Below are 72,089 nucleotides of genomic sequence, written 5' to 3' on the forward strand. Positions count from 1 at the left end.
ACAAACAACTTAGAGGAAGAACTGTCAGACTTGTCAAAGTTATCTGGAACAGTGGAACGGGCGACTCTACCTGGGAGTTAGAGGACGAGATGAGAGAAACCTACCCACACTTGTTCTGATAAAGCCTAATTTTCGAGGACGAAAATTTTTGTTGTTGGGGAGAATGTAAAGACCGCACGTCCCACTTTCTTTTGAAAGTGGGAGGGGCGGCTACCTAACAGAGAAGTGGTGGGGAAGGGAGGCACGTTCCTGGAAGTGGAAGGGGGCGGCTGCACGATGGAAGTGGGCGGCTGGCTGCACGTTCGTGTAGTGGTGGGGGGCGCTTCAAGTGGCAACAGCAGCTGGTGGATGGTGGGGTCTTCCCACTTTGAAAGTGCTCCAGCCACCAAAGACACCATCATCTCCTTTGTTGGTGGGCATAGCACTGAGGAGTGGCTATGGGGAGCACCATTTCTTCCTTCTTAAAGGTAGAAATCGTGGATTGAAGGGGTTGGATGCTGCATCTGGAGAAGGGAGAGGCTTGCTGCAATTTCGGGAAAAGAAGAATTGGAGTTTTGCTGCAAAAATCTGAAGAGTGAGAGGAGAGCTCTGGAATTTCAAGGAGACCTTGGGAGAGAGATTCAAGATTCAAGGAGGTCTTCAAGAGGTAAGGGGAGCTAGATCCTTTTTTCTGGATTTTATGAACCATGTATGTGTGTACTGAAATCTATAATATAGTGTCGTTGATGAACAAATTTCGTACTTAGAGTGACTTTGTTGTGTATGAATCTGTATGAGTGATGGTAGAATATTGTTGTTGAAGCAAATCTGGGAAGAAGGGGATGAAAATGGGGTTTCTGGTTTCTCTCCGGAAATCTGGTGCGATTCTGCAGAATTCTGCAGATCGCGCGTTCGTCCAATTTGGTGAGCCAAATTGGACGTTCGTCCAAATGGCTCGACCAATTAGTGGTCGGCCAAAATAGCATGAGCGTTCGGTTTTGTGTTAACGAGCGTTCGTTCGTTTGCAGTGATATATTAGACGTTCGTCCCAACTGTATACAGGAATTAGTAATTTTAGGCGTTCGTCCCTAAATTGATTTACGTGATCTTGAGCGTTCGGTATTTGGTAATAGAAATTGCAGTCGTTCGTCCTTAACGGATTCTTAAGTTTAATCTTGATCGTTCGACCTTAAGTTGATACTATTAAGTCTGGATCTCTAAACGTTCGGTTTCGGTGTATTAGTCAGCGTTCGGCCTTGGTTAATTGTGATTGTGAGCGTTCGGCCGTTAGTTGGTATTCTTAGGATTGGATTTTGACGTTCAGTCATAGTTTAATTCTCATTGTGAGCGTTCGGTTTTGGTTTAATTCTGATTGTGAGCGTTCGGTCTTTCCTTGATTCTAATTGTGAGCGTTCGGTCTTGGCTTGATAGTTTTAAGTTTTGGAATTTTGAGCGTTCGGTCTTATTCTGTTGAACGTTCGGTTTTGATAAGGTATTCTCGCTTCTGAGCGTTCGATTTTAATTTGGATTCCTTAGTTTGGATCATAAGCGTTCGTTCATGGATATTTGTGATTGTGAGCGTTCGGCCATAATTGGATATTATAATTTGAAATCTTTAACGATCGGCCTTATAATATTAGTGAGTTTGAGCGATCGTTCTTAACATTGTATTTTCGGATAGCAATGTTGAGCGTTCGGCCTTGAGTAGTATTCTTAGGTTCCAAGCGTTGCGCGTTCGTCCAAGTGTTGAATTTAGTATTGGTGTTCGATGGTTTTAGCGTTCGGCCTGATAGTGTAGGATTTGATAACGTTCGTCCAACAGCGTTCGGCCTGGTGATTGATAACGAACGTACGTCCAAATAGTGTTCGGCCTAGTGGTTGGAAGGTAGTGTTCGTTCAGTAACGTTCGTCCACTGTGCTCGGTGAACAGTGCTCGTCCAAATAGTATTCTGCAAATGTTGGATTTTAAATTCATTTTCTCTTGAATTGAATTACGTGCAAGGTTTGGAAAATATATACTGTGAAGTGATTTATGTGAATGTATGAGGTGTGTTGGATTTACTGTGATAAAATGGATATCTGGTGATTCGGAGTAACAATATGATTCAGGGACGTAATTCCATGATCCTCATGAGAGGATACATGGTGGTGGACGTAATTCCATGATCCTCAAGGAGAGGATATATGGTGGTGATTTGGGGTGTACAGAATGATTTCATGGTAGCTCATTCTTGAGGGTTTTCCTGACGCTCCAATGGTCTTTCATTCTCAAGTAGAGAGGATTGATCCATGGTGAGGAGTAGCAGGAGGTCCTAGTCTTGGAGGCTTCCAGTATGCTCCAGGGCGAAAACGGACTAACCTCGTGAGGGTGGTAGGGTGGAACCCATTGGCAATGGCTTTGCAAAGCAGTAGAGGCCACCACGAGTGCATAACCCGCCATAGCTCGGTAATCATTCTGGTCCGGACGAGTCGGTCTATAAAGTAACAAGTCGGGTTTAATGTAACAAGTCTTGTGATGTTAGTTTACCATGTATGAGTGACTTTTGCATATCATGTTGGATTGTATAACATGTTTTTTATATCTAGCTCACCCTTGCATTGTTTGTGTTGTGTGTTGTTTGGGTATGTTTCTTTGGCGATGATCATCCACTTGGATGGGAGCAGATGGCGAGGAGAATACTTTGGAAGCAGCTCTTGATGAAGACGGCAGTGCTGCAGCCTAGACTAGCTAGTCTTATTTCATAATTCTTAATGTTTGGAATAACTCGTGTGTATTTTAAGTTTTAAATTCTCTGTGATTTTCATGGAGAAATTCTAAATACTTGTTGTCAATTCCGCACTATTCTAAGGATGACTGTAATCCTTAAATTACTCTTGACTGCTTTCTTATATTATGTATGATGACTCTTTATTATATATGCATGATGTATATTTTTGGGACGTTACAGTTAGTATTATAATATTTTTTTAATGAAGTCTGGTATTAGTTGAAAACAAACTCACCACCAAAATACTTTCCTTTACCATACAAATAATCCTAAAATTCTCTTGATCATTAACTTTCAGTTAACTTTTTCTGTGATGTATTTGAAGACTAGTTATCGCAACTCATTAATGTCTTGGACTATTGAGGTTAGGCCAGGAAAGAAATGGCCTTGTCGTTGTTTATAATGTAATCCACCAAACATTTTACCTAGAACCAAATTCAGCATTATATTTAAAATATGTTGGTTATTGATTGCATCAACAATGTTATGGTTATTGAAGTAATATAAAATCTTTGTTTTGTAATTATTCTTTCAATAAATTTGTAAAACAAATATAACTTTCAATCCTTAAATCAGAATGTACGAAAATAATTTTTTTAATATTAAAAATATGTAAATATATTGGAATTTGATTTAAAACTATTTTAACTTCGTTTTAATTGTGAGAACCTGATTTAATTAGCACACAAATCCATTCTCTGATCATCATTTATGGCACCGTGCCACGTCAAAACCCACTTACTTCCACTCTGCATGCGCCTGCCAAGTGTCAAGGCTGGAACCTTTGGAAATTTGTAGTGGAAGACAAGTGGCATCCGTGAATTGGACACTCGTCTCCTACGAGAGAAGGGAATTGATTTTCTGAAAAAAACCTTCTCCCATTCACGCATACACCTTTCTTCTTCCTCTGAACCAAACGTTTCAAATTCTCCAGCTTCCTCTCTAAAACCGTTTTCATCTTCTCTCTAAGATAACTCACCGTCATTCTCTCCAATCTCATTTCAGACACCGTGGAAACATTCCTGCACCGTGAGCATCATTTTGAACCGAACAGAACTGAGAACTGAACTGGTAAGTTCTCGTCTCTGCACCTTCATCTATTTAGTTTCATGCGAACCAAATTCTGGTTGCATGCCTGAGTTATAGGTCTGAACTTTGTGTCATTTTTGGTATCTTAGATTTAGTGAAAATCGTGAGTGATTCGTTGGTAGAAAGCTGTGAGTGATCGAGAGAAATCAAGCATTTGGAAGTACACTACTGAACCAGGTAAGGGAAGCTTTAGTAATTTAATTTAATACTGGTTTGATGTCTATGACAGTAATGAAGTGTACTGGTTGTCTAAAATGTATGAAATATATGAATTTTGATTGTGCCTGAATAAGCATGGTTGCCTGGATGTATATTATGAATGTTGTTTGAACCGTATGCAGAGAATGAGATGTATGATTTGGAATATGATTGAATTTCTGCATGATTTGGAATGATAATACTTGGAACTGGATGTTGATGATGATATGTTTGAAACTGGAAAATGGAAGATTCTGTATTGAGGAAATGATAATATGAATTCTGTAATGTATGAGATTTGTGTTAAAAATAAATTGTAAGTTATGGATCGTATGAAAATTTGAAGTTTAATGTAATGAAAAATCTGGAAATCTGATCTTTTCTGATTGATGATGTACGCTCGTCATCGAACGGTCTTATACCGTTCGGTTTCCATGGAAAATAACTTAGAATAAGAATTCTTTCATTTGGAAAGGATTTTGATTGAGAACGAGCGTTAATGTGTGAATGGTTAGGTCTGAGCGTTCGGCTCAGCCTAGCGTGTCCAACATTTAAAATAAATTGAAGAGTATTTAGGACGCTCGGTTTTGTTACCAGCGTTCGTCATAAGCAGCGCTTAGTATTAGACTGAGCGTTCGTCCAAATGAGCTCTCGGTCTTAGATTGAGCGTTCGTCCTAAGTTAGTGTTCGGTCCAATACCGAACGTCCGTTATAAATGCACGTCCGTGATAAATGTACGTCCGTTCTATTTAGTGCTCGGTCATTGACTTAGCGTTCGTCCTAAGCAGGGTTCGGTTCTATAACTGAACGCTCGTCCTTATCATTGCTTCGTGAGCGAACGTAACTAGCGTTCGTCCAAATCCTTAATTTACGTTCGGTCATTGACTGGCAGTGTTTGCTTCGAATTTAATAATACCTGATTCTTTATTTAAATATATTTAAAATCTATTTATCCTTTTGATTCAACCTAAAGTCTTTATACTTAGAATTTCCTAAGTATTATTCTGATCTTTAGTCTAATCTCAATTCAATTATTAAGTGTTCTTAACGTCCGTGAATGGATAAGGGTTCGTTTCTTTTGTTCAGGAACGAGGTTGCAGTGTACTGTAATTCGTTCGTCTTTTATATTAAAAGATGGACGTTCTTTAAATTAAGAGAGTGGAACATAGAATGAAAATGTGAATAAGAGAACTGGTTAATATGTGCGAATGGTATTTGAATGAACTTTATTGAAGTGAATTGTGAATGAGCGTTCCAAGGAGGAACGTCACCATGATGTGAATGTTAGAAGTTATGTAGTATGACCATGGTAAAGCTGCTGATGGCTGTTCATCCTGATATTCCGTGAGTGCTCATCCTCATGTAGAGGGGAGTAGGTCATGCGTGGGAATGGCAGGAGCCCTAGTCCTACTGAGTACTTTGGACTGATAGGGTTAACCTCGGGGGCAGCTGTTGAGGGCATCCCAGTTACTACACCACCCGGGTGCAAGAACGCCTGTAGATACATGGCTTCATACAGTCCGGACAGTCGTCATTTATGAGAATTTGGATGAGTTATATTATGCTTTGTGTATGTACTGTTATTGATTTGTACGATTGATTTTATATGTTAAAGTTTATGTTGGTGATATGAATTAAATTACCTAAGCTTACCCTTGCAATTTCCTTGTGTTGTCTACTGTTTTTGTATGTCCGTCTTGTCAATGCAATGATCATCCGTTGTGGATGTGAGCAGATGGTGAGGCACCCCTTGAAGCAATGCTGGAAGAAGAAAATTTGGAGGATGCTAACTTGGTAGAAGTAGAGGTTAAAGCTGAACATAGAGTGTTCGTTCTTTAGGAATTGCTAGCGTTTATGTGCTGTATTTTGAGACGTTCGGTTATTTATTTTGTAAGGCCGTTCGTCCAGATTTGTGAAGCCTGGTAGTTAGAAAACTGAACGCTGTGTAGCTTTGTACGTTCGGTTTTATTTTGAGCAGCTGTTGTAAATATTAAGACTGCACTGTAATTTCTGTAAATGTGATTAGTTCTGATTAATAGTAATTACTATTTATTGGGATGTTACATTTAGTGGTATCAGAGCAGTTTTGTTCTTTTAAGGAACACTGTAGGTTATGAGTGCACTACGTTTTTGCTGTGTGCTTATTATGTGTTAATGAGTTATTGTTTTAACTCTTGAACTTTACTAACGCTCGTTTTTCTCTGATCCAGAGAACTAATGGCGCCTAGACTTCCTCCTCCTCCCCAACCGAATGAGTCAGATACGTCCAGCAACACTAGGTTGTTGGAAACCGTGGTTGAAAGGCTGCATCAACAGAACACAACGTTACTGGAGCAGAACGCCACCCTGATGCAGCAAAACCAAGCTGCTATGCAAGGTTTGGAGGCATCGCGTGTCAATTCTGAAAACACGCAAAGGCAATTGATGGAGATCCTGGCTGCAACTAGAGGTGCGCCTGGAGCATCTTCTTCAAACGCTGCTCAACCAAATGCTGAATGGAGTTTGGAAAGTTTCCTTCAGCATCACCCTGCCAAGTTCAGTGGCAAATGTCTTCCTGATGAGGCGGACCAGTGGCTAAGGGATATGGAGAGAATTTTCAATGCCAAGAGGTGTCCGGATGAGAACCGCTTGGCATACACTGAATACTTGTTGACGGGAGAGGCGAGCCACTGGTGGGCGAGCGCTAGGGCCATTCTAACGGATGCTCAACAGCCAGTCACTTGGGAAGTTTTCAGAAACAAGTTTTATGAAGATATTTCCCTGACAGCGTACGTTTTGCAAAAGAGGTAGAATTTTTACAGCTCGTTCAAGGCAGTATGTCCGTTTCTGAGTATACCAACAAGTTCAAGCACCTTGTTCGTTCAATACTATGGCCACCAGTGAAGAGTGGCAGTGCAGGAAGTTCGAGAACGGTTTAAGAAGTGATTTGAAGGTTATGATTTCAAGCTTGTGCATACGAACTTTTCCTGCCATGGTTGAGAGGGCAAAGGTGTTGGAGAAGAACATGGCAGAGGCGGAGAAGCACAAGAAGCAGCAACAAAATGAATAGGGGACCAATAGTGTCCAGGGGAGGTTCTGTTCAAAGGAGACTACCTTACGCTCGTCCAAACCAGCCATCTCATGCAAGCGGATCCCAAGCCGTGGTCACTGTCGGCCAATCTGGACAGCCGAGAAACTTAACTTGTTATCATGTGGAGGACCGCATTTTCGGTGGGCTTGTCCACAATTATCAGGAGGAAAATATTGTACTCGTTGCCGGCAGAATGGACATTTGGAGAACGAGTGCAATATGGGAGGACGTGCGGCAATGAGGCCGCCAAATGCTGGAAGAGCGCAACAAGGAAGGGGTGGACGTGCGCAAGCAACAGGAAGAGTTTATGCTATTACGGGTGCTGAAGCTGCTCGTTCAGGTACACTCATCACCAGCACTTGCTTATTGTTTGGAAAGCCATGTGGTGTGTTGTATGATTCGGGGGCAACTCATTCCTTCATCTCGAAGGCGGTGTGAGAAACTGGGGCTAGTGGAGAGTGAATTACAGTTCGACTTGGTGGTGTCAACCCCAGCGGCTGGTGGGATCAAGACGTCTACAGTTTGTGTAAGATGTCCTATAGAAGTTGAGGGGCGTAGATATAAGGTTAATCTCATTTGCTTACCCCTTCGAGACTTAGAAGTAATTTTGGGGATGGATTGGTTGGCTACCAATCGGATCCTCATTGATTGTGGGAAAAAGGAGTTAGTCTTTCCAGATGAAGAAGAGGAAGAATTGTCACTCACTCTCGGTCAGTTGAAGGAGGACATCATGGAGGGAGCAAGCTGTTTCTTGATCATGACGTATGAAGACAACGAGGTAGAGCGTTCGTCCAACAATGAGAGCAGTAGAGGACGAACAATAATAGATGAATTTCCGGATGTCTTTCCGGATGAAGTCCCGGGTCTACCTCCCATTCGTGAGGTTGAATTCACGATTGATCTGGTAACTACTGCTGCACCAATCTCGGTTCAACCTTACAGAATGGCACCAGCTGAATTATTGGAACTCAAGAAGCAGATTGAAGAATTGATGGACAAGAGGTTCATCCGTCCAAGTGCTTCACCTTGGGGAGCACCTGTATTATTGGTGAAGAAGAAGGATGGCAGCTCACGGCTATGCATTGATTATAGACAACTTAATAAGCTGACCATCAAGAACAAGTATCCTCTTCCAAGGATAGACGACCTGCTGGATCAGTTGCATGGTGCGTGTGTGTTTTCTAAGATTGATTTACGTTCGGGCTATCATCAAATTAGAGTGAAAGAGGAGGACATTCAGAAGACTGCATTTCGGTCTCGCTATGGCCATTACGAGTACGTGGTGATGCCCTTTGGAGTGACAAACGCACCTGCAATCTTCATGGATTACATGAACAGAATTTTCAGGCCGTACCTTGATAAATTTGTTGGTATTTATTGATGACATCCTCATTTACTCCAAGAGCTTTGAGAACATGAGAACATTTGAGGATCGTCTTGAGCGTGTTGAGGGAGAAAGAGTTGTATGCCAAACGTTCAAAGTGTGAATTTTGGATGAAGGAGATCCAATTCTTGGGGCACGTTGTTTCTGCTGGTGGTATTGCAGTGGATCCAGCCAAGGTGAAAGCAGTGCTGGATTGGGAGAGCCCACGTTCAGTCACGGAGGTTAGAAGCTTTGTGGGCTCGCGGGTATTATAGGAGATTCATTGAGGGATTTTCTAAGATAGTAGCCCCTCTGACTTACCTCACTAGGAAGGACCAGCCTTTTGCTTGGACGGATCGTTGTGAAGAGAGCTTCCAGGAATTGAAGAGGAAATTAACGAGTGCTCCTGTGTTGGTCATTCCAGACACGGCCAAACCTTTTGAAGTGTATTGTGATGCATCGTATCAAGGTTTGGGCTGTGTACTGATGCAGGAAAAGAGGGCAGTGGCTTACGCTTCCAGACAGTTGAAAATCCATGAGAAGAATTACCCCACACACGATTTGGAGCTGGCAGCAGTGGTGTTTGCTTTGAAAATATGGAGCATTACTGTATGGTGCAACGTTTCAAGTGTTTAGTGATCACAAGAGTCTCAAGTACCTCTTTGATCAAAAGGAATTGAATATGAGGCAAAGGAGGTGGCTTGAATTCTTGAAGGATTATGAATTCGAACTGCTGTATCATCCTGGGAAAAGCCAATGTGGTTGCGGATGCATTGAGTAGGAAGGCAGTAAGGGTCTCGGCAATGATGGTTAAGGAGCTGAACTTGGTGGAGAGTTTTAGAGATCTAAGGTTACAGTTCGACTTAGGAACGAACGTTATCAGGTGCTGTAACCTTAGAATTTCCAGTGATGTGTTTGACCGAATTTGGAAGAAGCAACGTGAGGATGAAGAACTGGTGAAAATTTTGAGCGTGCTTGGTACAGATCAGGCCAAGGAGTTTAATGCTGGGACGGACGGTATGCTACGTTACCTTGGTAGGACGTGTGTTCCCAATGATGGCGAACTGAAACGGATCATCCTGGAGGAAGCTCATAGTCGTCTTAGCATACACCCTGGTATGACTAAGATGTATCAAGACCTCCGTTTATCTTCTGGTGGCCTGGTATGAAGAGTGACATTGCACGTTTTGTGCGTCTTGTTTAACTTGTCAGAGCAAAGGCTGAACAAAGACCAGGAGGATTGCTGCAGCCATTGGAAATTCCAGAATGGAAGTGGGACAGCATCCTATGGATTTCGTGACTCATCTGCCACGTACAGTCCGAACCATGATTCATTTGGGTGATTGTAGATAGATTAACTAAGAGCGCCCACTTCCTGGCCGTTAATTGAAGATGTCCATGACAAACTTAGCCAAGCTGTACGTTAAAGAGATTGTTCGGTTGCATGGAGTTCCCTCAAGTATTATTTCAGACCGAGACACGAGATTCACATCTCGTTTTTGGCAGTCATTGCAAGGAGAATTGGGAAGCAAACTGCAGATGAGTTCTGCCTATCACCCTCAGACGGATGGCCAATCTGAGCGAACCATCCAGACACTCGAAGACTTGTTGAGGACGTGTGTTATAGATCATATGGGAGTATGGGATGAAGTTCTGCCGCTTGTTGAATTCACGTATAATAACAGCTTTCAAGCAAGCATAGGAATGGCACCGTTTGAAGCTCTTTATGGAAGAAAGTGTAGAACTCCTTTATGTTGGTTCCAAGAAGGCGAGACTGCATTAACCGGACCTGAATTAATCCAGCAAACAACCGAGAAGGTGAAGCTGATTCAAGAACGATTGAAGACGTCTCAAAGCAGGCAGAAATCGTATGCTGATAAGAGAAGAAGACCCTTAGAGTTTGCTGCTGGAGATCATGTTTTTCTAAGGCTGAATCCAATCACTGGAGTGGGAAGAATCCTTCGTCCAAAGAAGCTTTCACCCAAGTTCGTAGGGCCATATCAGATTCTGAAGAAGATTGGATCAGTGGCGTATGAGCTAGCTTTACCACTCAACTGTCCAACTTCATCCAGTCTTTCATGTTTCTCAACTCCGAAAATATATAGCTGATCCATCACACGTACTGGAGTTAGAAGACATCCAACTTCGCCCAGACCGGACACTGGAGATGCAACCTGTTTGTGTGGAAGACAGCCGCACCAGACTCTACAAAGGAAAGGAAATTCGTCTCGTGAAAGTGGTGTGGAATGCAAAGACTGGCGACTCAACATGGGAGGTGAAGAGGCTGTGAAGGAATTGTACCCGCACCTATTTCCTGGTAAGCTTTAGAATTTTCGAGGACGAAAATTTTTGTAGTTAGGGGGAATGTGAGAACCTGATTTAATTAGCACACAAATCCATTCTCTGATCATCATTTATGGCACGTGCCACGTCAAAACCCACTCACTTCCACTCTGCATGCGCCTGCCAAGTGTCAAGGCTGGAACCTTTGGAAATTTGTAGTGGAAGACAAGTGGCATCCGTGAATTGGACACTCGTCTTACGAGAGAAGGGAATTGATTTTCTGAAAAAACCTTCTCCCATTCACGCATACACCTTTCTTCTTCCTCTGAACCAAACGTTTCAAATTCTCCAGCTTCTCTCTAAAATTTTCATCTTCTCTCTAAGATAACTCACGTCATTCTCTCCAATCTCATTTCAGACACCGTGGAAACATTCCCTGCACCGTGAGCATCATTTTGAACCGAACAGAACTGAGAACTGAACTGGTAAGTTCTCGTCTCTGCACCTTCATCTATTTAGTTCATGCGAACCAAATTCTGGTTGCATGCATGAGTTATAGGTCTGAACTTTGTGTCATTTTTGGTATCTTAGATTTAGTGAAAATCGTGAAGTGATTCGTTGGGTAGAAAGCTGTGAGTGATCGAGAGAAATCCTTAAGCATTTGGAAGTGCACTACTGAACCAGGTAAGGGAAGCTTTAGTAATTTAATTTAATACTGGTTTGATGTCTATGACAGTAATGAAGTGTACTGGTTGTCTAAAATGCATGAAATATATGAATTTTGATTGTGCCTGAATAAGCATGGTTGCCCTGGATGTATATTATGAATGTTGTTTGAACCGTATGCAGAGAATGAGATGTATGATTTGGAATATGATTGAATTTCTGCATGATTTGGAATGATAATGCTTGGAACTGGATGTTGATGATGATATGTTTGAAACTGGAAAATGGAAGATTCTGTATTGAGGAAATGATAATATGAATTCTGTAATGTATGAGATTTGTGTTAAAAATAAATTGTAAGTTATGGATCGTATGAAAACTGTGAAGTTATGGTAATGAAAAATCTGGAAATCTGATCTTTTCTGATTGATGATGTACGCTCGTCATCGAACGGTCTTATACCGTTCGGTTTCCTTGGAAAATAACTTAGAATAAGAATTCTTTCATTTGGAAAGGATTTTGATTGAGAACGAGCGTTAATCGTGTGAATGGTTAGGTCTGAGCGTTCGGCTCAGCCTAGCGTGTCCAACCATTTAAAATAAATTGAAGAGTATTTAGGACGCTCGGTTTTGTTACCAGCGTTCGTCATAAGCAGCGCTTAGTATTAGACTGAGCGTTCGTCCAAATGAGCTCTCGGTCTTAGATTGAGCGTTCGTCCTAAGTTAGTGTTCGGTCCAATACCGAACGTCCGTTATAAATGCACGTCCGTGATAAATGTACGTCCGTTCTATTTAGTGCTCGGTCATTGACTTAGCGTTCGTCCTAAGCAGGGTTCGGTTCTATAACTGAACGCTCGTCCTTATCATTGCTTCGTGAGCGAACGTAACTAGCGTTTGTCCAAATCCTTAATTTACGATTCGGTCATTGACTGGCAGTGTTTGCTTCCGAATTTAATAATACCCTGATTCTTTATTTAAATATATTTAAAATCTATTTATCCTTTTGATTCAACCTCAAGTCTTTATACTTAGAATTTTCCTAAGTATTATTCTGATCTTTTAGTCTTAATCTCAATTCAATTATTAAGTGTTCTTAACGTCCGTGAATGGATAAGGGTTCGTTTCTTTTGTTCAGGAACGAGGTTGCAGTGTACTGTAATTCGTTCGTCTTTATTCATTAAAAGATGGACGTTCTTTAAATTAAGAGAGTGGAACATAGAATGAAAATGTGAATAAGAGAACTGGTTAATATGTGCGAATGGTATTTGAATGAACCTTATTGAATTGAATTGTGAATGAGCGTTCCAAGGAGGAACGTCTCCATGATGTGAATGTGAGAAGTTATGTAGTATGACCATGGTAAAGCTGCTGATGGCTGTTCATCCTGATATTCCGTGAGTGCTCATCCTCATGTAGAGGGGAGTAGGTCATGTGTGGGAATGGCAGGAGGCCCTAGTCCTACTGAGTACTTTGGACTGATAGGGTTAACCTCGGGTGGCAGCTGTTGAGGGCATCCCAGTTACTACACCACCCGGGTGCAAGAACGCCTGTAGATACATGGCTTCATACAGTCCGGACAGTCGTCATTTATGAGAATTTGGATGAGTTATATTATGCTTTGTGTATGTACTGTTATTGATTTGTACGATTGATTTTATATGTTAAAGTTTATGTTGGTGATATGAATTAAATTACCTAAGCTTACCCTTGCAATTTCCTTGTGTTGTCTACTGTTTTTGTATGTCCGTCTTGTCAATGCAATGATCATCCGTTGTGGATGTGAGCAGATGGTGAGGCACCCCTTGAAGCAATGCTGGAAGAAGAAAATTTGGAGGATGCTAACTTGGTAGAAGTAGAGGTTAAAGCTGAACAATAGAGTGTTCGTTCTTTAGGAATTGCTAGCGTTTATGTGCTGTATTTTGAGACGTTCGGTTATTTATTTTGTAAGGCCGTTCGTCCAGATTTGTGAAGCCTGGTAGTTAGAAAACTGAACGCTGTGTAGCTTTGTACGTTCGGTTTTATTTTGAGCAGCTGTTGTAAATATTAAGACTGCACTGTAATTTCTGTAAATGTGATTAGTTCTGATTAATAGTAATTACTATTTATTGGGATGTTACATTAATCATCACTTTTTTTATTTTAAAAGTTCACATTTTAAACCAAAAGGCTGAATACAGCCACAAATCCTTTTCCTATGATCTTCTATTTTCTTTTCTTTTACCAATATTAAAATGAATCTTTCCTTTTCCTATGATCTTCTATTTTCTTTTCTTTTACCAATATTAAAATGAATCTTTCCATGTAGGCCGAAACGGTTCAGTGCAGCTAATATTTTTTTTTAGGCTTAATTACCTACTTAGTCCCCATGTTCGGAGGTAATTTGCTGTTTAGTACCCGGTTTTTAAAATGTAGGCATTTGATACCTATGTTTTGAAATTTGTATCAATTGAATCCTACCCACTTAACGCCGTTATAAATCTAACGTTTTTCTGACTGTGTATGTGATTTGTGGACGAGCGTTTGTGGACGAGCGACGAGGACGATCGTCCAGCGAAGAGGACGCTCGTCCAGCGAGGCAGAAGAGGACGCTCGTCCAGCGAAGCGAACGCCCAGTCAGGCAGAAGAGGACGCTCGTCCAGCGAAGCGAACGCCCAGTCAGGCAGAAGAGGACGCTCGTCCAACGAAGCGAACGCTCGTCCATAACCGCTCGTCCACAAATCACATACACAGTCAGAAAAAACGTTAGATTTATAACGGCGTTAAGTGGGTAGGATTCAATTGATACAAATTTCAAAACATAGGTATCAAATGCCTACATTTTTAAAACCGGGTACTAAACAGCAAATTACCTCCGAACATGGGGACTAAGTAGGTAATTAAGCCTTTTTTTTAATAGGTTCGGAAGTTCTGTATTTACGGGTTCGTTTTAATTGAATCTTTTAATTTTAGAAATGATCAATTGAATCCCTAATTTAACATAATTAAATAATAATATCTTTTCTTTTAAATACAATGAACGGCGTTAATTTTTTAAACAGGAGACATGCTCACGTATCATTTTATTTGCAGGTGGCAGAGTCTGACCTGAATACATCGACCTCTATGAAGGATATATGAAGGATGTATGAAGGGTGAGGATGACGGTGAGTTACCGCCCTTTCTATATCACTCACTTTGCTTCTGTATCTGATTTTCTCCGACAACCAAATCTATGGCTTCCGATTCTTCTCCGAATTTCAACAACGGTTCGTGCCGCTCCTCTCTCTGTCTCTTCTTTCGGTTTTCATTTTCCGAATTTTCTGATTTGTTAATTTATTCAAACCTCCTTTCTGATAGGTCCTTCTTCCCCGACGACTCCCTTTCCAGCCCCATCAGCAACACCTTCTCTTCTCCGGAAGTAGGCGCCGCCGCCGCCGCTCCTCCACTCTCGCATTCGCCACTCCGTCGGAGCGCTGATCTCGATTCGCCTCCTCCGAACCACCCCAACCGCGCCGCGCTCCCGCTAAGGCGTCGGCGGAGGTGGGCGCGTTCCCGTCACACCTACATCCACAACATATGACGCGCGGCCTCGCTGACGGCGGCGATGGCTACGACATGGACGACGCCAAGGCCCACCTTTGTGTGGGGCACTACATAAGGGTGGAAGACGTGAACGATGCTATTCACAGGTTTTTGAGGGACTTTAGGGAAGTGTCTTCGTCGCAGGGCGAGGAGACAGTTGAACTTGCACACCGAAGGGAAGTATGAGAAATTAGGATGACGGGTTTAACCGCCTATGCCCTCTACATCAACCTCCTCAACCGCCACGCCTTCTCCTTCTCGTCCAGGAATGGATATATGAAGGATGTACTGAAAGAACAAACCTTGTCCCAGGAAGCTTCAGGATCAAACAATTTGGCAAATTTTGAAGGCGAGAAGTGACCATCCTATTTAACCTATTTTTATTGTGGGAATTTCAATTCTTTTTTGTGTGCTCTGTATCAGTATATTAAAAAGAAAGAAATGGGTCAGTGTTCCGTGCTAAAAGAAAAAAGAAAGAGAAATTGAAAGATAAGCCGGGATTGCGGTGACAAATCCATTTTGCACACCTCATTGGAAGAAATACCGAACATCTACGCATGCCCTAATAGTATGCTGAAGTGATGTGATGCCTCTGTGTGTGTGTTCTGTGTTTAAGACATAAGTGTTTTTTTTTTTGTTTTTTTCTATTGGTTTACATCTACGCATGCCCTTATAATAGTATGCTGAAGTGATGTGATGCCTCTGTGTTGTGTGTTCTGTGTTTAAGACATAAGTGTTTTTTTTGTTTTTTCTATTGGTTTACATCTTGAGAGGATTCATCCATCACTTCGATTTGTTGTGCTGTGTGTTGTGTATGTGACTCTTGATTCTGTCCACCACAGTCCAAAGAAAAAGTAGCTTTCAACCCTGTACTGGAATGGTGTATATTTATTCTGGGTTTTAAATCTTGTACACAAATTAATGTAGTTTAATTGTCATTAAAAATGTTTAAATTTTTTAACGGTTTGTACATGTGTACATTTACTTTTCGTATCCACGTCCAAGAACTAGATCTCTTCAGCAGCCAACAGACACAGAATTTACAAGACCGGTTTTTGCTCCTTATTCTTAAGCTTCTGTAAAGTTTATCTCGCCTTCACACAACATTGCCACCTACCATTTGCGGTAGTTTTTTTGGTTTTTCAAATCTTGGGGTTGTTGAAAGTTCTGAACTTTCTTGATTCAATTGCAGTATGGTCTTGAATGCATACTTCTAAGAAAAGGGTACCTTTCAACTTTTTGAACGCTCTTCTTCGTCATGTATGTATCTATGTACTTGATGAGCATGTGCTGCCTCGTGTCATTGGATGTGTGAATTTTCTTAACTCATTTCACAGAGGTCATGCATTATTCTGGCTCCTACTGCTGCTTCTCTCTGCATCCAAGACCTGGTGTCGGTTTTAGACTTAGAATCCTGATTCCGGATTGTTGAAGTAAGTAAACTTATTACCAGTGTTTGGTAATGGGATTTATTATTCAGTATTCTCTTGAGATTATTAGTGTTGGTTTTTCTTCCTTAATTTGAATTTTCCTGAAGAATTATTGGTTATTGTATTTTGCTTATATTAAAGAAAATTTTAATTTTATTACAGCTGTAAATATGTATGTGTGTATGATATGTATGTATGCGTGCGTGATTTATTATTTACTGATAGTTATTATGTTTTTTCAGTGTTTAATTGTCTTTTTCTGCTGTGAATCTGACAAGTTTTAAGGACATGTTTGGATGTGTACCAGGTAGATTGGTATTCAATGCTAAATGTTCAGTGTAATGTTTCTCTCTTGGCTTTCTGGAGTTTTCGGGAATTCTATCACACATTCCAGATTCTTGTTTAAATAGGTTTATTGTGAGAAGAATTTTGAGTGAAATTGGGTGTTGGGATTTTGGATTTAACTGACGAGGAGGCTAATTCACGTGTTTGTTACGGTATAGGTGTGAGGTGGAGACCCCTTCAATCCTCTGGCATTTGCATGTTCCGAATTTGAGAAGCTTAATAGGATTTGCTGAAGAAATTTAGGATCTGCAGTAATTTGAATGGGGCATTCTGCAGCCGTATGGGACTATAGAGCAGCAACTGAAATTACAAAGGACGGAATGGAATTGATCAAGTTCTGCTTCGGACCCTAAGGGGTTCTCGGCACGGGTGAGAAATTGTTCATTGCAAAACTGGTGTCGGTTTTAACATTTGGTAAGTTATGATTTTAAAATTTACTATGACATCCAATGCGAATTCTTGATGTGGATAACTTGGTCTGTAAAGATATTGTAGTTGAGTAATTTAATTACTACGATTACTTAGATTAACTGTTTTTTCTCGAAATTAGGTAAGCTTACATGGGGCGCAGGTCACTTCATGGCGGAATGAGCACGGGGAAGAACTTCTATTCACAAGCAGCAAGGTATGTCTTTCAATTTTGATTGAAAATCAATTTGTACATTTTAAATTATATGAATTTTGTTAGTTGTCAGCGCTGATAAGGAAAACATGTCAATATTTCATAATCTTGCTTTCTGAAAATTTTCATTTTGGGATAATCTGCATTATATTGCAACTGGCATGTGAAGGGCATTGGCCCAAATAATCAATAAATTTAAGAAGAGTTTGGATTTTGATGAATCATAGTATTCTATGCTGTCCATCAATCACATCGATGCAAGAGAAAAACAGGGAAGAATGGTGCATTGTAGTGCTTTTGTCCTTTGGAACCACTGGGGTTGAATACTGGTATAATGAAAAACTTTGACGGCAAAACCAACTTCTTAACTGATGCTTTTGTAGGAACACAGAACTTTAATCAATTATACTTTTTAAAGAGGCAAGTAGTAATAACTAACTGTTTTGTTTCCTTTTCCATTATCTGTAGGCAATTTTCAAGGCTCCAAAAGCAATTCGAGGAGGAATTCCCATGTGTTTTCCACAGGCAAGCTTATTCCTTTTTACGTTCATTTTATATAACTTGTAACATGCATACTTACATATCTTGAGCTGAATTTGTTTCACAGTTTGGAAACTGTGGATCGCTGGAGCAGCATGGTTTTGCAAGAAATAGAATGTGGGCAATTGATGAAAACCCTCCTCCTCTTCCTGGGAATGACTCCAGTGGGAAATCCTTCATTGACCTGGTGCTAAAATCATCTGAAGAAGATATGAAGTGCTGGCCACACAGGTATGAATAGCATGATGTGACAGTATAACAGGGATATCCACTCTCCATGTGTTTGATAATTTGAATCTGGCATATATGCACTCGATATTACTTTTTCCTGTGTTTGGCAGTAAATTTCAAGCAGTAGTAATCTAACGATTGTTTAATAATTGTACCAGTTTTGAATTCCGTCTTCGGGTGTCTCTTGCAGCAGATGGGACCTGACTTTGATATCTAGAGTCAGGAATATAAATGGCAAGCCATTTAGTTTCTCATTCGCGGATCACACATACTTATTGGTTTCTGACATTAGGTATGGATAATTCTTTGTTGTACTTGGTCTGCATTCCCTTTTCTGAGTGTGTGGGATGATGTCCAACCATCATTTTTCTTTTCCATAGTAAATTGATTGCTGAACACTTGATCGGAGTTTTATTAGCACTAATGGTACTTCCTTGTTCAATATTTATAGTAGACAAATATATTTGGTTTTTGTTCTGAAACGTGTAGTTTCTGCATTTGCTGAATGCTTTAAATTGTGGGATTTTAACATTCAAGCAGATCTTAGAGGACTGTTTCTCTTCTTTAGAAACTAATAACAACTTACACTCTAATCATTTGAAACTAGCATGGATACTCTATATATTAGGTGGATTCTTCTCCGAATACTGGAATTATGAGTTTTATTCATGTCAGTTATCGGGAAATATGTAAACAAGTGATCAGTCGTAATGAAAGTACAAAGTTCTTACACAGCCTATAGAATTTGTAAGCATTTGAAGCAAACTACTGTTTGCAATGCTTGTTACCTATATAGATTCTTGTTTACATATTTTTACTTGAACTACCTCTCTTTTGATTGTTTTAGAACAGGAAATTTTATTTTAAGATTGACAATCATTATTAACGTCACATTAACAATTTTTATAGTGAGATAAGGATTGAAGGTCTGGAGACACTGGACTACCTAGACAACCTTTTCAAAAAAGAACGATTTACTGAACAAGGAGATGCAATAACATTTGAATCTGAGGTAAACCCTTCTAGGTTATATTGATGTTAACAAAATGTAGACATTTATAGTTCCATGCTGCAATTTAAGCTATTACTTCAGGTTGAGATAAATAGAGCACTATATTCCTGGCCTATGCTGCAGTTTTGTCAATCACACACAGTATCCACTACTAAAGTCTTTTGGTTTTGACACAATGAAGGCTAATGAAGATGTTTTTAATATCCATACTTCCTTCATGGCAGGCGGATCGAGTTTATCTTAGCTCTCCAAACATAATTGCAGTGCTAGATCATGAGAAGAAGCGAACATTTGTTATAAGGAAGGAAGGTCTCCCTGATGTTGGTAAGCTCTAAGTAGCAAATTTTTTCCACAAACAAAATACAAACGTAGATAAGGTTTCGAGTTGTAGAAAATATAAAATCAGTCCTTTTCATCTTAACTTTTATGGTGTGTTCAGCTGTGTGGAATCCATGGGAAAAGAAATCAAAATCCATGGTAGATTTTGGTGATGAAGAGTACAAACAGATGCTTTGTGTTGACGGGGCGGTGATAGAGAAACCGGTGAGCTTGAAGCCGGGAGAGGAATGGACCGGTCGGCTGCAGCTATCAGTTGTGCCATCAAGTTTTTGCAGTGACCGTCTTGGTCTTGACAGAAGTGGTCTTTGAGGAATTGTACAAAATGGGTCTGAGTTAATGCTGCTACTACATCCAGCAATGTAGCAGCATCTAGTTGTAGAAATAGTGCTGTTCAGTAGGAGTGTCAGGTTTTATGTTGTTATGATCTTAGGCTAGAAATAGTGCTTTATAGAGGCCTATGTTTTTTGTGAGAATGGCTTTCAAGTGTTACCAGGTCATTAGTCAGTTGGTTCCTTCTGTTCTGCTATGGATGCTCCTTCTTTAAGCATTAGATTTGTTGAGTTGGTGCCGAGTTTATTCTCTCCATGGATTTGATGATATGTTCCACGGCATGGATAATTTAGCTTTGGTGTTCCAATTTGCTTATATTGGATGGTTACGGCTATGATCTGCCTCTCATGACAGAGATAAAACGAGTGATTAGTGGACAATGTGATCATGCATCTTTTTTTGGCATTTTCCATTTTACAGTGATACGTGCATAATTCAATAACCTTCACATAAATTTTGTATACTATCACTGTTTTTATTTCATGGTTAGTTGGCTGAATTATGCTATAAATGGCTTTTAAAGTAATCTAGAAGTCAATATTTTTATTATAAATGATGTTTACAATTGAATGATGTAACATCCCAAAATTATACAGTCATCAACTATATATTCAGAATAATCACATGTATCAATAATGCAAAACAGTTTTACAAGTAAAGATAGCAGTGCTCATAAATGGCCGAACGGCCTTTCATAATTACATAATTCAACGAGCGTTCACAAAAATAACGAGGACGAACGGTTTACAAAATAAATACCGAACGTCCAGGAATTTACAATAGCAAAAGGGCGCTCGCTCACCAGCGGCCCACTATCCTAATTACGCTAACTAAAAACCGAACGCCTTCACTGTTCGGCCTTCACTTCCACTTCCACGAGATTTTCTTCTGCAATGAATCCTTCTTCAAGTGTTTGCTCCAGTGAGGTATCTCCTTCTGCTCACATCCACATGGATGATCATTGCAAGGACAAGACGGATATACATATACAGACAACACAATGGAAAATGCAAGGGTAAGCTTATTGAATTTAATTCAAGTCAAACATACATTTCATACTTATCAATTTCAGCAAGTAAATTCACAACATATACATTCAATTCATCCATTTACTCAATCAAAATCCTGATACTAGACCGACCGTCCGGACTGTATGAATTCTGTGTAGCTACGACATCCGTGCACCCAGGTGAAAGAGCTGGAATACTCGTCAGCTGCCACCTGAGGTTAGTCCGTTCTGTCCAAGTTACAGTTATGGACTAAGACCTCCTGTCATTCCCACACATGACATACTCCTCTCTACTTGAGAACGAGCACTCACGGAATATCAGGATGAACCGCCAGTTAAGCTTACCACATTCATACTTTACAAATCTCAGTTTCCAACCAAGAGTCGTTCCTCCCTGGAACGCTCGTTCAAATTCAACAATCATAATTTCAACTCTTACACCATTCACACATCTTAATCTTTCATCTTATTCACACTTTCATTCTTAGTTCCACTTTCATAAAAGGACGAACGTTCAGCCCTCTTTGTAATAAAGGACGAACGTTAATACAATACCAAGAAGGTTCGTTCACGAGTAGAATAAAACGAAGACAGGTTATTAGACGGAATTCCTTATAACTTGACTCAGTTAGATGAACTGAATCTAGTACGATCTGGAAAATACTTAGAATAATTTAAGTTCAATAACTCTGGAACGAATCCAATGGATAGATACCTCACAAACTTGTTTAGATAAATAAACCGAACACGAGTTAATTCAGGAGACAAACCGCCAGTCAATGTCCGAGCGCGAAAATAGGCATTAAATGAAGTTTTGGGCGAACGTCACTGAAGTATTGGATGAACGTTACTAGAATTACTGGACGAACGCTATTTAAATTTATGGACGAACGCTATTTAAATTTATGGACGTACGCTATTAAATTTCAGGACGAACGCTATGAAAGTTTTAGGACGAACGTCATTTATACTCATTGAATAATTATGGGAAGAGCGAGCGTTCGGTATAAGACCGAGCGCTACTTATCACGTACGCTTTGGGACGAGCGTTTTTAACAATATGACTAAGTGTTTGAATATATATATTCAGGCTTCTCAAATCTCTCATACAACTCTCAAGATTTCTACGTTTGGCCGAACGCTCAAACGTAAGACTAATATAAGAGGGCGTTCGTCCTCCACGAGAATTCTTTCCAAATGAAAGAATTCCTTTTCAATTGAATTTAACAATAACACCGAACGGTCAAAGACCGTTTGATGACGAACGTTCCATATCATATGAAAATGTATATTCAAAGTTTTATTTACATCAAATATATTTCTCGGTATATACTTTCATGCATTCATCTCATCATACCGCTCATTTTCTAGTTTAATCAAACCATAGAACAATTTCATCATTTCCCTACATCAATTCATGATCATATTCATATACCAAAAATCCAATATCATAAAGCATACTTCATACAACACGTAACGCACATGCAGTACAGTAAAATCATAAGAATTAAATCTAATAAGCTTCCCTTACCCGGATGGTGCGTTCGTTCTTCAGAAGGAAAAACCAGATTCCAGTACACTCTTCTACCCTTAACGTTCAACCCAAAACTCCTTAAACTAAAATTACAGAAAACCAATATTGGATCAGAGAAGGTGCATGCAATTCAGAATGAGGCTTGCATGATGATAATGAAGAGCAGTTAAGGACGTGAAACTTACCCGTTTCAGAATCCAAAACCGTTCGGTTTGATGGAAAGCTTAGGACGTCTGGATCTCTTCTACGGTCTCTGAAATTTGATCGGAGAAGAAGAACGTGAGTTATGGCAGAGAGAAGATGGAGGTTCTAGAGAGTAGTCAGAGAATTTGAAAATCAAGAGTTTGGGGAAGAAGACGAAGTGTGCAGAAGAAATGGGAAGAGTTTTCCAAAAACCAAGTTTCTCTTCCCAGGTAGGACGTGCGTCCATTCCTCTGCTGCCACATGTCTTCCATTAACGTTTTAGAACGTTCCAAAAATGACATCTGGCCGTTGCATGCAGAGTGAGTGCGTGTGCGTCTTTAATGGTACTGAACACGTGTCACGTGCATTAATGGAAGCAGAGTGGTGATTCAGCAGTGAATTTAATGGGACGTGACAAATGACATTGTCAAGAATTCTGATGTTGACTGTGATGTAATTGAATTCATGTCTGTATTCAATAAAGTGGGTCAAAAGTGGTGCGTCAAAAAGCAATAGCACTTCTCCTGCTTTGTACAAATGGGACCGATGGGCTGTGCATTAAAAGGTTGAAGTTGCTGAGATTCGAGACATTGCGGTTGGTTATTCAAACTATGAATCGGTATTTACTTTTTTCCAACTGAGCTTCATATGTTCATCTGCACTTATAATTATCTTAATTTTTTCATCATTTACCAGTGGTTTCTTTTAAGAGGTAAAATTTTTGTGTTCAATTATATTCTCGTTATATCACTCTCCAGTCATAATTCTCATAACTTCAAACTTATTTTTATAAATAGTTAGTATTATATATATTTTTTAATGAAGTCTGGTATTAGTTGAAAACAAACTCAAGCACCAAAATACTTTCCTTTACCATAGAAATAATCCTAAAATTCTCTTGATCATTAACTTTCAGGTTAACTTTTTCTGTGAAATTTTTTTCCCAGAAAAATTAACATTTTTCCATACAATATTATTACTTCAAATACTTTTTTTTCTTCTAAATCTGTATTAGTGATGTTTCAACTCTACCAAAAAACTTCAGTATTCCGCCCTAGCATACGTATTTAAAAGAAATAAAAAAATGTTAACTTAATTAAACTACTTTATATTTACCAGGATTTAGAAATTACTATAAATTATTTACTTTTTATATTTACATTGTGAGAACCTGATAATTAGTACACATTAAATCAATCTCTGATCACTATTTAATGCACCGTGACACGTCAAAATGCACTCACCTTTCCACTGCATGCGCCTGCCATGTGTCACGGTTGGAGCATTCTGAGAAGGTTAGTGGGAGACAAGTGGCGTGTGGAGGATGGGGAGTTTATTCTGCAGGGAAAGAGAAAAATAATTCTGGAAAAACTCTCCCTCTTCCTCCTGCATGCTTCATCTTCTTCTCAGAATTTATGCTTCCAAAATTCTCTGCCCTCTCTCTAAACTGTTTTCATCTTCTTCCTAAGAAAATTCACCAGAAAACCTTTGATCTTGTTTCAGACACCATAGAAACCTTCCCTGCACTGTGAACCTCATTCTGATCCGAACAGAATTGAGAACTGAACTGGTAAGTTCTCATCTCTGCACCTTCGTCCATTTGGTTCATGCACACCAAAATTCTGGTTGCATGCATAAGTTAGAAGTCTGATCTGCTTACGGTTTTGGTGTGTTAGATTAAGTGGAGGTGGTTGAGTGAAAGTCTGATAGAAAGCTGTAAGAGCACGAAAGAAACTCTAAACAATTGAAGTGAACTGCTTGATAAGGTAAGGGAAGTTTATATGTTTAATTTATACTGTTTGATTTATGATCTGAGATGCATGTATGGAAAGCATGATGTTTGAGTATTTTGAAACGTTTACTGATATGGAATATGATTTCTGGTTTGTTTTGCATGTGTGAAAAATATGAAGTTGAGTTGTTAGAAATGATCACTGATATCTGATATGCATTCTGGTTTGGATGAATCTGTCATGAACTGATACGGCTTGTATGAATTATATTTGATGTTGAATTTGTTTTAAATGCATGTTGAGTTGATTATGGATGAATGGAGAATGGCTATTGTGTGGTTGGAATGATTTTAAATGTTGAAATCTGCATGATGATGATGTTTGAAGGGAATTAAACCTGAAATGGAAGTATAAAGTTGGAAAATGGAAATCTGGAAAAATTCTGCTAAGTGTGAAAAATCTAAATTTTCTGATCATTCTCTGTTGCTAAAAGGACGTTCGTCACTGTACGGTCTTAGACCGTTCGGTTTTTGATTAACATGACTTAGATTGGAATTCATTCATTTGGAATGAATTCTGCTCGAGAACGAGCGTCCCCCAATTGAGTGAATGAGCGTTCGTTCTGCTCAGTATAGATCAATATTTAAAACTTTATAAATAAGTGACGTTCGGTCTTAAGTCGAGCGTTCGTCCTCAATGACGTTCGGCCTCATGTCGAGCGTTCGTCCTTATTGTTGTTCGACCTTATGTCGAACGTTAGTTCTAGAGAGCGTTCGTCCTTAACTGAACGTTCGTCCAAAGTTGGCGTTCGGTCCTATACCGAAACGCTCGTCCTATAAAGCGCTTGGGTTATAACCAGCGTTAGTGCTGATTCGTGCTTGGTCATTGACCTAGCGTTCGTCCACAGCAGGGTTCGGTTTCTAACTGAACGCTCGTCCTTATTATTGAATTCTGAGCGAACGTAATTGACGTTCGTCCAAAGTAAATTTCTGAACGTTCATTCATTGACAGTAAGAGTTGTTTCTGTACTTTAAATATTCTGGTTATTTATCTAAGTTATTCTGTAAGATAATTATTTCTTTTGATTCAACCTAAAGTTCTTGTACTCAACATCTTCTAAGTATTATTCTGAACTTCTAAATTCAATCTCATCTAAATTCTTTAAGAATTCTTAATGTCCATCAGTGAATAAGAGTTCGTTTCTTTTGTTCAGAAACGTGAAATCAAAGGTTCTGTAATAAGTTCGTTTTATTTGAGTAAAGAATGCATGACGTTAATGTTAAGAGAGTGGAACAGAATGAAAATGTGAAAATGAGAAATGTTTAATGTGGACGAATGATATGTTGAACGAATTATTGGAATTGGATTTTTACGAGCGTTCCAGGGAGGAACGTCTCTTATATGATTGAATATTGAATTGGTAAGTATGACTGTGGTTAGTTAATGCTGGCTTGGTCCATCCTGATATTCCGTGATACACCTCTTCAAGTAGAAGGGGGTAGTCATGCGTGGGAATGGCAGGAGGTCCTTAGTCCATAAGTTAACATGGGCGACGTAAGAACGGACTTACCTCGAGTGGCAGCTGTTTGGTGTTACCCAGTTACTACACCACTCGGGTGCAAGGACGCCTGTAACTACATGGTTCATACAGTCCGGACGGTCTGTCTTATTATATGCCTTTATATGATTATTATTTGATGAATTACATGCTGTATGTGTGTTTAGAAATGTAACTGTATGTGTTGATTGTATAAATTAAATATTATAAGCTTACCCTTGCATTTCCATTGTGTTGTCTACTGTACATGTATACTCCGTCTTGTCAAATGCAATGATCATCCGTTGTGGATGTGAGCAGATGGTGGTGCATCCCTTGAAGCAATGCTGGAAGAAGAAAATTTGGACGACTCCAATCTGGTTGAAGTTGAAGTAAAGGCCGAGCCTTAGAGTGCTCGTTTGATTTAGGCTGTACATGTTAGCATAGTTATAACGTTCGGCCACCTATTTTGTAAGGCCGTTCGTCTTATTCATCTCTGATTGTATTTTGGTGCACGTTAGTTTATGTATTTAAGAGCGTTCATTCTTGGTTTTATTGTATGCGTTTACACGCGTCCTCTGTACTGATGCCGTTAGGCTTTTCAATCCAGTTTTAAATGCAAAGACTGTTTGTGATTACTGTTAATTGTAATTAATTCTGAATTATAGTGATTACTGTATTTTGGGATGTTACATTAGTGGTATCAGAGCAGTTTTGTTCTTCTAAGGACACTGTAGGGTTATGAGTGCACTGTGTTTTGCTGTGTGCTTATTGCATGTTTAATGAGTTATTATTGTTTTAACTCTTGGACATAACTAATGCTCGTTTGTTTTTCTCTGCATCCAGAGAACAAATGGCACCTAGACTTCCTCCTCCTCCTCAACCGAATGAGTCCGAAACGTCCAACAACACTAGATTGTTGGAAACCGTGGTGGAAAGATTGCATCAACAGAATACCACGTTGCTGGAGCAAAACGCCACCTTGATGCAGCAAAACCAAGCTGCTATGCAAGGTTTGGAGGCCTCGCGTGTCAATTCTGAAAACACGCAAAGGCAGTTGATGGAAATCTTGGCTGCAACTAGAGGTGCGCCTGGAGCATCTTCTTCAAACGCTGCTCAACCTGCTGCCGAGTGGAGTTTGGAGAGCTTCCTGCAGCATCACCCAGCTAAGTTCAGTGGCAAGTGCCTCCCTGATGAGGCTGATCAGTGGCTGAGGGATATGGAGAGGATTTTTAACGCCAAAAGGTGTCCGGATGAGAACAGGTTGGCGTATACAGAATACTTATTAACTGGAGAAGCAAGCCATTGGTGGACGAGCACAAGGGCCATACTGGTAGACGCTCACCGCCCTGTTACTTGGGAAGTATTCCGTAATAAGTTTTATGAGGAATATTTCCCTGACAGCGTAAAGTTTGCAAAGGAGGTGGAGTTTTTACAGCTGGTTCAAGGTGGAATGTCTGTATCAGAATACACCAATAAGTTTAAACACCTTGTCCGATTCAATACAATGGCCACTAGTGAGGAGTGGCAGTGCAGAAAATTTGAGAATGGTCTACGCAGTGATCTGAAGGTTGTGATTTCCAGTTTATGCATCCGAACGTTCCCTGCCATGGTGGAGAGGGCTAAGGTACTGGAAAAGAATTTAGCAGAGGTGGAACGGTATAAGAAACAACAAACAGTAAGGGGGCCAATTGTCTCAAGGGGGAGTGTGAATCAGAGAGGATCCCCTTACGCTCGCCAGCAGCCAACACAAGTGGATCTCAAGCCTTGATTCCTGCTGGACAGTCTGGACAGCAAGGTAGTATCACTTGTTTTCAGTGTGGAGGGCCACACTACCGTTCATCATGCCCTCAGTTGGCGAGAGGAAAACATTGTGCTCGTTGCGGAAGAAGTGGACATGGAACGAATGAGTGCAACTCTGGTGGGAGAGCAGTGATGAGGCCGCCAAACGCAGGAAGAAATCAAAGGAAGGGGTGGTCGAGCCCAAGCTACTGGGCGTGTGTACGCAATTACTGGTGCGGAAGCAGCAAGTTCAGGTACACTTATCACCAGTACTTGCTTGTTATATGGAATGCAATGTTGTGTGCTGTTTGATTCGGGGGCGACGCACTCCTTCATCTCGAAGGCGTGTGTTGAAAAGCTGGGAATAGTGGAGAGAGATATGCAGTTTGAATTGGTGGTATCAACACCAGCGGCTGGAGAGCTTAGGACATCTACCGTATGCATTAGATGTCCTATTGTGGTAGAGGGGCATAGTTATAAGGTGAATTTAATCTGTTTACCTTTGAAGGACTTGGAGATAATTCTAGGAATGGATTGGCTAGCTGCCAACCATATTATTATTGATTGTGGCAAGAAGGAATTAGTGTTTCCTGAAGAGGATGAAGAATACTTGGGTGTAACTTTCGGTCAATTGAAGGAGGATATAATGGAAGGTGCAAGCTGTTTTCTCATCATGACGCATGAAGATAAGGAGTTAAGGGGGTTGGCAGAAGCACGGATGAACAAGGGGAGCAGTATTGAGAGCACGGTCGTGAAGGAATTTCTGGACGTATTTCCAGAAGATACCAGGATTGCCTCCTGTTAGAGAGATTGAATTCACCATTGATTTGGTGACAACAGCTGCACCTATATCTGTTCAACCTTACCGGATGGCGCCTGCAGAATTGACCGAGCTTAAGAAACAGATTGAAGAACTTATGGAGAAGCAATTCATCAGACCAAGTGTATCACCATGGGGAGCTCCTGTACTCTTGGTGAAAAAGAAAGATGGTAGCTCTCGGTTATGTATAGACTACAGGCAATTAAATAAGCTGACCATCAAGAACAAATACCCGTTGCCAAGGATAGACGATTTGCTGGATCAGCTGCATGGAGCAACGGTATTTTCAAAAATTGATTTGCGTTCAGGATATCACCAAATAAGGGTTAAGGAGGACGACATCCAGAAGACAGCATTTAGATCACGTTATGGACATTATGAGTACGTGGTCATGCCATTCGGAGTAACGAACGCTCCAGCCATCTTCATGGATTACATGAACCGGATATTCAGACCCTATTTGGATAAGTTTGTAGTTGTGTTTATAGATGATATTCTCATCTACTCCAAAAGCAATGCCGAACATGAGGAGCATTTGAGAACAGTACTAACCGTATTGAGGGAGAAAGAGTTGTACGCAAAGCTGTCAAAGTGTGAATTCTGGTTAAAGGAGGTGCAGTTTTTGGGACATGTGATCTCGGCTGAAGGCATTTCAGTGGATCCCTCTAAGGTGAGAGCAGTGTTGGATTGGAAGAGCCCTCGTTCAGTCACAGAAGTGAGGAGTTTTGTGGGGCTAGCAGGCTATTACAGACGTTTCATAGAGGGGTTCGCCAAGATAGTGGCTCCACTTACTCAGTTGACTAGAAAGGATCATCCATTCGCTTGGACTGATGTGTGTGAGGAACGGTTCCAAGAGCTGAAGGCGAAACTGACGAGCGCCCCAGTTTTAATTATTCCAGACACGTCCAAGCCATTTGAAGTATACTGTGACGCTTCTCACCATGGTTTAGGCTGTGTGCTCATGCAAGAGAGACGTGCAGTAGCTTACGCGTCTCGCCAGTTGAAGATTCATGAAAAGAATTATCCCACTCACGATTTGGAGTTAGCAGCAGTTGTGTTCGCATTAAAGATTTGGAGGCACTATCTATACGGATCAACATTTCAAGTCTTTAGTGATCACAAGAGCCTCAAATATTTGTTTGATCAGAGGGAGCTGAATATGAGGCAAAGACGTTGGTTGGAGTTTTTAAAAGATTATGATTTCGAACTGCTGTATCACCCTGGGAAAGCCAATGTAGTGGCAGACGCTCTGAGCAGGAAGGCAGTGCAAGTTTCGTTTATGATGGTGAAAGAGTTTAATTTGGTGGAGAGTTTTAGGGATTTGAGATTACAATTTGATCTAGGAGCGGATGTGATAAGGTGCTGTAATCTTAGAATTTCCAGTGATGTGTTTGACAGAATTTGGATGAAGCAAAGAGAGGATGAAGAATTGGTGAAGATCTTTGATGCACTCGGTACAGACAAAGCTAAGGAGTTTAATGCTGGAACAGATGGTATGTTACGTTACCTTGGTAGGACGTGCATTCCCAACGATGGCGAGCTGAAGCGGATTATTTTGGAGGAAGCTCATCACAGTCGTCTTAGCATGCACCCTGGCATGACTAAGATGTATCAAACCTACGAAAATCGTTTTGGTGGCCTGGAATGAAGAGTGATGTTGCACGCTTTGTGGCATCTTGCTTGACCTGTCAACGTGCAAAGGCTGAACACCAACGTCCAGGAGGGTTGCTTCAATCACTGGAAATTCCAGAATGGAAGTGGGACAGCATCTCCATGGATTTTGTGACTCACCTGCCACGAACAGTGAGGAATCATGACTCAATTTGGGTGATCGTGGACAGACTAACGAAGAGCGCTCACTTCCTACCAGTGAATTTGAAGATGTCAATGACGAATTTGGCTAAGTTGTATATCAAGGAGATCGTTCGTCTTCATGGAGTGCCCTCAAGCATCATTTCTGACCGAGACACGAGATTTACATCTCGGTTTTGGCAATCACTGCAAGGCGAATTGGGAAGCAAATTGCAGATGAGTTCTGCATATCACCCTCAGACGGATGGCCAATCTGAGCGAACCATCCAGACTCTTGAAGACTTGTTGAGGACATGCGTTATAGATCATGTGGGAGTGTGGGATGAAGTTCTGCCGCTTGTTGAATTCACATATAATAACAGCTATCAAGCAAGCATAGGAATGGCACCGTTCGAAGCTCTTTATGGAAGAAAGTGTAGAACTCCTCTGTGTTGGTTCCAAGAAGGTGAAACTGCATTAACTGGACCAGAATTAATTCAGCAAACAACAGAAAAAGTGAAACTGATCCAGGAGCGATTGAAGACGTCTCAAAGCAGGCAGAAATCGTATGCTGATAAGAGGAGAAGACCCTTAGAATTTGCTGCTGGAGACCACGTGTTTCTAAGGCTGAATCCTATCACTGGAGTAGGGAGAATTCTTCGTCCAAAGAAGCTATCACCAAAGTACGTTGGCCCTTATCAAATTCTAAAGAAGATTGGAGCAGTGGCGTATGAATTGGCGTTACCACCTCAACTGTCCAACCTTCATCCAGTCTTCCACGTTTCACAACTCAAGAAGTACATGGCTGATCCCTCACACGTGCTGGAGTTAGAAGACATCCAAATTCGCCCAGACCGGACACTGGAGATGCAACCTGTTTGTGTGGAAGACAGCCGCACCAGACTCTACAAAGGCAAAGATGTTCATCTCGTGAAAGTAGTGTGGAATGCCAAGACTGGTGACTCAACATGGGAGGTGGAAAAGACTGTGAAGGAGTTGTACCCTCACCTATTCCCTGGTAAGCTTTAGAATTTTCGAGGACGAAAATTTTTGTAGTTAGGGGGAATGTGAGAACCTGATAATTAGTACACATTAAATCAATCTCTGATCACTATTTAATGCACCGTGACACGTCAAAATGCACTCACCTTTCCACTGCATGCGCCTGCCATGTGTCACGGTTGGAGCATTCTGAGAAGGTTAGTGGGAGACAAGTGGCGTGTGGAGGATGGGGAGTTTATTCTGCAGGGAAAGAGAAAAATAATTCTGGAAAAACTCTCCCTCTTCCTCCTGCATGCTTCATCTTCTTCTCAGAATTTATGCTTCCAAAATTCTCTGCCCTCTCTCTAAACTGTTTTCATCTTCTTCCTAAGAAAATTCACCAGAAAACCTTTGATCTTGTTTCAGACACCATAGAAACCTTCCCTGCACTGTGAACCTCATTCTGATCCGAACAGAATTGAGAACTGAACTGGTAAGTTCTCATCTCTGCACCTTCGTCCATTTGGTTCATGCACACCAAAATTCTGGTTGCATGCATAAGTTAGAAGTCTGATCTGCTTACGGTTTTGGTGTGTTAGATTAAGTGGAGGTGGTTGAGTGAAAGTCTGATAGAAAGCTGTAAGAGCACGAAAGAAACTCTAAACAATTGAAGTGAACTGCTTGATAAGGTAAGGGAAGTTTATATGTTTAATTTATACTGTTTGATTTATGATCTGAGATGCATGTATGGAAAGCATGATGTTTGAGTATTTTGAAACGTTTACTGATATGGAATATGATTTCTGGTTTGTTTTGCATGTGTGAAAAATATGAAGTTGAGTTGTTAGAAATGATCACTGATATCTGATATGCATTCTGGTTTGGATGAATCTGTCATGAACTGATACGGCTTGTATGAATTATATTTGATGTTGAATTTGTTTTAAATGCATGTTGAGTTGATTATGGATGAATGGAGAATGGCTATTGTGTGGTTGGAATGATTTTAAATGTTGAAATCTGCATGATGATGATGTTTGAAGGGAATTAAACCTGAAATGGAAGTATAAAGTTGGAAAATGGAAATCTGGAAAAATTCTGCTAAGTGTGAAAAATCTAAATTTTCTGATCATTCTCTGTTGCTAAAAGGACGTTCGTCACTGTACGGTCTTAGACCGTTCGGTTTTGATTAACATGACTTAGATTGGAATTCATTCATTTGGAATGAATTCTGCTCGAGAACGAGCGTCCCCCAATTGAGTGAATGAGCGTTCGTTCTGCTCAGTATAGATCAATATTTAAAACTTTATAAATAAGTGACGTTCGGTCTTAAGTCGAGCGTTCGTCCTCAATGACGTTCGGCCTCATGTCGAGCGTTCGTCCTTATTGTTGTTCGACCTTATGTCGAACGTTAGTTCTAGAGAGCGTTCGTCCTTAAACTGAACGTTCGTCCAAAGTTGGCGTTCGGTCCTATACCGAAACGCTCGTCCTATAAAGCGCTTGGGTTATAACCAGCGTTAGTGCTGATTCGTGCTTGGTCATTGACCTAGCGTTCGTCCACAGCAGGGTTCGGTTTCTAACTGAACGCTCGTCCTTATTATTGAATTCTGAGCGAACGTAATTGACGTTCGTCCAAAGTAAATTTCTGAACGTTCATTCATTGACAGTAAGAGTTGTTTCTGTACTTTAAATATTCTGGTTATTTATCTAAGTTATTCTGTAAGATAATTATTTCTTTTGATTCAACCTAAAGTTCTTGTACTCAACATCTTCTAAGTATTATTCTGAACTTCTAAATTCAATCTCATCTAAATTCTTTAAGAATTCTTAATGTCCATCAGTGAATAAGAGTTCGTTTCTTTTGTTCAGAAACGTGAAATCAAAGGTTCTGTAATAAGTTCGTTTTATTTGAGTAAAGAATGCATGACGTTAATGTTAAGAGAGTGGAACATAGAATGAAAATGTGAAAATGAGAAATGTTTAATGTGGACGAATGATATGTTGAACGAATTATTGGAATTGGATTTTTACGAGCGTTCCAGGGAGGAACGTCTCTTATATGATTGAATATTGAATTGGTAAAGTATGACTGTGGTTAGTTAATGCTGGCTTGGTCCATCCTGATATTCCGTGATACACCTCTTCAAGTAGAAGGGGGTAGTCATGCGTGGGAATGGCAGGAGGTCCTTAGTCCATAAGTTAACATGGGCGACGTAAGAACGGACTTACCTCGAGTGGCAGCTGTTTGGTGTTACCCAGTTACTACACCACTCGGGTGCAAGGACGCCTGTAACTACATGGTTCATACAGTCCGGACGGTCTGTCTTATTATATGCCTTTATATGATTATTATTTGATGAATTACATGCTGTATGTGTGTTTAGAAATGTAACTGTATGTGTTGATTGTATAAATTAAATATTATAAGCTTACCCTTGCATTTCCATTGTGTTGTCTACTGTACATGTATACTCCGTCTTGTCAAATGCAATGATCATCCGTTGTGGATGTGAGCAGATGGTGGTGCATCCCTTGAAGCAATGCTGGAAGAAGAAAATTTGGACGACTCCAATCTGGTTGAAGTTGAAGTAAAGGCCGAGCCTTAGAGTGCTCGTTTGATTTAGGCTGTACATGTTAGCATAGTTATAACGTTCGGCCACCTATTTTGTAAGGCCGTTCGTCTTATTCATCTCTGATTGTATTTTGGTGCACGTTAGTTTATGTATTTAAGAGCGTTCATTCTTGGTTTTATTGTATGCGTTTACACGCGTCCTCTGTACTGATGCCGTTAGGCTTTTCAATCCAGTTTTAAATGCAAAGACTGTTTGTGATTACTGTTAATTGTAATTAATTCTGAATTATAGTGATTACTGTATTTTGGGATGTTACATACATAATTAATCAGTTTAACTCGCTATATCAAGACTTTAACTGCAATACAAACATTTAACAGCAAAGCTGTCTTTATCAAACTGTATCGTACCCAAAAAGGAAATTTAGGAAACTAACCATTGAAATTAGTTAGCAATTAAATTGTCAATACTGATGTCATTGCTTTTTCTGAGGATGCAATCACCATGTACACACACTCCACCAACCCACTGATTATTTTGATTCTAACTTCAATCATTAATTCTTCATTCGTTGAAGTGTCAGATCATTAGTTCCATTCTACACGTCTTATTTTGGGGGATTGGTGGAAATTCAGAAAGTGGTCCCAAAATAAATCATAATTTTGCTACCTTTTATTCATAGTGATAAGGTGACAGAAATGAGAAACGAATTCTACAACAATTTTCCGTTTTATTCAGCACCGTATGCTAAAAACAAAATTGTTCCACGTAAATACAAGAGAATTCTCCTCCATAACCAAAAAAAACAAATGCTGAAAGAACGGACCTACAAATCTGGAAAACCGTGACCACAGGTAATAATAATCATAGCATCATTTCTGCTATAAAAACTATACACCTCGTCGATACTCCAGTTGCTTTGTGTTCTCCAGCAAAATCTGCCAGCCAACAAAGAAACAGGATTTAAGCAGTGAAATTAATGTAAAACTTGTTTGGACTCCTCTTAGTATAATCACAAAAGTGTCAGCAGGTTCTTACTTCTCGAATGTAGTTTGCTATTGCTTTGCAGCCTTCGATTGCCAGTTGCATAACATTTTCCAAAATGTCAATTGGTAGTTTAGAATCCATCTATAGACAGTAACAACAGAAATTAGTGCAAATAAAATTAAACTAGGAGCTTTTCCATTCTAAACTACGGAATATGGCAGGGAGTGAACGAATGAAATAAGCTGGATGAGAAAGAAAAGCATTGCATGCTTTTCATAATAATGATAGTAGTAAATTTCTGATTAAAACTTTGAAGGTTCACAATCTCAACCAGCCTTTACATAGTGGCACGTGTTCGAAACAAATTTAACTCCATAATATCAATCTAAGAATGGGAGCAATAAACTGACTGATAAACTGTCATTGGAAAAAATCTATGCCAGCCCCACCAAATGAAGTTACCCTCCCTCTCTGTTTTGTGGACCATACATGAATTTCATCCTATAATAAGGTGGCGGAAAGAATATATCAACTATATTTCTTCAGTCAAAATTTAAAGTATCAACAAAAGATCTGCAACTAAAAAAGTAAAAGATGCTGAACTGGAATTCCAAATAAAGAGTTACCAAGTATGATACTAGTGAAAATTAAGTTACACTTGATCAAACATTAACTCAGACTAAAAAGAAGATTTGTCATGACATAACTCCATCAAAGGGTACAACAGCAAATCACTCTATCAGGAACCTTCGTAAGAAGTATCTGTTGATTAAAAAACAACTGATATTTGAAAAAAGATTCATGTGTACAGCAAACTATTAAGTTGTTAAATCTGAGGCGAGCTTAGATAAGCTTCTTTTGGGGATTTCCGAACATGCACCTATTCCCTCGAGTAATCAAGGGTTAAAACTCTACTGTTCTCTCCAAAATCTCTAATAACAAGAACAGTTTTTGAAGGAAGAGGAATTACAGCTTCAACACCACCAGACTCTTTACTACGTGAGTACCAATGACTGAGAGAGCAATAAAAAGTTTTCCTTTCTGTTGAACTAATTTACCTGGTTGACTACTGTTACGTACCTGAGTACGTAAACTAGCCAAATACAACCTTTCACACTCTCTCACACGTAATAGAACAATAAACAAATAACAATGGATGAATGAATCTCTTTTATTGATGGTAATATATGAATAAACAAGGGTAAACAATAATTGGGAGCATAACCTCCTTCAATTACTTTGAGAGCATAACCTCCCTCACAAGACAATAATGTCTGTCACAAAACTCAATAATCAAAAGCCTCCCTTTAACCCTAGACTCTAACTTTATTTATACTAATTATTTCCCGCCCATCAATTATTAAATATTTCTCTAGAATATATTTAATATAAATATCCCTATATTTAATATTTAATATAAATATTCCTATATTTAATATTTAATATAAATATCCCTATATTTAATATTTAATATAAATATCCCTATATTTAATATAAATATCTCTCCGTATATTATCCTAGCATATATCCTTAATTATAAATATCTTATATTGAATATTTCCCTAAATATATATTTATTTACTCTAATTAACTTATACTATATTTATTTACTCTAATTAACTTATACTAAATATTCTCTCTGCTCATATACTTTCCAACCCTTATTATTACCCCTACCTTAGATCGTAACAACTACACAATAGATACAGAGAAAATAACAAGACATGAATTAACCTGAAGCAGTGTTACTTTATCCAACTTTGGCAGAATTCCTAGGGTTACATCAGGACCTCCAGCACTGTCTTCTACATAGTTCAAATCTGTACACATTCAGAAACCTTTAATAATTAGGGCAGCCCGTGCATCAGAAGTAGACAGAAACAAAACATACCACACTTGTATTTAGCCAGTTCAAATTTAGAGTAAAAACAGATATATACCAAGCAGACTTGTGCTGTTAAGGTATCCGGCACTGCAGGATGTTACAAGATCACGCATAGGGATCCCAGCATCGGCAAGGGCCAAAGTTGCAGCATTTATACAAGCAGATCTAGTTCCTATAAAAGACATGTCAACATCACCCAAAATTAATGTACATATTAAATGAGTAAAGAGAGAAAATAAAATGGCAATGACAGAAGAGAATCACAAGATCCCATTATCAAGTCTTAGTTACCTCCATCTGCTTGGAGAACTTGGACATATATATCTATCTGCAAATTTAATAAGTAAAACATTAGGGAGGACTAGGGGAAAGCAAAGCACATGACAAAATAAGTTCTTAATGTGTAATAAAACCTGAGATCGAGGCAATAGATGTGTCAATATAGATGCTTCCATGGTTTGCCGAATAACCAGGGAAATTTCAGTTGATCTCCTGTAGAATGAGAACTTCAAATCACGTAGTAAAAAATAAGAAGTGATCCTATTATCCTTCTGTAAGAGAACCTTACAATGAGAACCATATTAAAACTATGAAGGAAAAGCAAAACAGGATAACATTTATATCTGCAAACATTGATGGTTAAGCCATTCAAAACTATTCAGTGAGTTTTGGCCAAAGATTACTCAAAAAGTCAAAGCTTGCAAAAAAGATTAAAAATGAGAAAAGGCAGTAAAAGGGTGCATGGGGTTAAGCTTTTCATTGTTTTATGATACATAACCCATTGCTGAGCCTGTAGTCAGCTATATCAAAGGCATGGAGCAGCCAGCCCCAAAAACACTACAATACGTTAGTGGATAGCAAGATAGTTGTTACATAGAAAATTATGAATGCAAGATTAAAAAAAAAATTATACTGTATCACATGAACAAATGCAATATATATATATATATATATATATATATATATAATATATATATATATATTACTAATTAATAATATATATATTACTAATTAATAATCAAAATTTATACTCTAAAAGTCTAAACATGCATTACCACCATTGCTATTAAATTCTTACCTCAGTAAAAAGATCAAAAAGTCCAATTTACAAATTACAAGGCACTCTTAAGATAGATTCTACTAATGCAACATTCACTATCATCCTAGTAGTCTATGCTCCAATACCATTTTGATAAGTATAAAACTACGAATATATAAAAAATAAGTGAAAGGTCAAAAAGAATAGGAAGTTAAACAAAAGCAAGTAAATGAGCAAAACCTGTCACCCTTTGATTTCCTCATGCGATCTCCAGTGCTAAAATTAGCCATGCTGTACTCACACCGAACCTATAGACATACATTGCACATAAGCAACAATTAAGTTTTTGTTACAATTCATATAAATACAGACAACATAACTTAGAAAAAAAAAACTACCAGAGCATGGTTGGTTATTTGGCTTCTATTTTGCACCTGAAATGCAGAGAAGTTACTAAAGAAAAAACAGCAAATCATCTAAAGCTCAACTACAACATCAAAGTTTTTAAATGTCTAAACCAACTAACACTGAAAAAGGATAGTTAATGTAACATCCTAAAATACAGTAATTACCATAAATCAGAATTAATTACAATTAACAGTAAAACCAAGCAGTCTTTATATACCGAAAAAAAAAAGTTCCAGAGCCGAACGGCTTCAGTACAAAAATAACGCGCTTAAAGCGTATACAGAGGTAACTAGAACGAACGGTTAAAGTACAAGAATATAGTAGATAAGGACGAACGGTTTTACAAAAAGATATAACCGAATGTCCATCCCAAAAACGATCGTCTTAAAATATAACATAAGGCGAGCGTACTACTGCTCCGCCTTTACTTCAACTTCAACCAAGTTTTCTTCTTCGATCACATCCTCCAGGGTAGCCTCGCCTTCTGCTCACATCCACACAGATGATCATTGCAAGACAGGACGAACGTACAAAGACAGTATGACAACACAAGGAAAAACGAAAGGGTAAGCTTATAATATTTAATTCATACAATTAACACATACATTTAACATTTCCATTCACACATACAACATGTAACTTAACATAGAACAACATAGAGATATATATATATATATATATATATATATATATATATATATATATATATATATATATATATATATATATATATATATAGACAGACCGTCCGGACCGTATGAATCTGTGTAGTTACAAGCGTCCTTGCACCCGAGTGGTGTAGTAACTGGGATACACCAAACAGCTGCCACTCGAGGTCAGTCCGTTCTTACGTCGCCCATGTTAACTTATGGACTAAGGACCTCCTGCCGTTCCCACGCATGACATACTTCCTCTACATGAAGATAGTACTCACGGAACATCAGGATGGACAGCGAGTCTTAACTTATCCACAGTCATACTTTACCAAATTTGATATTAACATATCTGAGACGTTCCTCCTTGGAACGCTCGTCCAAAATCCATACTCATAAAATCACTTAATATAGTGTTCGCACTGTAATTCCTTATAATTTAACATCATTCTCATCTTTAACTTTAAGAGCACTCAAGGACGAACGTTCAGTCCTTTGAAGAATTAGGACGAACGTCCCAATGAAGTACTGGATAGACGGACGTGACTCTCTGTTTGATCAGTTGAATGGAACTGACTCTATTGAAGGTATAATGGTACTTGGTAAATTTTGGTAATAAAGAAGAATATCTTGGACCAGATTCAATATACCAAGGATAGTCAATAACACTTAGAACTTTTCTTTGTAAAATTTTGTATATACAGAACCAACGCCAATATTTGTACGAACGTGAGAGGATGAATATTGTAATATTTGGACGAACGCTATTTACGTTCATTAAGAAATCAAAGATAAGGACGAGCGTTCGGTTTAAGACCGAACACTTCATTAATGCGAACGCTCGGTAGATGACCGAGCACCAATCATGACGAACGCTTGGTTTAAGACCGAGCGCTATTTAGGACGAACGTTCGGTACAAGACCGAGCGCTATATAGGACGAACGCTTCGGCATAAGACCGAACGTTACTTAATTCAATGTTATTTAATTTAAGGCGTACGACAACTCTATGCTGAACCAAACGCTCAAACATAGTATTTCAAATGAGGACGCTCGTTCTCAAACCGAATTCTTCCCAAATGAAAGAATTCTACTCTAAGTCTTTTTCAGGGAAACCGAACGGTATAAGACCGTACGATGACGAACGTAATTTATCATAGGGAAATTATCATATCCAGATTTTTCAGCTAATTTAACTCAACCTTTCTCATGTAATTCTTACTTCGTAAATTCATATCCAAGATAAATTCTCATACTATACAGATTTCATCATATTAATCAATCCAACTATACTATAATCATACAACTTTCATACGTATCCAAACCATCATGCATTTCAACCAACAGAAAACATATACAATATCAGTGATCGTTCTTAACAGCTCAAACAGCACACTGTTCATACATCCAAATCAGATCATACAACATGCAGGTATAAATTAAACATATAAGCTTCCCTTACCCGGATTGACAACCAAACTTGTCCTAGATGCAAAAGTGGCTTCGTCCAACTACGCTTATGTTCTTGACTCTTCCAAAACAAATCTAACCACAGAAACAGAATACTTAGACTACCTACTTGCATGCAACTACAACCCTAGTTTTTCCAGAAACCTAAGAACAAGCTTCTGAAGGAGACTTACCAGTTTCAGTCTTTGAAACTGTTCGGTCCAGTTGGTAGCTTGTAGTTGGTTGAACGTTCCTACGGTGCTGCAAGTTGATCGGAGAAGAGACGTGAGAATTACAGTAGAGAGAAGTTGGAAGTTTTAGAGAGAAGGTGGGAAAATGAAGGGTTGAGTTCAGAGGTAGAAGATGAGTGCGTGTAGGTGAGAGAGATTTTTCAAAAATCCAGTTTTGTTAAACTCAAGTTCGTTCGAACGAACGTGTCCCAAGCTGACACCTGCACACTAAGTTCTGAACTGGAAGCTTCTCCCGCGACAGGTGGCGTATGTGCATGTGGTGCAAAGTGAGTTTTTAATGTTTTCAGAGAAATGATGTGGTACGGTTTTCCAGTGCACAGAAGCGTGACGTATCCCATTAGGGAGTGAGTTTCCAAAGGAAATAAGCATTGATGTGACGTAAATTAATTTGATGTGACAGAGATTTATTACAGCTAATTATTTAGGGTCTCACATTCTCCCTAACTACAAAAATTTTCGTCCTCGAAAATTTAGAACTTACCCGTAAACAAGTGTGGATACAAGTCCTTCATTGCACTCTCCACCTCCCACGTTGAATCTCTAGTTTTAGCGTCCCACACTACCTTCACTAAACGAACGTCCTTCCCTTTGTGTAGCTTGGTGCGAACGTCTTCAATAAGGACTGGCTGCAACTCTAACGTTCGGTCTTGGCGTAATTGGACGTTCTCCAACTCCAACACATGAGAAGGATTAGCTATGTACTTCCGGAGTTGGGAAACATGGAAGACTGGATGAAGATTTGATAGTTGAGGAGGCAAGGCAAGCTCATACGCTACTGGTCCGATCTTCTTCAAAATCTGGTACGGCCCTATGAACTTTGATAGTTTCTTTGGACGAACGGCTCGGCCTACTCCAGTGATCGGGTTAAGTCTTAAAAAGACATGTTCTCCTGCAGCAAACTCCAATGGTCTTCTTCGCCTATCCGCATAGGATTTCTGCCTGCTCAAGGACGTCTTCAATCTTTCCTGGATCAACTTCACTTTATCAGTCGTTTGCTGGATGAGCTCAGGTCCGTCAGTACGTTCTCTCCTTCCTGAAACCAGCAAAGTGGCGTTCGGCATTTCCTCCCATAGAGTGCTTCAAACGGCGCCATTCCAATGCTAGCCTGAAAACTGTTGTTGTACGTGAATTCCACGAGCGGCAGGACTTCATCCCAGGCTCCCAAGTGATCTAGGACGCACGTCCTTAATAAGTCTTCCAACGTCTGGATGGTCCGCTCAGACTGGCCGTCCGTCTGAGGATGATATGCTGAACTCATCCGCAACTTGCTTCCCAATTCGTCCTGTAAGGATTGCCAAAACCGAGATGTGAATCTCGTGTCTCGGTCAGAAATTATGCTTGAAGGCACTCCATGCAAACGAACGATCTCCTTAATATATAACTTGGCCAAATTGGACATCGACATCTTCAAGTTTACGGCCAGGAAGTGGGCGCTCTTCGTTAGTCTGTCCACGACCACCCAAATCGAGTCATGATTTCTGACCGTGCGTGGTAGATGGGTTACGAAATCCATGGAGATGCTGTCCCACTTCCATTCAGGAATTTCCAACTGTTGAAGTAGGCCGCCTGGTCGTTGGTGTTCAGCCTTTGCACGTTGACAAGTTAAGCAGGATGCCACAAAACGAGCGACATCATTCTTCATTCCAGGCCACCAGAACGAACACCTGAGGTCTTGGTACATCTTAGTCATACCTGGATGTATGCTAAGACGACTATGATGTGCTTCCTCCAATATGATTCGCTTTAGCTCGCCATCATTAGGGACGCACGTCCTACCCATGTAACGCAACAAGCCGTCCGTTCCAGTGTTGAAATGTTTGGCCTGATCAGTACCGAGCGCGTCTAATATCTTCACCAATTCTTCATCCTCTCGTTGCTTTATCTTGATACGGTCAAAGACGTCACTGGAAATTCTAAGATTACAGCATCTAATAACGTTCGATCCTAGGTCGAACTGTAATCTTAGGTCTCGGAAACTCTCCACCAGACTTAGCTCTTTAACCATCATCACCGAGACGTGAACTGCCTTTCTACTTAGGGCGTCCGCCACTACGTTAGCCTTTCCCGGATGATAAAGTAATTCAAAGTCATAATCTTTTAAGAACTCCAACCAACGCCTCTGCCTCATGTTCAACTCCTTCTGATCAAATAAATATTTGAGGCTCTTGTGATCACTGAAGACTTGGAACGTGGATCCGTACAAGAAATGCCTCCAAATCTTCAGCGCAAAAACGACCGCTGCCAATTCCAGGTCGTGCGTTGGGTAATTCCTTTCGTGATTCTTCAATTGACGAGACGCGTAAGCCACCGCTCACTTCTCTTGCATAAGCACACAGCCCAACCCTTGGTGAGATGCGTCACAGTATACTTCAAAGGGCTTGGACGTGTCAGGAATGATCAATACTGGAGCGCTCGTCAATTTCACTTTCAACTCTTGGAAACTGGCCTCACAACGATCGGTCCAGGCGAACGGCTGGTCTTTACGAGTCAACTGAGTTAGCGGCGCCACTATCTTAGCAAAACCTTCAATGAAACGTCTGTAGTAGCCCGCCAGTCCAACAAAGCTACGCACCTCAGTGACCGAACGCGGACTCTCCCATTCCAGTACCGCTCGCACTTTCGCTGGATCTACCGAGATACCTCCAGCCGACACCACATGACCCAAAAACTGAATCTCCTTCATCCAGAATTCACACTTAGACATCTTGGCATATAACTCCTTCTCCCGCAACACTCCAAGTACAAGTCTAAGATGCTCTTCATGCTCGTCTTCGTTCTTGGAATAGATGAGAATATCATCTATGAAGACGACCACAAACTTATCCAAATAAGGCCTGAATATGCGGTTCATATATTCCATGAACACGGCTGGAGCGTTCGTTACTCCAAAAGGCATCACCACGTATTCATAATGCCCATAGCGAGACCTGAATGCTGTCTTCTGGATGTCGTCCTCCTTAACCCTGATTTGATGATACCCTGATCTCAAATCAATTTTTGAGAACACTGCAGCCCCATGCAACTGATCCAGCAGATCATCTATCCTTGGCAATGGGTATTTGTTCTTGATGGTCAGCTTATTCAATTGCCTGTAATCTATACATAACCGAGAGCTGCCATCCTTCTTCCTTACTAACAGCACAGGCGCTCCCCAGGGTGATACGCTCGGCCTAATGAATTTCTTCTCTATTAACTCTTCAATTTGCTCCTTGAGTTCAGCTAACTCAGCAGGCGACATTCTATATGGCTGAACCGAGATAGGAGCCGCTGTCGTCACCAAATCAATGGTGAACTCCACTTCACGATGAGGGGGAAGTCCAGGTATCTCTTCCGGGAAAACGTCCGCAAATTCATCTACAACCGATCGTCCATTGCTGCCACTAGTGGACGATCGTCGTAAATTCGCAGTCCTAACTTCTCCATCTTCATGCGTCATAATGAGAAAACAGCTGGCGCCCTCCATAATGTCTTCTTTCAGTTGGCCGAGCGTCACTGAAAGAACTTCTTCTTCTTCACCAGGGAAGATCAATTCCTTCGCTCCACAATCAATAAGAATGCGATTGGCAGCCAACCAATCCATTCCTAAAATCACCTCCAAACCTTGAAGAGGTAAGCAGATGAGGCTAACCTTAAACTTACGTCCTTCCACTTCTATAGGACACTTGACACACATAGTGGACGTCCTAACTTCACCAGCTGCTGGGGTAGACACCACCAGATCAAGCTGCATCTCGCTCACTTCTAATCCCAGCTTTTCAACACACGCCTTCGAGATGAAGGAGTGCGTTGCCCCCGAATCATACAAAGCACAGCACGATCTACCAAACAGCATGCATTCACCAATTATAAGATTACCTGAGCTCGCTGCCTCAGCGCTCGTTATAGCATACACTCGCCCACTCGCTTGGGCTCGTCCTCCTCTTGTCTGATTCCTCCCAGCATTCGGCGGCCTCATCACTGCACGCCCACTCATATTGCACTCGTGATCCAAGTGCCCATTCCTTCCGCAACGGTTGCAGTGCTTTACTCCCACCAACTGAGGACAGGACGAACGGTAATGTGGTCCACCACATTTATAACAGGTGACGTTTCCTTGCTGCCCAGACTGTCCGGCAGGAACCAAGGATTGAGATCCACTCGTGTTTGTTGTCGGACGAACGTAAGGAGACCCCCTCTGATTGACATTACTCCTTGAGACGATCGGTCCCCTTACTGTTTGTTGTTTCTTGTGTCGTTCAGCTTCCGCCATGTTCTTCTCCAACACCTTGGCCCTCTCAACCATGGCAGGAAACGTTCGTATGCACAAGCTTGAAATCAGAACTTTTAAATCACTCCTTAGGCCGTTCTCAAACTTCCGACATTGCCACTCTTCACTGGTGGCCATTGTATTGAATCTGACAAGGTGTTTGAATTTGTTGGTGTATTCGGAAACAGACATACCCCCCTGAACCAGCTGCAAAAACTCAACCTCCTTTGCAAAACGAACGCTGTCAGGAAAGTACTCTTCATAAAATTTATTTCTGAACAATTCCCAAGTGATTGGTTGTTGAGCGTCCGTCAGAATGGCCCTCGCGCTCGCCCACCAGTGGCTCGCTTCTCCAGTCAGCAAGTACTCAGTATATGCTAAGCGGTTCTCGTCCGGACATCTCTTAGCATTGAAGATCCTCTCCATATCCCGTAACCATTGATCTGCCTCGTCAGGGAGACATTTCCCACTGAACTTGGCTGGATGGTGTTGTAAGAAGCTCTCCAAACTCCAATCACCAGTAGGTTGGGCAGCGTTGGAAGAGGATGCTCCAGGCGCACCTCTTGTTGCCGCTAGGATTTCCATTAGCTGCCTTTGGGTTGTTTCAGAGTTGGCACGAGAGGCCTCCAAACTCTGCATAGCGGCCTGGTTTTGCTGCATCAGTGTGGCGTTCTGCTCCAGTAACGTTGTGTTTTGTTGATGCAGCCTTTCAACCACGGTTTCCAACAACCTAGTGTTGCTAGACGTATCAGACTCGTTCGGTTGAGGAGGAGGAGGAAGTCTAGGCGCCATTAGTTCTCTGGACACAGAGAAAAACGAGCGTTAGTTATGTCCAAGAGTTAAAATAATAATAACTCATTAAACATACAATAAGTACACAGCAAAAACACAGTGCACTCATAACCCTACAGTGTCCTTAAAAGAACAAAACTGCTCTGATACCACTAATGTAACATCCCAAAATACAGTAATTACCATAAATCAGAATTAATTACAATTAACAGTAAAACCAAGCAGTCTTTATATACCGAAAAAAAAAAGTTCCAGAGCCGAACGGCTTCAGTACAAAAATAACGCGCTTAAAGCGTATACAGAGGTAACTAGAACGAACGGTTAAAGTACAAGAATATAGTAGATAAGGACGAACGGTTTTACAAAAAGATATAACCGAATGTCCATCCCAAAAACGATCGTCTTAAACTATAACATAAGGACGAGCGTACTACTGCTCCGCCTTTACTTCAACTTCAACCAAGTTTTCTTCTTCGATCACATCCTCCAGGGTAGCCTCGCCTTCTGCTCACATCCACACGGATGATCATTGCAAGACAGGACGAACGTACAAAGACAGTATGACAACACAAGGAAAAACGAAAGGGTAAGCTTATAATATTTAATTCATACAATTAACACATACATTTAACATTTCCATTCACACATACAACATGTAACTTAACATAGAACAACATAGAGATATATATATATATATATAAGACAGACCGTCCGGACCGTATGAATCTGTGTAGTTACAAGCGTCCTTGCACCCGAGTGGTGTAGTAACTGGGATACACCAAACAGCTGCCACTCGAGGTCAGTCCGTTCTTACGTCGCCCATGTTAACTTATGGACTAAGGACCTCCTGCCGTTCCCACGCATGACATACTTCCTCTACATGAAGATAGTACTCACGGAACATCAGGATGGACAGCGAGTCTTAACTTATCCACAGTCATACTTTACCAAATTTAATATTAACATATCTGAGACGTTCCTCCTTGGAACGCTCGTCCAAAATCCATACTCATAAAATCACTTAATATAGTGTTCGCACTGTAATTCCTTATAATTTAACATCATTCTCATCTTTAACTTTAAGAGCACTCAAGGACGAACGTTCAGTCCTTTGAAGAATTAGGACGAACGTCCCAATGAAGTACTGGATAGACGGACGTGACTCTCTGTTTGATCAGTTGAATGGAACTGACTCTATTGAAGGTATAATGGTACTTGGTAAATTTTGGTAATAAAGAAGAATATCTTGGACCAGATTCAATATACCAAGGATAGTCAATAACACTTAGAACTTTTCTTTGTAAAATTTTGTATATACAGAACCAACGCCAATATTTGTACGAACGTGAGAGGATGAATATTGTAATATTTGGACGAACGCTATTTACGTTCATTAAGAAATCAAAGATAAGGACGAGCGTTCGGTTTAAGACCGAACACTTCATTAATGCGAACGCTCGGTAGATGACCGAGCACCAATCATGACGAACGCTTGGTTTAAGACCGAGCGCTATTTAGGACGAACGTTCGGTACAAGACCGAGCGCTATATAGGACGAACGCTTCGGCATAAGACCGAACGTTACTTAATTCAATGTTATTTAATTTAAGGCGTACAACAACTCTATGCTGAACCAAACGCTCAAACATAGTATTTCAAATGAGGACGCTCGTTCTCAAACCGAATTCTTCCCAAATGAAAGAATTCTACTCTAAGTCTTTTTCAGGGAAACCGAACGGTATAAGACCGTACGATGACGAACGTAATTTATCATAGGGAAATTATCATATCCAGATTTTTCAGCTAATTTAACTCAACCTTTCTCATGTAATTCTTACTTCGTAAATTCATATCCAAGATAAATTCTCATACTATACAGATTTCATCATATTAATCAATCCAACTATACTATAATCATACAACTTTCATACGTATCCAAACCATCATGCATTTCAACCAACAGAAAACATATACAATATCAGTGATCGTTCTTAACAGCTCAAACAGCACACTGTTCATACATCCAAATCAGATCATACAACATGCAGGTATAAATTAAACATATAAGCTTCCCTTACCCGGATTGACAACCAAACTTGTCCTAGATGCAAAAGTGGCTTCGTCCAACTACGCTTATGTTCTTGACTCTTCCAAAACAAATCTAACCACAGAAACAGAATACTTAGACTACCTACTTGCATGCAACTACAACCCTAGTTTTTCCAGAAACCTAAGAACAAGCTTCTGAAGGAGACTTACCAGTTTCAGTCTTTGAAACTGTTCGGTCCAGTTGGTAGCTTGTAGTTGGTTGAACGTTCCTACGGTGCTGCAAGTTGATCGGAGAAGAGACGTGAGAATTACAGTAGAGAGAAGTTGGAAGTTTTAGAGAGAAGGTGGAGAAAATGAAGGGTTGAGTTCAGAGGTAGAAGATGAGTGCGTGTAGGTGAGAGAGATTTTTCAAAAATCCAGTTTTGTTAAACTCAAGTTCGTTCGAACGAACGTGTCCCAAGCTGACACCTGCACACTAAGTTCTGAACTGGAAGCTTCTCCCGCGACAGGTGGCGTATGTGCATGTGGTGCAAAGTGAGTTTTTAATGTTTTCAGAGAAATGATGTGGTACGGTTTTCCAGTGCACAGAAGCGTGACGTATCCCATTAGGGAGTGAGTTTCCAAAGGAAATAAGCATTGATGTGACGTAAATTAATTTGATGTGACAGAGATTTATTACAGCTAATTATTTAGGGTCTCACAGTTAACAATCCTTAAATTACATAGACAAATTTTCATTAGCAAGGTAAATAATTAAACAGTACCTCTCTAGGGCCATAGACGGCAGCAATAACTTTTGTATTACCCATCTCAAACATGGCAGAACTGTTTTCAAAATAAAAAAACTTTATGGTCAAATGCTTCAAATGATATCACAACTTAATTTTCTAAAAAGCTAAAATTCATTTACCCATCTGCTTTGGATACAGCACCAATTTCTGCACGAATTTGTCGCATCTACAATATACCATAAAGAGAGGAGAAAAAGTTAAAGGCAAAAGATCAGTAGAGAAAGAAATATAAAATCATAGATTTAGATCCTCTGCAGTGAAGGAATAACACTTTAGAGGATAAACTGCAGTAATAGTCATTGAGATTTTAATAACTTCATAGTTTCTTATACATGTACATATATTTTATCACACTCTTAAATACTAAATTTTTAATAAATAGTAATAACTTCACCTTATCCTCTAAAGTGCATCTCCTCATTTTAAATAGTCGAATCCCAAAATCATGTCCAAATCACAGCTGTTAAATAGGACTGAATTCCATAGGCCAGACCTTAAAATGCTGCTTTCAATTAGCTCATTTTGTCATAGGACCAAGTTCATATATCTCACTAAAAAAGGTTGGTTAGACATCCTTAGGGTTAGAACCCTCCATTTTCTTACTTTTATCATTTGGCAAACTACAACATTTGTAGCTTTTAAGTGATAGGTTTTAATGTTTATCAGAACTAAGGTTATTGACTGCTTCTAATCTGTTTATATGTTTTTTTGCAGTTCAAAATGTGCCCTTACACATTTCCATTACCCATGGCATGGCTCATCTATGTATAACCCATATGCAGAACTATCTGCAGATCTTATATATACTAATTAACATAAAGCTTCATGACTATGTAAGAATTCATGTAGGATATTATTATTTATTAATACTCCGCATTTCATACGCTTCATGAGTATTCTTGAAAGATCTAAAGGAACCTTTTTTGGAATGAATATTAAGTGAAGAAAAAAGGAGGAAAAAAAAAAGCCCAAGAAAAAAATAATAGCTGTACCTCCATGGGTCTGCGACCATCCAGTCGAAGTCCTTCTGGGCTGACGTATTCCATCCTCAGGTCAATCTATGGCAGAGACAAAAAGGAGACAAAGATGAGACATAAGCAGCTGGATTTTGTTTTATTTTGCTTTATATTCTTGGCTTCCAAAAAAAATGATATTTTCTACTAAAGTTATTGAAACAAAATGGTGAGATTTTGCAGAATCTGAGCCATTTAAAAGTTTGTGTTGGCTCAAGTAGTTTGTGGGTCATGCAGTGAGATGAGTGAGAGGGTAGTTCGAATTAATAACACTGCTCAATTGAAAACATACCGAACAAACTCCAGTTGCTCTGTAAAGATTAGGATGAAAACAAGGTTACAAAAAATCAAGCAATCTGAACTTTGAATGAATATCATATAGACAACAACAAACATTTACCCAATAAGTGGGGCACTAGGTAAATAATATTGCAGAAATAAATATTAGAAATCAGCAAACAACAAAATAACAACGCATTTGAAGAAAATAAATCTGGTCGTGTCCCTACCCTTTTAAACATTTAAGTTTGCTCTTAATCTTACTGCAAGCAAAGAAAAAGAGGAAAGTACACCACAGACAGAAAGATATTGTAAAGGGGTGGTTCTCGAAGCAAATTCAATCTGCATACTGTTATTATTTTTATTTTATTCTAGCACTCCCCGAATTTCAACAAATTTCTAAAGGAGAATGAGCAGGCTTTTAGTTTAATAGTTACAGAAGAAAGATTTGGGTCAATTATATATGAGAAGGACAGTGTTCCCTTCCCACTTAATAAACTAATAACACATAGCAATGATTTTAGTGACTCGGTTATGCTATAGATCAATTTTATGGTTGAGTGGTATGCAAGTTCAAGGTGCAGGATTTTTAAGAAGAGCTTTTGTGAGATCGATACAAAGGGCAAGGAAGGGTTATAAGTTTGATTGAGAGAACGATATAGTATAGGAGTAATTGGTTATCAAGATGTTCAATGTTTGAAGCTTATACAAAGCTGTCGTAAACTCCATTTTTCTTGGTTGTAAATGTTGAATTGATTAAATTAGAAAAGCATAGCAACTTTTACGAGTTTAACAGAAAATAGGGATTGGGTGGTGAGTGGTGACACTGCAAGGCACTACACATGACAACGCAAACATTGAAAGGGTTTGAACTTTGATGACCAGAGAGAGAGAAAAGGAAAAGTACCTGACTGACGGCAAGATTTGACGGTGGCTGTTACGCTCTGTGTGGCGACGGCGAGAACGGAAGTTGGTCCGCGCACTGCAAACGAGCCTAGTCTAGGCAGGGTTCCGCTGTTCGGTGTTTAAATAGGTCACTAAATAGGTTTAATAGGTCACTTGTTTAAACCTGTTCGGATAGCAATGTTGAGCGTTCGGCCTTGAGTAGTATTCTTAGGTTCCAAGCGTTGCGCGTTCGTCCTAGTATTGAATTTAGTACTGGTGTTCGATGGTTTAGCGTTCGGCCTGATAGTGTAGGATTTGATAACGTTCGTCCAACAGCGTTCGGCCTGTTGATTGATAACGAACGTACGTCCAAATAGTGTTCGGCCTAGTGGTTGGAAGGTAGTGTTCGTTCAGTAACGTTCGTCCACTGTGCTCGGTGAACAGTGCTCGTCCAAATAGTATTCTGCAAATGTTGGATTTTAAATTCATTTTCTCTTGAATTGAATTACGTGCAAGGTTTGGAAAATATATACTGTGAAGTGATTTATGTGAATGTATGAGGTGTGTTGGATTTACTGTGATAAAATGGATATCTAGTGATTCGGGAGTAACAATATGATTCATGGACGTAATTCCATGATCCTCATGAGAGGATACATGGTGGTGGACGTAATTCCATGATCCTCAAGGAGAGGATACATGGTGGTGATTTAGGGTGTACAGAATGATTTCATGGTAGCTCAGTCTTGGGGGTTTTCCTGACGCTCCAATGGTCTTTCATTCTCAAGTAGAGAGGATTGATCCATGTGGTGAGGAGTAGCAGGAGGTCCTAGTCTTGGAGGCTTCCAGTATGCTCCAGGGCACGGAACGGACTAACCTCGTGAGGGTGGTAGGGTGGAACCCATTGGCAATGGCTTTGCAAAGCAGTAGAGGCCACCACGAGTGCATAACCCGCCATAGCTCGGTAATCATTCTGGTCCGGACGAGTCGGTCTATAAAGTAACAAGTCGGGGTTTAATGTAACAAGTCTTGTGATGTTAGTTTACCATGTATGAGTGACTTTTGCATATCATGTTGGATTGTATAACATGCTTTTTATATCTAGCTCACCCTTGCATTGTTTGTGTTGTGTGCTGTTTGGGTATGTTTCTTTGGCGATGATCATTGTAACATCCCAATTATATAATAACCAATATTATATAATAAAGACGTCAACATTCAAATATAGAGAACAATCACAATATGACGTGTAATTTAATTGTTAAATTACAATCATCCAAATAAAATGAGCGAAAATTTAAACTTGAACAGTTGAAAGGATTGATCACTACAAGTGTTCAATCAGGAAATTTCTAGGAAGACTACTCTGCAACATCAGCAACCTCTAGCTCTTGATCCAAAGGACTCTCCTCGACAGCATCTGCTCCCATCCAAGTGGATGATCATCGCCAAAGAAAGATATCCAAATTGGCACACAACACAAACAATGCAAGGGTGAGCTAGATATAAAAAGCATGTTATACATACAGCACAGTTAATTCATGCAATCATTCATAGATTCATATAAAAGAACAATTAAAGCATACTCATTGATCCATATTTCACATACTTCCATGACATGTAAACATTCATCCAAACATGGTAAACTGACATCACAAGACTTGTTACTTTATACCCCGACTTGTTCCTTTATAGACCGACTCGTCCGGACTAGAATGATTACCGAGCTATGGCGGGTCTTGCACTCGTGGTGGCTTTATGAAACTTGGGCACTCCCGCCCTGGCACTACAGCCTTGTGAAACTTTAGGCACTACCGCCTGGTGGAACTTTAGGCACTACCGCCTGATGGAACTTTGGGCACTCCCGCCCGGCCACAATCACGAGGTTAATCCGTTATCACTCACCTTGGATCATATGGAAGCATCCAAGACTAGGACCTCCTGCTACTCCTCACCACATGTTCAATCCTCTCTACATGAGAAGAAAGACCATTGGAGATTCAGGATGACCCCCAAAACTGAGCTACCATGTAATCATTCTATTCAACCCCAAAACACCACCATGTATCCTCTCCTTGAGGATCATGGAATTACGTCCATGAATCATACTGTTACTTTGAACCTTAACCCAAGCCATGAATAACCATATACTACCATATTATCACAACAAATCCAACATATCTCATACATTCACATATTTTCACATATTTCACGTTACAGCATATATTCCAAACATTGGTACACATAATTCAATCCAAGAGCAAAGGAACTTAGAACCCGTTACCATTTGCAGACCATTGGATGGACGAACACTATTCCACCGAGCGTTATAAGCCGAACGCCACTATGCCAATTGGACGAACGCTAACAAAAACTGACCAAACGCTAACACCGAACGCCTGAACACAACTAGGCCGAACGCTAAAACCGAACGTCATAATGGATTCAACACTATTTGGCCGAACGCTATGAGATCAACAGGCCGAACGCTCACAAAACCAAGGACGAACGCTCACAAACCAAGGACGAACGCTCACAAAACTATCTTGGACGAACGCTCACAAAACTATCTTGGACGAACGCTGCTTATGGAGAATTCTATCTGAACATAACGTCATCAAAACCGAACGTTCGTTATGAACGGTCACTAACTTAAAATAATTATTATCCAGATCGAACGCTCGCTTCCTGAACTACCAAGATAAGAACGAACGTCTAAAATTACTTTATTCACCAAAACGAACGAACGCCATTTCCAAGTAAATGGCCGAACACCATTTGACCGAACGTCACCAAATAAACTGGACGAACGTTATCTCCAAATATCAGGCCGAACGTTCAAAATCTGACTTAAACCAATACCTATCGTTCAACATCAGGACGGACACCATTTGGAGGACGAACGCCTATGATCACTATTTCAACACAGCGGACGTTTGAAGATTCAAGCCTGATTATACCGATTTAAGCCCAACACTACAGTTACCAATTTACCAACGAACGCTCAAGATTGAAACCTATGCATACCAATTTAACAACGATCGCTCAAAGCCCATTGTACGAACGTTCTAAAATCACTTTACTCAATTAAGACCGAATGCTAAAATAATCAAGGCCGAACGCTATACTTACAACCTATGGACGTTCGTCTTGAGACCAAGGTCGAACGTTCAAGAACGTCCCACTAAAATACTAAGTTTAGGACGAACGCTCACGACCACCGAACAATTTGGACGAACGTCCAATTTCACTTGGACGAACGTTCAGCCATTTTGGACGAACGTTAGCTAATTTGGACGAACGTCCAATTTGAAATCAAATTGGACGAACGGCGTTTCTGCAGAATTTCTGCAAATTTTCCAGTAACCCAGAAACCAAGAACAACCTCAAATTTTCATCCCCTTCTTCCCATATTTGCATCATACAAAGCATATAAAATCAATCAAACAAAAGATCTAGCTCCCCTTACCTCTTGAAGACTTTCTTTGTAAAATTTGTGATCCATCTTCCTCCAAACGTGCAGATCAAGATCTCTTTGCATCCTCCACAATTCTTGACTTCCTCTCCCAGATCTTACTGCAAGAACTCCATTCTCACCAGATGCCCATCCCAGCTCCTCCTCTCAGCCCTTCCGAAGTCGGTACAGCTTCCCATGATGTTCTTTGGACGGCTGGAAATGGAGGAAGGAAGGCTCCCTTCCTCTGGCTGCTTTCTCGCTCCCTCTCCCATGCCAAAATGAAGACACCCACTTTTCTCAGCTTCCTCCCTGCCCCTTCAATAATGCAGCCCAATAAATGAAAAAGTGGTGCCCACCATGTCCCCATCATTCCCAAAATTTACGGGTCTTACATTCTCCCCAACAACAAAAAATTTTCGTCCTCGAAAATTAAGTCTACCAGAACAAGTAAGTTTCTTTTATCTCGTCCTTTAACTCCCGGTAGAGTTTCCTGCTCTACCGTCCAAGATTTACACTTAGCCAACTTAGCATACAATATTCTTTTTCTCAATACTCCAAGTACTGCACTAAGGTGATCTTCATGTTCTTCTCGTGTCTTAGAATAGACAAGTAGGTCATCTATAAATACTACCACAAACTTGTCCAAGAAGGTCTAAAAATTCGATTCATATAGTCCATGAAATTGGCTGGAGCATTAGTCACGCCAAACGGCATAACCACATACTCGTAGTGACCATATCTAGACCTGAACGCCGTCTTCTGCACATCATCCGCTTTCACTTAAGATTTGATGATAGCCCAACTTCAGATCAATCTTAGAGAATACTGTAGCTCCATGTAGTTGATCCATCAAATCATCTATTCTCAGCAACGGATACTTATTCTTGATCGTCTGTTAACATAACCTTACCTCTAGATTGCCACTATAACTCAAAACCACAACTCAAATCGTCTCCTTCGCCCATTGACCCACTCTTCCCATTCCAAAGCCATTAATACTTTCTCACTTTAAAGTTGACCCTGTAGCTTGCAATCGAAGGCTCACTTATCTTCCCTACCTGATACATGTTTCTTTCACACCTAAACTCACTTCTGACTCTTGAAGATTACCAACACTCCCGACTCATGCTCATATAACAACACCAATACTGTTTAAAAACTCGTCCCTCACAAACCACCAATCCACAATTTTGAAAGCTCTTCATGAATACCTATTACTGACAATAACATGCTCACCATCATCTGCTGCGCTACTCTGATCCTTATACTTCCTTACTCACCAATTTACTTAAAAGAACACTTCCTTCCTGACAACTGTAATCAGCAAATGATCACCCTCGAAGAACCTGTTTCAGAACTTCTATACGACCTTACAAAACCCTGAAAACTCTTCCCTTGCATAATAGCCTTGTCATTCCATTTCCTCAACACTGTTTCCTACTCTACAAAACGACCATGCCTGAAATCACTCCTGATTGTTAAGACTTGCACTAGACTATGCCAACATGTCCTCTATTTCTCTTCTGTGATTCTCCAACCTTGTAGTTCTCCCTATGATAATACTGAGTCCAAATATTATTGCTCTAACTCAACCTCCATCTTCCTCTTGCACTACACGACTTAAACAGGAACCACCCAAAAATTTCGGACGCAGGTGTTGCCTAAGACCCCACTCCAAAGTGAATTCCACTTCTTCAAGTTATAAAATCCCATACTTGTTGCAGAAAACCAATCAAAACCCTTCCCTTGAATCACACCTCAAACTTACGAAAGAACAACATCATCTCTTCTTCATTTACAATTTGCAGACATCTTGAATTCTCATAACACTTGCTTCGATCTTTCGCTCAACTACACTTGATGCACCACCTTCGTTCTCCTTCCTTGTCAAGGAACCACTCCATATAAACTTCAAACTTGAGCTCTTAGATTAACTCCACAAACGCCACATCACTCATACTTCTTCTTGTACTCATCCCGTCCAAATTAACTTAAAACCTTCTTCTTCAAGGATTGTCCTCTTCAACTCGGAGTCGTCAAAATACAAACCCTATCTTTAATCCTCTAAACCTCAAGATACTCTTAACCAATAATACCAATCCTCTGACCTTATCTGAACTTACTAACTTACTGCCTTCTGCATTCCATCATTCAATATCCACTTCTCTCTTGATCAAACTCAGCCGAACACTAAACATCACCATAAAACCATATCCATAGAAAATTAACTCTATCACAACATGCAACTTCATAACTCTAAACATCTCAACCAACCCAAACTTCTCTGATCATTCTCGATACCCTCTTTAGCAACTTATACTACAACCACCCTTTATCATCTGTTCTAAAACCTTTCTTCTCCTTAACATATAGTTGAGCCAACTTTGTCATAGACATTCTCAAATGGTTTAATCCTTTAGTACATCCCTATTTATGTACGAATGTCTCAATTGGGTCCTCGTTTTTTAAAGTGTATCAAAATGGTCCTTAATTTTGAAAATTGATATCAATTGAGTCCTTTCCGTTAAGTTGGGTGGACGGCGTTAAAAAAATTGATGAGTGGATGCTGAGATGACGAACGGACGCTCGTCCACAGCGGACGAACGCTCGTCCATCAGCGAACGAACGTTCGTCGACCACCGAACGAACGGTCGTCCAGTGTGGAACGAACGGTCGTCCAGCAGTAAGAGGTCGACGAGCGTTCGTTTTCTGGTGGACGAGCGTTCGTTCTCTGGTGGACGAGCGTTCGTTCGCTGGTGGACGAGCGTTCGTTCGCTGGTGGACGAGCGTTCGTTCGTCATCTCAGCATCCACTCATGAATTTTTTTAACGCCGTCCAGCCAACTTAACGGAAAGGACTCAATTGATATGAATTTTCAAAATTAAGGACCATTTTGATACACTTTAAAAAACGAGGACCCAATTGAGACATTCGTACATAAATAGGGATGTACTAAAGGATTAAACCTTCTCAAATCAATTGCCAAGAAGTGAGCACTCTTGGTCAATCGGTCCACTATTATCCATATTGCATCATGCTTCCGAATAGTGCGTGGCAAATGGGTAACGAAGTCCATCGCGATGCTATCCCATTTCCACTCTGGAATCTCCAACGGTTGCAACAAACCTCCAGGTCTTTAATGTTCCACTTTTGCCTTTTGACAAATTAAGCAAGAAGCCACAAATTGTGCCACGTCCCTCTGCATACCCGACCACCAGAAGGACTTCTTGAGATCTTGATACATCTTCGTCATACCTGGATGCATGCTAAAATGGCTTTTGTGACCTTCTTCCATGATTAACTTCTTCAATCCTGAGCTGCTAGGGATACAGACTCGGCTTTTGAATCTCAAAATACCGTCGGTCCCCAAGGCAAAAATCTTTTCCTTGTTCAGTTCCAATCAAACTAGCTGACGTCTGGAGTTCAATATCCTTCGACTGCTCTTCTTTAACATTCCTCAACAAGTCATTGGATACCACCAAATTACTGCATCTGATGCTGTCAGCTTCAAATTCTACTTGTAACCTCAAATCTCTGAAACTTACTACCAGCTCTAATTCTCTGATCATCAATGAAGACATATGTACTGCCTTTCTGCTCAATGCATCTGCCACTACATTGGCTTTCCCAGGATGGTATAAAAGATCAAAGTCATAATCCTTAAGGAACTCCATCCATCTCCTTTGCCTCATGTTAAGCTCCTTCTGATCAAAGAGATATCTCAGGCTCTTATGATCACTGAACACCTGAAATTGCGCACCATACAGGTAGTGTCTCCAAATCTTCAAGGCAAAAACTACAGCTCCCAACTCCAAGTCATGAGTGGGTTATTTCTTCTCATGAACCTTGAGTTGTCTTGATGCATACGCCACTACCTTCTTCTCCTGCGCCGCATGATTTGAAACTTGAGTCGCTTCCACAGGTGATAACGCTAAGAAGCAACCATCATCATCTAGGAGGTCTTGTCTCAAGACACTGATTGACAGAGACATACCTTTGTCTTCATCATTTGAAACCTTTCATCTTAGCCTATGCTCAAACCTTTCTTCTGGGTGAACTACTAATCTTGAAACATCCAACTAAACTTGACTCTGAATCATCCACTTGTTGAGAAAACTTGATCATCTCCTTTAAATTTTTCACTTAAGACCCTAACAATACATCATTCTTCTTCAAAGACCTCATGTTCTGCCTTATCTGACTGCCTCTCGAAATATTCTCCTTCTACTTCCTTCTTGATACTTGTTCCCCTTAATCCACTATAGAATTTCCTATTCCTTTCTTAACTTAAACTTTAGGTCATCCACCACCTGCTTATTCAGATTCCAACCATCACTAATACCTAGATTCATGTTACCAATCTCTCGCAACGTCACTCCCTTTCTCACCCACACTTCCCTTTCTTCTGACTGCTGACGTCACTGATATACTAAACCCAACTCATTTTTCAAACCTTGTTACAACCATGCTTATCCAAAGCTTCTCTAAATCTAACCTCTGAACTTCTTGCGAACGTACGATATAAGATCTTCTGACTTTGTTTTCTTGAAATTTTCTTCACCCATAACATTACTTCTAAACTCCAATATCTTCACTCGTCCTCGGAAGCTTAACTTTTAGTCTTCTAACTCCTATCTTCGAGACAAGAACTTGTCTCAAAGGCTTAAACCAATTCCAATAAAGGTATACAACTCAAGTTGCCCTTGAATATGCATTCCTCTACTACTATCGAGCACAATACACTTCCACAAAAGCAAGAGCAAGACAGGAATTACTACAGGAAACAACACTAAAACTCTAACTCATTCTTACCTCAAACCTTCAGATTTAAGAAAGGAAAACCATCTATGGTAAAAGTCATGAGTGTGCACCCTCATTACTCTTATCAAGACGTTTTCTGTTCTTAAAACTTCTAGTTAGATATACCTTACTATATAGACTTGAAAGAAATGGTAAATCATACCATCTACCCTCAAGTCCTCACAGAGAAGACACGGCAAACCCATAACACAAAGGTCATCCTAAGGACGAACTGCTCTGATACCATTAATGTACCATCCCAATTATATAATAACCAATATTATATAATAAAGACGTTGATGGACAAATTTATGAACACCAAATTATGATGTCACAAACTTGTTTTCAATCGGCAAGTATGACCGAATCGTTCAAGTAATAAAACTTGGTAAGACCAAGTATCGTTCTTCCCAAAGGACTCACGGCCTAGTTTAGTTATGTGGTTTCTTGATTAACTAAGACTTACAAACGAAATATTTGGGGTTTAAGATGCAAGACAGAAAATAAACATGTATGCATGAATTTTGATCAATGGCAAAAATCAAAAGATAAACACTTTCAATGAAATATAGATATGAATATGTTGTTGGGGGTCAATTTCATCTTATCCACTCTCATATATTTTAAGGAATTCAACAGTCAAATCATCATTGTTAATGCCACTCTCTAATGTACCTTTCCAGAAGGCTTCTCCCTAATCACGAGTTCATAATATTCCTAGCATTCCTAATGATCAGTTCATAAGTACAGGAGCTTAACGACAACCAATATAAAATTGGGAGAAATTCCCCGGATCTAGACTTCCCCGTACGTTCCCGTATCGACAAAACCAATAATCATGCATCGAATGAGTTAAACAATGCAAGCATTAAGCAAAGAGGAAAAACCCTAACTAATGATGAAAGAAAGCATAAGTCTTAATTAAAAGATGTAAAAACAGATTCCATATATGAGAGTTTCACAAGATTACATTGATTCCCCAACAAACATACAGAGTTTAGTTCACCATATTCATGGTGAACCTAGATGAATTACAATGAAAGAATGAAAGAATAAACCCTAAAAAGGTGAAGAGGAAGCCTCAGCATCCAAGATCCTCCTTCAAAGGGGTGGAAGAGAGAGTGTTTGCTTCGTTCCAGCCAGAGATGCCTAACCCTAGGAAACCCTAAAGCTTATATATCATTCGTAAATTACAAAAAGTCAAGTCCAAGCCCATTAAAGTGCCGCTCAGCGGTAAAATACCGCTCAGCGGTGAGTGCGTGACTTGTTTTCTCCCCTCAGCGGCCATTTTGCCCCTCAGCGGACCTCACGTGACTTCCAGAGTGCCGCTCAGCGGTGAGTGCGTGACTTGTTTTCTCCCCTCAGCGGCCATTTTGCCCCTCAGCGGACCTCCCGCAAGCTCCTGAGTGCCGCTCAGCAGTAAACTGCCGCTGAGCGGTGACTTCGGCTTCTCCTTTTCGCACTTTTTGTTGTCTTTTCTGATTTCATCTCTCTCCTTCTTCACTTCTTTCATCAAATTCACCTTAAAACCTGCACAAAAACACTGAAATCAAGCATAAACCTGTCCAGCTCTCTTATTTATAAAAACATGAAGAAAAACATGATTTCAAGCTAGTTTCTAAGTGTAAAGGTTGCTTTTAGTGTCAATTTTAATCATGAAAATAACAGTTTTTCAACTGTTATGACAACCCCAAACTTAGAACTTTGCTTGTCCTCAAGCAAACAAGATGTAACTCTATCTTCAACCAATTCATCTGATGATTCACTCATTCTAAAAATCCTCTTTTTCAAGATAAGTAACAACTTCACTCAAACTTATGACCAAGAGTTCAATCAAGATGTGCACATGCTTTAGTGTTCACAAAGTCATTTAAATTCCAACAAATGCTATTTTCATGAATGATCAATCAATTAAGCATGGATGTTCATGTGTTCATGTAATATTTCCTCACTAAGTCAAGTGTTTCACTCACACTCAAGTGTATAAGAGATGATCACTCATTCACTCTACTATCACAATGTCACATGAATCAACTTTGCCTTTCATTTTACCACAATCAAAAACATTCACAAGCATGCATCATCACAAGGACTTTTCTATGGCTTATAACGTGGCTGGGCTAACAAGAAAATTGGTTTTTCTAGATCACAAAACCCTTGAGTTAAGAGAATCATACAACACAATCATCTTATTCTTTCCCAACTTTCTTTTGCCTTTGCATTGAGCTTTGCTTCTTTTTCTTTTCTTTTCTTTTTCTTTGCATATTCTTACTTTTTAGCTCTTAGCTCAATGCTTTTCATGTTTTCCCAACAACCCCAAACTTGAACATTTAACAATACCACCCAAGATCTTCTTCTTAACTCAAGGTAAAGATTTTCAACTAAAGGTTTTCAGTGTATATTCAAGGCTGAGGGTTCAAAGGATAGAACACACAGTGTTCTCTTTTAGTGGGCTAATTTTATGAATTTGGCCAATAAAAAGGTTTTCAACAAATGGCCTTGATCACATGATGCAAAACAAGCAATTGATTCAATCATAGAAAACCGGGGCAAAACCATTCATGCTTTCAAAGTAATAGCATTCAACAATAACAACTCTGGAGCTCAAAACCTCACATATAAGCTCATTCACATTTGACATAAACATCCTGCTTAATTTCACAATCACAATCATGATATCCTGCATTTGTTCACAAAGCTTGTGAATCACTTGTATAAGCATTTTAATGTGCACATCATCTCAACATCAATCAATCATAAGCATCATTCAGAATTACTTATCACAAAATCACAATTAATAGCAAACCATCATAACAAACCAGGTTTCAAATAAAGTACATCAAACCCTAATCTAAAAACAGAAACAAATAAGTTCAGAAAACTTAAACCACAAAACATAAGCACATGATAGCATTCATCAGTAAATGCTATCTCAGCTCCTCATCAATCTGAGCTGTCCTCTGTATCTTCCTCTTCCTCCTCATCTTCATCATCTTCAAATGCATCATCCTCATCAGCTTCATCTTCTTCCATATCTCTAGCTGAAGCTTCAGCTGCTTCAGCTCCTCCTCCATGCACTGGCTCCTCTGGCCAAGCTACCACATTATGGAATTCATCCATAGTCCACCTGTGGGCTGGAGGTATATCATACATCCCCACAATCATCTCAGCAGTGGCCACCTGCCCTCTGTGAATGGACTGCAACTGAGCCCCTATAAGAGACATATACATGTCCCTCATCTGGAATGGCTCTGCTTCATGTGTCTCAGCAGATGTCTGGCTCTGTGTTGGCCCTCTCTCTCTACGAGCACGGCGTGGTGGAACTGGCTGAGCTGCATCATCACCTCCACAGTACTGTCTATAGTAAGCCTCATCAATAGCTTTTCTTGGCCTCTCAAAAGGTGGAGCAGAAGTGTCCACCCCAGCTATCTTGCAAAGGTGCGTGATCAAAGAAGGATGTCCTAGTGGTGCTTTGTTGTTTGAAGTATTGGCGCACACACTAATCTCATCAGCTATCACCTGCCCAATATTAACATTCAAGTTTCTGATAGCACAATAGATGAAGAATGCCCTGCTGAGAGTAATATCTGACACATGTGAACATGGCTGAATGTTGGCATGAGAAAACGCCATCCAATACTTTGCAAGAGGAGTCAAATCCGTCCTCCTAATATTAACCACTGAGCCAGATCTATTCCTTTGGAAGTGTCCTCCAGGTATACACAGTACTCTCTCCACATCCTCATAATCAGCACCTTCCTCCATGCAAAGAGCAAACTGGCACTGCTCACCAGCCCATACAGTGTCCAGAAAGTTATTAATTGAATCAGGATCATACCTGATAGCATGGCCTCTAACATAGCCCAAATAATTCTCAGCTGGATAATCACCAATCTTCTTTGCATTGGTGTAAAATTCCTTAACCACAGCTATGTTGGCAGGTGCAGGATAAGTGGCTAGCTTTCCCCAATCATTCCCTAACACTTGCTCTCCAAACTGAGGAGCAAAGTTAGGTATCATTCCAACCTTTCTCTCCATCAGAAGTCTCCTGTCCTGAACCACTTTAAAGTGCTTCTCATGTTTCCTAGAGAGGAACCTGCTAGATTGGGGTTGCTCTGGTTCCTTTTCTTTTCTCTTGGTTGCCATGGTTTTCAATCTTTTTCCTGATGAGGATGCCATTCCTACATTCAAAACACAAACAAAACCACAGAACATGATGTTAATCATTAGTAAAACACAGAACACAACTCCTTTCGAAGCTAAACCACCGCTGAGGGCCAGAATTTCCCCTCAGCGCCACCAGTACCACATTCCAGATCACACAAAACCAGAAAAATCAAATCTGGCAGAGTGCCGCTCAGCGGCAGTTTACCCCTCAGCGGTAACTCTGCAGATTTTTGAAAAACCTGTTTTAAAGCTTTCCTAACTCCACCCAAATGCAATTTTCAGTTTTCCAGTTCATAATCATGCAGTTTAATCGGTTCAAACATCAAATATATCATCAAATCATGCCAAGAAATCAAAACCCCTAAATCTTCATGCTTTGACCATCATATTCAAAATCAAAACCCTAGAATGAACAAAATGCATTTTACTTACTTGGGTGGAGATACTAGATGCAATGAGAATGCTTCCAAGCTAGAATGCTCTCTTCCAACCCCAAACTTTGATGGCACACTAGTGAAAAAGTGAGTGGAAAAGAAATTTTCTTAAGAGGGAAGAGTGAAAAGATGTGGAAAACCTTGGAGAAGGTATGTGGGAGTGTTTGTGCAAAGAAAAGTCTGAAAGTGTGAAAGAATGCGCAGCTTAGGGTTTAAAAATACCCTAATGGGCTCGGGTCCCGCTAAGGGGAACTAAAACCCTATTCTGCGAGAGTACCGCTCAGCGGTAAAGTACCGCTCAGCGGCACTTTCGTGATGTGTTCTTCTCCTTCTTTTCTTAACCTACGTGCCTCCTAGACATGCCCCTCACTGGCTCCCTGCAATTCAATGTTCAAAATGCTTATGCAAACCCTAACTAAAACAAACAAACAGAAATATTCAATCAACTGGGTTGCCTCCCAGGTAGCGCTTGTTTAACGTCACGAGCCTGACCCAAAATCCACCAACACCCATCAGTAGGTGTTACAGCCATTGTATCCTTCAGTAGATACTTAACCACCTAGCATCCTTCAGTAGATGCTATATCCAACAAAATAAATACAAAAATAATGTTCAAAAATTACAAATTACAAAACCAAATAAAAAGTTTTTAAATTCACTGGGTTGCCTCCCAGCAAGCGCTCTTTTAATGTCATTAGCTTGACCCAATAAAGTTCAAGTTCCATCTTCTTTGTAGTTGATGTTGTCATTCCACCAACTCCTCAGCTGTTTCCTTTGAACTGTTTTGGTTCTTCTAGAATATGGAGACTCTATCTCTATCATCTCCTTCTCTTTAAAGCCCTTCACAACCCACAACTTGTTCTTGATTCTAACAGGTGTGCCAAGTTGGAGTCTTCTTTTCTTCCAGTCTCTAGGAATTTCTTCTCTTCTTCCTTGGGTACCTGAAACAACAAACAATGATTACCTGAAACCTCAAAATTTTCATCTTTACGGCTAGTCATGGGTGCATCTCGAAATGCAGCTTTATAACTAGCTTCTTCCTCCTTTGCTTGCATCTCATCTTTGAAGACATCTACCACCACTCTCTCCTCTCTATCCTGGAGCACCACTATCCCTTCATTTACATCTATGATAGCCCTGGCCGTTTTCATAAACGGTCTTCCAAGTATGATAGGTATCTTCTCGGTCTCCATCTTCATCACCACAAAGTCTGCCAAGAACTGAAGTTTGCCAACACAAACTATAATGTCCTCTACAATCCCACATGGCTCCTTTGAAGATCCATCGGCCATTACTATTTTAATCTTTGCATGTTTCATTTTAACATTGCCGATTTGCTCCAATAAAGAATAAGGTATCAAGTTAACACTTGAACCTAAATCAAGAAGAGCTTTCTTTACCTTTTTCTTCCCTATAGTACAAAGGATAGAAAAACTGCCTGGATCTGATGCTTTAGGAGGGAATGACTCTTTTTTAACAGTTATACACTTTTTTACCTCCTCATCTCTACGTCTCTTCTTTGTAGAGATTTCTTCATCAGATTTTGTGTAAACTGCAATTTTCTGTAAGATCTGTTCCCAAGGTGCTTTATTATCCACCATTCTGAATAATTCTGTGAAGTCCATTTGTTTCTCTTGATTTATTGGAAAAGGAAAATTGTTTTTGCTCTCTATTTCTCTTCTTTCTTCTGTTTCTCCTTCTTCTAACTCAATTATCTCTTCATTCACACTCTTTACCACTTTGCACTCTTCTCTAGGGTTAACCTCAGTATTAGCCCCAAAATTTCTATTTGGCCTTTCTTCCAATTGCTTGGTAATCTGACCCATTTGAATCTCCAAATTTTTTATAGCAGCTTCAGTGCTCTTTTGAGAAGATTCGGTTTTCTGTATGAATTGCTGAAGAGTTTCTTCCAACCTTGTTGATTTTTCATTAAGCATAGATAACTGTTGCCAAAAGGTTGGTTGCTGCTGCTGCTTATTATATTGATTTGCTTGCCCAGTTTGTCCTTGACCAATGCTTGGATGTGGTTTCCACCCTTGATTGTAATTCCCTTGACGGTATGGAAATTGATTAGCCATGAAATTAACATCCTCCAAGGCTTCCACTGGAAAAGCACATTGACCATTGATATGATCACCTCCACATAATTCGCACAACTGGGTTTGTACCTGTGTAGCAGTTTTCAACTCTTTAGGTAATTGTGCAAGAGTTTTAGTCAGAGTCTCCAGCTGTTGAGTTAGAATTTTATTTTGAGCTAGCAAGGCATCATGTGTCTGTAATTGGAGAACCCCTTTTTGTTTCATAGGAACTCCTCTTTCACTGTTGAGCTCATTATCACTAGTAGCCATGTTGTCAATGATTTCTATAGCTTTCTCTGGAGTTTTCCATTTAATATTGCCTCCTGCTGAAGCATCAAGCATCATCTTGGTTTGTGAACCAAGCCCTCCAAGGAAAGTTAAGACTACTTCCTGTTCTTCAAAGCCATGCGTGGGTGTTTTTCTTAGCAGACTTTTGTATCTATCCCATGCATGCCCCAGTGATTCTTCCATGCCCTGCTTAAATGAAGATATCTCTTGCTTGCCTTTTGTCACCTTTGATTGTGGAAAGTACTTGTTTAAAAACTTTGTTACCACTGCTTCCCACTCTGTGAAACTTCCTTCTGGAAAAGAGTTCAACCAAAGCTTAGCATTGCCTCCCAATGAGAAAGGAAACAAACTAAGTTTGATTGCTTCGTCTGGCACCCCATTGATTTTCACTGTGTTGCAAATTTCATTAAATGTAGTAAGGTGCTCATATGGGCTTTCATGAGATAACCCATTAAATTGATTACTCTTCACCAGTTGGATCAGTGCTGGTTTGACCTCCATATTGGCTGCATTGACTCTAGGTCTAGCTATGCTGTTAAAGTGTTGAGGTCCAGCTATGTTGGTGTAATCAGCAAGAGTTCTTCTGATATTATTATTCTCCATATTTTCTGTGCTATTGTCAGAACCTTGTGGTGATGGTTGCAACAGAGTTTCCGGAGGAGGGAAAAGTTCTCTAGATGTTCTGATTCTTCTCCTCCGTCTACTGTCTTCTAATCCTTCAAGCAGAGGTTCTGTTGTTTTCTTGCTCCTAGTTCGAATTGCCTCCTGCATACACAAGAACACAAAACCCTAGAAAAGATTTGGTTAGCACAAAAAGATATAAGAGAAGATATAATATTCAGAAAATAAAAATAAAAAACAGAAAAATAAAATAAAAATTCGAAATTTAAAAATAAAATAAAAAAAATAAATCAAAGATAATCAATAATCACACAAATTAACCAGTTAAACCACGAGTCCCCGGCAGCGGCGCCAAAAACTTGATGGACAAATTTATGAACACCAAATTATGATGTCACAAACTTGTTTTCAATCGGCAAGTATGACCGAATCGTTCAAGTAATAAAACTTGGTAAGACCAAGTATCGTTCTTCCCAAAGGACTCACGGCCTAGTTTAGTTATGTGGTTTCTTGATTAACTAAGACTTACAAACGAAATATTTGGGGTTTAAGATGCAAGACAGAAAATAAACATGTATGCATGAATTTTGATCAATGGCAAAAATCAAAAGATAAACACTTTCAATGAAATATAGATATGAATATGTTGTTGGGGGTCAATTTCATCTTATCCACTCTCATATATTTTAAGGAATTCAACAGTCAAATCATCATTGTTAATGCCACTCTCTAATGTACCTTTCCAGAAGGCTTCTCCCTAATCACGAGTTCATACAATTCCTAGCATTCCTAATGATCAGTTCATAAGTACAGGAGCTTAGCGACAACCAATATAAAATTGGGAGAAATTCCCCGGATCTAGACTTCCCCGTACGTTCCCGTATCGACAAAACCAATAATCATGCATCGAATGAGTTAAACAATGCAAGCATTAAGCAAAGAGGAAAAACCCTAACTAATGATGAAGCATAAGTCTTAATTAAAAGATGTAAAACAGATTCCATATATGAGAGTTTCACAAGATTACATTGATTCCCCAACAAACATACAGAGTTTAGTTCACCATATTCATGGTGAACCTAGATGAATTACAATGAAAGAATGAAAGAATAAACCCTAAAAAGGTGAAGAGGAAGCCTCAGCATCCAAGATCCTCCTTCAAAGGGGTGGAAGAGAGAGTGTTTGCTTCGTTCCAGCCAGAGATGCCTAACCCTAGGAAACCCTAAAGCTTATATATCATTCGTAAATTACAAAAAGTCAAGTCCAAGCCCATTAAAGTGCCGCTCAGTGGTAAAATACCGCTCAGCGGTGAGTGCGTGACTTGTTTTCTCCCCTCAGCGGCCATTTTGCCCCTCAGCGGCCATTTTGCCCCTCAGCGGACCTCACGTGACTTCCAGAGTGCCGCTCAGCGGTAAACTACCGCTCAGCGGTGAGTGCGTGACTTGTTTTCTCCCCTCAGCGGCCATTTTGCCCCTCAGCGGACCTCCCGCAAGCTCCTGAGTGCCGCTCAGCGGTAAACTGCCGCTGAGCGGTGACTTCGGCTTCTCCTTTTCGCACTTTTTGTTGTCTTTTCTGATTTCATCTCTCTCCTTCTTCACTTCTTTCATCAAATTCACCTTAAAACCTGCACAAAAACACTGAAATCAAGCATAAACTTGTCCAGCTCTCTTATTTCTAAAAACATGAAGAAAAACATGATTTCAAGCTAGTTTCTAAGTGTAAAGGTTGCTTTTAGTGTCAATTTTAATCATGAAAATAACAGTTTTTCAACTGTTATCAGACGTCAACATTCAAATATAGAGAACAGTCAAAATATGACGTGTAATTTAATTGTTAAATTACAATCATCCAAATAAAATGAGCGAAAATTTAAACTTGAACAGTTGAAAGGATTGATCACTACAAGTGTTCAATCAGGAAATTTCTAGGAAGACTACTCTGCAACATCAGCAACCTCTAGCTCTTGATCCAAAGGACTCTCCTCGACAGCATCTGCTCCCATCCAAGTGGATGATCATCGCCAAAGAAAGATATCCAAATTGGCACACAACACAAACAATGCAAGGGTGAGCTAGATATAAAAAGCATGTTATACATACAGCACAGTTAATTCATGCAATCATTCATAGATTCATATAAAAGAACAATTAAAGCATACTCATTGATCCATATTTCACATACTTCCATGACATGTAAACATTCATCCAAACATGGTAAACTGACATCACAAGACTTGTTACTTTATACCCCGATTTGTTCCTTTATAGACCGACTCGTCCGGACTAGAATGATTACCGAGCTATGGCGGGTCTTGCACTCGTGGTGGCTTTATGAAACTTGGGCACTCCCGCCCTAGCACTACCGCCTTGTGAAACTTTAGGCACTACCGCCTGGTGGAACTTTAGGCACTACCGCCTGATGGAACTTTGGGCACTCCCGCCCGGCCACAATCATGAGGTTAATCCGTTATCACTCACCTTGGATCATATGGAAGCATCCAAGACTAGGACCTCCTGCTACTCCTCACCACATGTTCAATCCTCTCTACATGAGAAGAAAGACCATTGGAGATTCAGGATGACCCCCAAAACTGAGCTACCATGTCCCCACCATTCCCAAAATTTACGAGTCTTACAATCATCCACTTGGATGGGAGCAGATGGCGAGGAGAATACTTTGGAAGCAGCTCTTGATGAAGACGACAGGCTGCAGTGCTGCAGCCTAGATTAGCTAGTCTTATTTCATAATTCTTAATGTTTGGAATAACTCGTGTGTATTTTAAGTTTTAAATTCTCTGTGATTTTCATGGAGAAATTCTAAATACTCTTGTTGTCAATTCCGCACTATTCTAAGGATGACTGTAATCCTTAAATTACTCTTGACTGCTTTCTTATATTATGTATGATGACGTCTTTATTATATATGCATCATGTATATTTTTGGGACGTTACATTAATGGTATCAGAGCAGTTCCTTCCTTAGAAACCGCTAGGTTGTGAGTGTGCTTCGTTTGTGATTGCGTACTCTAACCTCGTATAGGAAGTTGTATTAGTTTGAGTCAAGCTAATGGTCTTTCTCTCTGTGTGGACAGAAGATGGCACCTACGTCTCCTCATCGTTCTCCTCCGCGAGTCGATCAACTTGACTCTAATCAGATGCTGAATGCGGTACTCCAAACGTTGCAACAGCAGAATGCTGCGTTGGTTCAACAGAATACCTTTGCATTACAAAATCTTGAAGCCGCAAGGATATCGGCAGAGAACGCAAGAGTGTCTTCCGAGAACACTCAGAGGGAGTTCATGGAAATGATGACTAATGCTAGGACTCCTCCAAGTGTTTCTTCCGTTGTTATTCCTGCGCAAGAGTGGAGCTTGGAGAGCTTTCTGCAACATCGCCCAGCAAGATTTACTGGCAAGTGCAACCCTGATGAAGTTGATCACTGGTTCGGGGACATGGAGAGGATATTCGAAGCCAAGGGATGTCCTGATGAGAAGAAGCTAGCCTACACCCAATACTTGCTGACAGGTGAAGCTGGACATTGGTGGAACAGTGTGAAGACGATCTTGGAGAGGAACGGGACTGCTATCACTTGGGAGTTGTTCAGAACTAAATTCTACACTGAATACTTCCCAGACAGTGTCAGGTTTGCTAAGGAGATAGAGTTTCTTGAGTTGGCTCAGGGCAACAAATCAGTATCGGAGTATGTAGATAGTTTTAAACACCTGCTTCGCTTCTACACCATGTCAATAAATGAAGAATGGCAGTGTCGCAAGTTTGAGAATGGCTTGAGAAAGGATATAAAGTTACTAGTGAAGGGATTGCACATTAGAGAATTCTCTGCTTTGGTAGAGATGGCCCATGATATGGAAAAGACTAAGGGAGAACCAGAAGGGCCTCAGAAACAACAGAGCCAACCACTTAGGGTTGGTGGACCTACGATATCCCGGGGAGGCTCCATTTCTAGAAGGACCCCTTTCTCTAGACCTTCTTCCTCCGGATCCAGGGGTTCTTCCTCTCGGTCATCGAAGCAATCCAGTTTTGCCAGTTCCGTTAGATGCTTCAGGTGTGGTGGACCACACTTCCAGAATTCCTGCCCTCAGTTAGAAGGGTATAAGAGGTGTAATATCTGCCGGCAAGAAGGACACTATGCCAGAGACTGTCCTACTACTAGGAGGGTAGGACCACAGCCAAGCCAGGCTGGCAGATCTATTCAGAGGGGTGGGCACAGACCTCAGGCAGCAGGGAGAGTCTATGCGTTGACCGGAACTGAGGCAGCCAGCGCAGGTAATTTAATTGTCAGTAGTTGTTTGTTATTTGGAGCTTCGTGTGTGACGTTGTTTGATTCGGGGGCGACACATTCTTTTGTGTCTAAAGCTTGTGTGGAGCGGCTTGGTTTAGTCGTCAGAGAGCTTCCGTGTGATCTGGTGGTGTCTACACCAGCAGCTGGGTTAGTCAGGACATCTAATGTGTGCTCCAGGTGTCCTATTGAGGTAGAGGGCCGCAGGTTCAGAGTGAACCTTATTTGCTTACCTCTGCAGGAGTTAGAGGTAATTTTGGGAATGGATTGGTTAGCAGCCAATCGTATTCTTTTAGATTGCGGTGGTAAGAAGCTAATATTTCCCGAAGAAGATGAAGACATGTCATTATCGCTCGGTGTATTGAGGAAGGACATCTTCGAGGGTGCCAGCTGTTTCCTAATCATGTTCCATAAGGACGGGACTCCTAGTTTAAATTCTTCAGCGCTTGTGAACCAGAGTGTAGACCTTCTGGTTGTGAATGATTTCATGGATGTTTTCCCTGAAGAAGTTCCTGGTTTACCTCCTCCGCGAGAAGTAGAGTTCTCTATTGATCTGGTCTCAGGAGCAGGACCAGTATCCATAGCCCCTTATCGGATGGCTCCAGCTGAGCTGGTTGAGTTGAAGAAGCAGATTGAAGAGTTATTAGAGAAAAAGTTTATCAGCCGAGTGCTTCGCCGTGGGGTGCGCCAGTATTACTAGTAAAGAAGAAGGATGGTAGCTCGAGGTTGTGCGTTGACTATCGACAGCTGAATAAGTTGACGATCAAGAACAAGTATCCCTTGCCAAGGATTGATGATCTGATGGATCAATTACACGGGGCTACGGTATTCTCCAAGATTGATTTGAGGTCGGGTTACCATCAAATTTTGGTGAAAGACGATGATGTGCAGAAGACAGCATTCAGATCCAGGTATGGCCACTATGAGTATGTGGTTATGCCTTTTGGTGTGACTAATGCTCCAACCATATTCATGGACTATATGAATCGAATTTTCAGACCCTTCTTGGACAAGTTCGTGGTGGTGTTTATAGATGACATACTTGTTGTCAACACCCAATTTCGTCCGGATGGACTAATAGGTTTGCTGTATTTTATTTTCATCATGAGTGTAAAATAAAAAATAAAAAAAATGAAAAATAATGAATAATAAAATAAAACAAAATAATAAAATAAAAAAAAAGAACAGAGCGTTCGGCCTTTTGCTGTGAGACTGAGCGTTCGTCCTCTTCTCTGAGCGACCGTTCGTCTTCTACTCTGCACAACCGTTCGTCCGCTACTCTGAGCGACCATTCGTCCTCCACCATGCGTAACCGTTCGTTGTTGACAATATCAAGACGCTCGTCCTTTACTGGTCTCACGTGTCCACACTTTCAGCCTCACGGACGTTCGACCTCAATTGCGTTCGGCCGCTCGGCCTCGAACCATTCGACCCCAAAGACGTTCGGTCGCTC

General features: G+C 40.2%; 3 protein-coding genes, 1 long non-coding RNA gene and 1 pseudogene across 5 annotated transcripts; 3 read left to right on the plus strand and 2 right to left on the minus strand.

Moving 5' to 3' along the window:
- The first annotated feature begins 14,970 nt into the window (after nucleotides 1–14,970).
- LOC148195355 (putative glucose-6-phosphate 1-epimerase) lies at nucleotides 14,971–20,250 on the plus strand (annotated as a pseudogene). The gene is made up of 8 exons (XR_015781028.1): nucleotides 14,971–15,156; nucleotides 17,302–17,376; nucleotides 17,842–17,898; nucleotides 17,981–18,144; nucleotides 18,303–18,436; nucleotides 19,054–19,156; nucleotides 19,381–19,480; nucleotides 19,596–20,250. The product of XR_015781028.1 is annotated as a putative glucose-6-phosphate 1-epimerase (transcript).
- Nucleotides 20,251–20,433: 183 nt separating this feature from the next.
- Nucleotides 20,434–22,755, minus strand: LOC148195356 (uncharacterized). Its single transcript, XR_015780843.1, has 3 exons — nucleotides 22,554–22,755; nucleotides 22,366–22,451; nucleotides 20,434–20,761 (listed from the first exon to the last, which is right to left on the minus strand). It is a non-coding gene; the product is annotated as an uncharacterized LOC148195356 (long non-coding RNA).
- Nucleotides 22,756–23,721: 966 nt separating this feature from the next.
- On the plus strand, nucleotides 23,722–27,592 carry LOC148195357 (uncharacterized). Its single transcript, XM_088095169.1, has 3 exons — nucleotides 23,722–24,121; nucleotides 24,228–24,317; nucleotides 26,143–27,592. Exon 3 carries the CDS (start codon nucleotides 26,675–26,677, stop codon nucleotides 27,590–27,592), a length of 918 nt encoding a protein of 305 aa, XP_087951295.1. The 5' UTR covers nucleotides 23,722–24,121; nucleotides 24,228–24,317; nucleotides 26,143–26,674.
- A 7,066-nt stretch (nucleotides 27,593–34,658) lies between these two features.
- On the minus strand, nucleotides 34,659–50,767 carry LOC148195358 (exosome complex component RRP41 homolog). The gene is made up of 12 exons (XM_088095170.1): nucleotides 50,518–50,767; nucleotides 49,311–49,376; nucleotides 48,438–48,484; nucleotides 48,292–48,352; nucleotides 38,078–38,113; nucleotides 37,920–37,987; nucleotides 37,054–37,132; nucleotides 36,932–36,968; nucleotides 36,696–36,812; nucleotides 36,490–36,575; nucleotides 34,807–34,896; nucleotides 34,659–34,706 (listed from the first exon to the last, which is right to left on the minus strand). Exons 2-12 carry the CDS (start codon nucleotides 49,362–49,364, stop codon nucleotides 34,659–34,661), a joined length of 723 nt encoding a protein of 240 aa, XP_087951296.1. The 5' UTR covers nucleotides 49,365–49,376; nucleotides 50,518–50,767.
- Nucleotides 50,768–69,434: 18,667 nt separating this feature from the next.
- On the plus strand, nucleotides 69,435–71,336 carry LOC148195359 (uncharacterized). The gene has a single exon (XM_088095171.1). It carries the CDS (start codon nucleotides 69,435–69,437, stop codon nucleotides 71,334–71,336), a length of 1,902 nt encoding a protein of 633 aa, XP_087951297.1.
- Nucleotides 71,337–72,089: the final 753 nt, after the last annotated feature.

The sequence above is a fragment of the Vigna umbellata genome, chromosome 7, assembly GCF_029865625.1.
Source record: "Vigna umbellata cultivar VRB3 chromosome 7, Vumbellata_1.0, whole genome shotgun sequence".
NCBI classification, from domain to species: domain Eukaryota; kingdom Viridiplantae; phylum Streptophyta; class Magnoliopsida; order Fabales; family Fabaceae; genus Vigna; species Vigna umbellata.

Coding starts and splice junctions, on each gene's coding strand:
- LOC148195359 (XM_088095171.1), top strand. CDS start 69,435: ATGGCACCTACGTCTCCTCATCGTTCTCCTCCGCGAGTCGATCAACTT.
- LOC148195357 (XM_088095169.1), top strand. CDS start 26,675: ATGGCACCTAGACTTCCTCCTCCTCCTCAACCGAATGAGTCCGAAACG.
- LOC148195358 (XM_088095170.1), bottom strand. CDS start 49,364: ATGGAATACGTCAGCCCAGAAGGACTTCGACTGGATGGTCGCAGACCC. Junction 48,485..49,310: donor ATGGTCGCAGACCCATGGAG/GTACAGCTATTA, acceptor GGTATATTGTAG/ATGCGACAAATTCGTGCAGA. Junction 36,969..37,053: donor ATCTATTGCCTCGATCTCAG/GTTTTATTACAC, acceptor TTAAATTTGCAG/ATAGATATATATGTCCAAGT.